The 69,892-nt window shown below is 48.0% G+C and overlaps 2 protein-coding genes and 6 non-coding genes across 10 annotated transcripts; 5 read left to right on the top strand and 3 right to left on the bottom strand.

Moving 5' to 3' along the window:
* Positions 1 to 11,145: 11,145 nt before the first annotated feature.
* Positions 11,146 to 19,511, top strand: LOC121171465 (low affinity immunoglobulin gamma Fc region receptor III-like). Its single transcript, XM_041003154.1, has 5 exons — positions 11,146 to 11,333; positions 11,757 to 11,777; positions 12,654 to 12,911; positions 16,316 to 16,570; positions 17,503 to 19,511. The coding sequence occupies exons 1-5, from the start codon at positions 11,249 to 11,251 to the stop codon at positions 17,649 to 17,651; spliced, it is 768 nt and encodes a 255-aa protein (XP_040859088.1). The 5' UTR covers positions 11,146 to 11,248; the 3' UTR covers positions 17,652 to 19,511.
* TRNAD-GUC lies at positions 19,343 to 19,414 on the top strand. The gene has a single exon. It is a non-coding gene; the product is annotated as a tRNA-Asp (tRNA).
* Positions 19,512 to 19,612: 101 nt separating the features above from the next.
* TRNAG-GCC lies at positions 19,613 to 19,683 on the bottom strand. Its single transcript has one exon. It is a non-coding gene; the product is annotated as a tRNA-Gly (tRNA).
* A 5,959-nt stretch (positions 19,684 to 25,642) lies between these two features.
* On the bottom strand, positions 25,643 to 25,725 carry TRNAL-CAG. The gene has a single exon. It is a non-coding gene; the product is annotated as a tRNA-Leu (tRNA).
* Positions 25,726 to 26,265: 540 nt separating this feature from the next.
* On the top strand, positions 26,266 to 26,337 carry TRNAG-UCC. Its single transcript has one exon. It is a non-coding gene; the product is annotated as a tRNA-Gly (tRNA).
* Positions 26,338 to 27,431: 1,094 nt separating this feature from the next.
* TRNAD-GUC lies at positions 27,432 to 27,503 on the top strand. Its single transcript has one exon. It is a non-coding gene; the product is annotated as a tRNA-Asp (tRNA).
* A 3,132-nt stretch (positions 27,504 to 30,635) lies between these two features.
* On the top strand, positions 30,636 to 30,709 carry TRNAN-GUU. The gene has a single exon. It is a non-coding gene; the product is annotated as a tRNA-Asn (tRNA).
* A 993-nt stretch (positions 30,710 to 31,702) lies between these two features.
* LOC121171517 (low affinity immunoglobulin gamma Fc region receptor III-B-like) lies at positions 31,703 to 37,219 on the bottom strand. Of its 3 annotated transcripts, none has more exons than XM_041003253.1 (5): positions 37,139 to 37,219; positions 36,414 to 36,434; positions 35,810 to 36,100; positions 33,712 to 33,969; positions 31,703 to 33,038 (listed from the first exon to the last, which is right to left on the bottom strand). In XM_041003253.1, the coding sequence occupies exons 1-5, from the start codon at positions 37,176 to 37,178 to the stop codon at positions 32,851 to 32,853; spliced, it is 798 nt and encodes a 265-aa protein (XP_040859187.1). In that variant the 5' UTR covers positions 37,179 to 37,219; the 3' UTR covers positions 31,703 to 32,850. The 3 variants fall into 3 exon arrangements, with proteins under 3 accessions (XP_040859187.1, XP_040859189.1, XP_040859188.1); XM_041003255.1 differs by having other exon boundaries at positions 32,447 to 33,032; XM_041003254.1 differs by having other exon boundaries at positions 32,447 to 33,038; positions 35,810 to 36,097; positions 37,139 to 37,212.
* Between the last annotated feature and the right edge of the window lie 32,673 nt (positions 37,220 to 69,892).

Genomic DNA, 69,892 nt, shown 5'->3' with positions numbered 1-69,892 from the left:
ACAACAGAGGATGGAAGGTAGAACAAACTGAACAACTCACCCAGCCAAGCTTTAACAGCAAATATCTGGGTGAATGGAGACTCTAAGAGGACTGTGTCAACTAATGGACTTTGGAAGGATTTCTGCATCCTTGGAGCAATGAAGTCAACAGCATTTCATAACTATTAAATCCCTCAGAGTATGTGCCACACTGGGGACCCTGAGATGATATTGGGTGGCCATCCTCCATCTCTGGATACTGGCGGTTGGGTTGTTGAGTGTGGCTTCTCCTCTCTCCACTTCCCCTAGATATAGGAAGAAGAAAATGAAATTGGAAACAGTGATCTCATCCACTTTCCCCTATTTCTCAGCCTTTTTCACTCTGATTGGTGGTCTATATAGGCATGCACCCTTAACATTTAAAAAATAAAATTTTATTTTTGATAATTTTATATAGTTGATTAGGGTGCAAAGGGTCAAGGGCAGAAAGGAAGTAGGTGAGATCATTATTTCCACTTCTCCTTTTTCCTTCCTGTATCTGGGGGAAGGAATGAGATAAAGGGAGAAGCCACACCCAGCCTGCCAACCATCCCAGGGTCACCAATGTGAGGCATGCTCCGAGGGTCCTACTCAAGAGGTTTTGCTAGTCCAATAGTTCTGAACTGCTGTAGATCTCGCCACACCAATCATGATAAAATCTCTCCAGAATCCACCTTAGAGTCAGTTTGCCCAAGTATTCACTGTCAACTCTTTGCTGGGGTAGTTGATCAATTTGTTCTGTCCTCCATCCTCTGCTATGGTACCAGGTGTTCTCTGCAGACTCCAATGTACCACCATACCCTCCATGTCCCTCTGGATGTATTGTTCACTGCTCCATCTAAGCCACTGAGGAGGCCAGCTCTGATGTATGCACTCCACAGTCAGACCATGGAACCTGCAATTCTCTCCATGGTTGGAGTTCTGAGTCCAGTGGTTCAGTTGATCCCTAAAGAAATCCCCCCAAAAACCTAGTCTGAGATGATCCCAGATCTGATTCTTGCCTGTGCTTAGCAGTACAGGGTCTGGCACAGTCTATCACCCAAATCAACCTACACACACACTGGTAGTTGCAATTGCTGGGTCAGTTCTGGCTCCAGCCTTGTACTCTATGCAAACCAATGGGTGTTGTAGCCCAGCCCAATCCTGCCTACCACACACTCAGCCTTCATGCAAACCAGCAGGAACTGCAGCCTAGTTGGAGTGACCCGCAATAACCCCCACCAGGCCTGCCCCCTACCCTGGTTCCCATACATTTTTGTAAAAATTTTAAAAACAACCAAAAGATAAATGACAATCAGTTTATCAGAAAACTTCAGTCCCATCAAGCGCATAAAACAGGTCTGTCCAGTATAAATGTCATTTAAATTACACATATAATTAAAACTTTTCTACAGCCACATTAATCAAATTAAAAGAACTAAAAGGGATTGATTTTATAATATATTCTTCTTGGTTGTTAAGGATTTATTTATTTGATAGGCAGGGTGACTTAAAAGAGAGAGAGAGGAGAGGGAGAGAACCACCCACTGGTTCCCTCTCCAAATGACCACAACAGCTATAACTGGCCCAGGCCAAAGGCAGGAGTCTGCCTCACTAACAAATCCCTGTAATGTGTCTGTCTCCCGCCTGGACTGGATTCAATCCTTCCTTTCTTCCCTTTTTTTTTTTTTAGATTTATTTATTTGTTTGAAAATCAGAGCAAGATGGAGAGAGAGTGAGAAGAGAGATCTTTCCTCTGCTGGCTCACTCCCCATATCACCCTCATCAATCTGAATCTTGATTGCTCTACTTCTGATCCAGCTTGGTGCCAATATGGGATACCAGTGTCACTGGCAGTGGCCCTACCTGGTATGCCACAATGCCAGTCCCCCTCCCCCCCACAACCTACTCTTTGACACCAAAAATGATCACCTACTGAGTATAAGGTCACCGTTGTCCTCCCAGAGATATATGTGGAAGAGCAGTATAAAGGCAGTCATTGAACTGGAAACAGTAATGCTACATAATATTTTGTTAGAAACTATTAAAAGCAGCATATGCATATCCATTTACATGCTATTATTTCATTTTTGAAAGAATTCTGAAAAGTAATTTCTATCAGCATCAATTTTTTTTTCAAAGATTTATTTTTATTATTTTTTCATTGGAAAGACGGATATACAGAGAGGAGAGACAGAGAGGAAGATCTTCCGTCCGATGATTCACTCCCCAAGTGAGCGCAACAGGCCGATACTATGCCGATCCGAAGCCAGGAGCCTCTTCCGGGTCTCCCACGCGGGTGCAGGGTCCCAAAGCTTTGGGCCGTCCTCTGCTGCTTTCCCAGGCCACAGGCAGGGAGCTGGAAGGGAAGCGGGACTGCTGGGATTAGAACCGGAGCCCATATGGGATCCGGGCGTGCAAGGCGAGGACCTTTAACCACTTGCGCCACCGTGCCGGGCCCCAGCATCAATTTTATATATGAGAAAATGGAGGTTTTGAGAGAACAAATAAAAGAGCTAGGGTGTAAACATCACAATATTTTATGAAGAATTACATATAATAATTACAACATCTAAAAACAAACATCTGTGCCAGTACATACAGAGGACCAGTGAGCCAGTTGCTCACTATGGGATGATGTGAACATTTTTACTAGCACTTTTGAGATAATAGTTGCAACCACTGGTTTGAACCATGGGAATTTGTGTCCATAAGAAAGTGTGTGGCTGATGAACAAATTAAAAGGTGATTCACAAAGGTTCTCTGTTTGCTGTCCAGCAGCAAGGGACTTGGTGCATAGAAAAGATATTCATGTACATGAACTACTGATTGATGGTCAATAGCCAAAATGTATTAACAGCAAAAGACTTAAAGACTGAGGGTCATGTATACATAAGAGGAAGCAGGTTTGAAACAGGATGTGGCTTACGTGCTAGCATGCAAGGGGGTCAATCAGTAGACAACGTGTTCTCCTAGGAGGCTACTAATGAGTTGTTAAATAGCATACATGAGAAGAAGCACGTCTCTTTGACCTGTTATCAAAGCTTGAAGATCAGGAAGTTCCTGCGCCCATGCTTTTCTATTCCAACTTCCCCAGGACCTTTGCCCTGAGTTCTAGGAACTTCCTCACAGGTTTATGGCTGGTTATAGTTTCACAATGACAAGGTTTCCCCTTGTCTTCTAATCAATCGCCCTCCTACAGGGGAGTTCCTACCCCCACGTTCCAACAGTTTCAGGGCCTTTGTCCTGAATTCTCCATTTTCACACAGATTACAGTTGGTTATGGCTTTACATTGGTGAGATTTTCTGTGCAGAATTTTGTTATCCTACAATTTTCATTGAAGAAAGTGTGCAGACATAAATTCCTACAGAAGTTCTCAGTACAGGAATGAGAGTGTGATCTGTGTTCAGATTATGGTTTTCATGGAAACGAGTATAGAACCCCCACTTCTTTTCCCCTCCTTCCTCTTCTTTGTGTATCAAACTCTCACCTGGAGGAGTGAGCTTTTAAAGCCTCTGAAATGAGTTCTTGCCAGACACTGTTGTGAATTGACCAAGACTCCTAGAAGCTCAGGAGTCTTTCTTTTTTTTTTTTTTAAGATTTATTTATTTTTATTGGAACGTCAGATCTACAGAGAGGAAGAGAAACAGAGAGGAAGATCTTCTGTCCCATGATTCACTTCCCAAGTGACCGTAGTGGCCTGAGCTGAGCTTGGAGCTGAGCCAGTCCGAAGCTAGGAAACTGGAGCCTCTTCCCCAAGCAAGGAGCTGGATGGGAAAAAGGCTGCCAGGATTAGAACTGGTGTCCACATGGGATACCGGAGTGTGCAAGACAAGGACTTTAGCCACTAGGCTGCCACAGCAGGCCCAGGAGTCATTATTTACCAGTGCCACACATGGAAGAGGGCAGCGTCCCCAGTCAACTATGTTCAGGCATTCTTAAGCAATGACCGTTCACATGATGTGAATCATTTAATCAACCAAGCTTACATCAGTGCACAATACAAATGACCCAATCAACTGTAGTGGTGTGGAGCAGGTAAGCATCACGCACTTTAAACTATCTAATCCTAAGAGTCACATCCCACCTAGTAGTGAACAATACAACCAGGCAAACAGGACTTCCAAATCTGTTTACAGAAAACAGTTTGCTGTGATCAGCGCACTGCCTGAACTGTAAAAGTAAGCTCTCCTCCTGGAATGAAATGAGCACTCTCACTTCTCTTTTGGGACTTTCCAAGAACCCAAGGTTATGGCAAAAGTCAGGTTATGGACATGTCCCAGAAGTTTTCAGAAGACCTAGCCAAACTGTTGCCACTTTCTGTTCTCTGGGATGTCACAACTCAGGATTTTTTTTTTCCAGACTGCGTGGTTTTTAGGTGGACTAAAGCCTACTCTGTCAGCAGCTGCTCCTGGACTTACACAAAGCTGCCTTTGCAAGCACGGCCACTGGTAGCCCAGGCTCCGACTCTATTCTCTCCACACCCCTCCCTCCCCAGGCCCTAACTGTGTGAACGTACTGCTGTAAACCTGTCCTTCCACATTCCTGGCTCTGACCCGGCAGTTCCTTCACTATGTTTTTTTCAAGGCTGATTTCCTACTTGTCCTTGAGTATCTCAGACCTTGACTGTCCTTCAAGAAGTGGTTACAGTAAAGTTAAATGAGGTCCTTGGACTGCCATCTCTATAAAAAAGTAGGACACAGATATGCACAGGGGGAATTCTACTTTCACACTACTTTCAGCCCTTCCCTGGTTCTTCAACCCACTGGCTCACCCCGCTGATTTTGAAGAGTTATTTATTTACTTATTTGAAAGGCAGATTTACACGACAGGGGCAGATACCTTCCATTTTGCTGGTTTACTCTCTGGCCACAGCAGCAAGTGTTGGTTTCCATGTGGGTGCCAGGGCTTTCCCAGGCACATCTGGGGAGCTGGGGGAAGTAGAGTGGCTGGGGTTTGAACCAGGGCTCCAATATGGGGTATTGGGTCCTCCCCTGTAGATTTTGAACTGACTACCACAGTTACATTGGCACCAGATTCCAGAAATCTCCACTTGCTTTTCTCAGAAAAGCCATGAATATTTCTTCCCTTTATTAGAATGTACTTCCTGTTTTAAAAAAAAATCACCCATGTACACATAATTCAGAAATGAGACCTCTCCTTCCCCTGTAACTCCCACTCCGTCTGTGCAGTGCCTGTTTTTGCTTCCTCAATGGAACACTTGCCACTCCTGGATTCTTTCTTGAAGCAAAGTCAAGGACCTGGGTGCCTGGCAGGCTTCTGGAATCTAGCTACTGCTCCTTATGGCTTGATGTTTCTCGATGTGGTGGCTGGTAGGTGTGTCATCAGGCCTGGGAGTATGACACGACCAGTGCAGAAAGAGTTGCAGGTCAGTCTAGTTTAGCCTTGGCTTCCTGTGCAGATATGAGCCTGGTCCAGGCAGGGGATCTGCTTATCCTCAGAGGAAGAGTAGTCGAACCCACATCCTGTAGATGCTGAGTTAGTGGGAATCCTTTACTCCAGGCAGCTCACTGTTTCCTTTGCTCCTCCTCATCTCAGCATGAGCCAATTCCTTACATTGGTTCTCTCGCCTCACCTCTCTCTCCTGCATTTTACTATTTCAGAACTTCCTTATCTCTTCCGTTTTCATATGTCCTATTGGTTTGTCTTTCTGGAGTGCGGTAATACACTACTCCCACTTTCCTTTTGTCTTTTTATATGCCCTCCCTCCCTGTTCCTTGAGAAAACCACTTTTCTTCCTGTGAGCTGAGACCAAACCCCCTACATTGTAAAACAAGACTCTGCCTCCTGTCTTCCTTAGCTCAAGATGTCTTTGTCTGTCCTTGATCAAAAGGAATTTACCAGAGGGGAGTGATATAGCTGGTCCAACGAGGTTCCAATCACTGGACTCAAGATTTCATTTGCTGCTTCAGTTGGTAAAATTCTGTTGTCCAGAGGAGTTTGTTTAGGACAGTTCCAGATCCAGAGAGAGAAATTCCAGGTCTGGGGCAGACATGTCATTTACATGTAACTTTTGCACCAACTGAAACGGACCTGATCATCATGCATTCCCTAAAGGGCATGGCATCACTGATCAAAGGAAGGCCTGGCACTCCACTGAGCAACCAGGAACTTGGGCAAAGCAGGTCACATGCCTCTCCTTATCCCAATTCCAGTCTGTAAGAACCTCACCCCTAATTCCTGGAGAAGCCTGGGAACTAAACAATGGCTATCTGGCTCCTTGCTCTGCTCTTGGCAATAAATACTTTCTTCCACTATCTTGATGGGCAAGGAGAGAGGCAGCATTGTGCCCTAACAGGCTAAACTACCAGCTACTATGGCATCCCATAGGGGTGCCTGTTCAAGTCAGGCTGTTCTACTTCAGGTGCAGCAGGGACCTGCAATCACATGGGACACCCAGATGAGGCTCTTAGTTCTTGGTTTGTCCCTGGACAAGCCCCAGCCACAGTGACCATTTAGGGAGTGAATTACAGGATGGAAGATCTCTCTCTAGCTCTTCCTCCTTCTCTCTCTAATGCTTTAGTAACAACTCGAATTGTCTTCTCTTTTTTTCCCTCTTACAATAAATATCTTTACTGATACTGTTTTGCTTTTTAAATTTTTTTGTAAAGATTTATTTGTTTTTATTGGAAAGTCACATGCGCAGAGAAGAAGATCTTTTGTCCATAGATTTACTCCCCAAGTAGCTGATCTGAAGCCAGGAGCTTCTTCCTGGTCTCCCATGCAGGTGCAGGGTCCCAGGGCTTTAGGCTGCCCTCAACTGCTTTCCCAGGCCGCAAGCAGGGAGCTGGACGGGAAATGAGGCTACCAGGACACAAACCGACCCCATATGGGATCCCAATGCGTGCAAGGCAAGGACTTCACCCATGTGGGTGCTGGTTCGGGTCCCAGCTCCCCTTCTTATCCAGCTTCCTGCCTGTGGCCTGGGAAAGTAGTTGAGAATGGCCCAGAGCCTTGGGACACTGTACCCTCATGGGAGACTGGGAAGAGGCTCCTGGCTTCGGATCAGCTCAGCTCCAGCTGTTGTGGCTGCTTGGGGAGTGCATCATTGGAGGAAAGATCTTCCTGTCTGTCTCTACTCTCTGTATATCTGCCTTTCCAATAAAATTAAAATAAATCTTAAAAAAAAGGCAAGTTTTACAGAAAGACAGACAGAAAGATCTTCCATCTGCTAGGCCACTCTCCAAATGGCTGCAACAGCCAAAGTTGAGCTGATAGGAAGGCAAGAGCCAGGAGCTTCTTCCTGGTCTTCCACATGGGTGCGGGGCCCCAAGACTTTGGGGGCATCTTCTGCTGCTTTCCCAGGCCATAACAGGGAGCTGGATCAGAAGTGGAGCAGCTGGGATATGAACTGATGCCCATATGGGATGCTGGCACTTGAGGGTAAAGGGTTAGCCAGTTGAGCCACTGTGCCACCCCTGTTGTTTTATTCTTAAGTGTTCTTCAAACAAATCTCTTATTAGGTGATAAGGAGTACAAATTTTGAAAAATAGTACCAAAATATTCTCAATGTTTAATCCATACTTTGTGTGTCACTTTAAAAATTTTTTTTTGTTTTAATATTGTTTATATAGTTTACAGAATACATGTTCTTGTGGGCCTCTAGTTAGGGTTGGAAAGTCAGGTATGGAGGAAGGCGGGTGGGTCAGGCGCTTCTGTCAGTCTTTTTTTTTTTTTTTTTTTTTGCTACTTGTGTTCACAGGGGAAGAGAGGGGTTACTCCTCACTGTCAAACCACATCAGTACCCAGGGCTGAGAGATGGTCCTATGATAATGCTTAGAGGTCCCGATGTGGGGAAGAGTGTTCTGGAGGTGTTACCTGAGTGGTTTCAATAGCCCTGAGATGTTGCTGGTTTCATTGTTCTGGGGTTGAGAAAGTCTTTGCCAGGTCTACTCGTTGACAAAGGCCACCTTAGTGCATCCACAGACCTAGTAACATGTGGCAAAGTTTGGTCAGGGGAATTGTCAGTCTTTCTATGACATGGCAGTTAATGTCCCCCGCTAGCTTAGATGAGCTGGCCACCATGTTCTCCGTGTGCAATTGGACATACTGTCCACTGCACGTACATTCCACTTTTGAAATACATCAGTATGTACAGAAATCAAACTGCTCAGCATGGGTAGTCTTTGACAATTGGAGTGGGGGAACCTTTTACAATTCCATTGGGAAAAATATAATGTAAAACAAAGCAGTCCTCTCCTTTGTGTTTCTGACCTTAGGGTGCCAACCACACCCAAGCACCACCATCCTCCCTGGCTCTGACCCTCTCCTTCCCAGGGCTACAGCATTGCTGCTTGCTGGTGGAGCCTTTCTCTTACGCTGCTGCCGAGATCAAACCACTGCAATGACTACTATTCAGGTTTTGACCAAGACTTATCATAAAGAATCAACTCTTCCAGAAAGAATTCAAAGGTTAAAAATGGTTGGTAATGGACCCAGAGTGATAACCTAGTGGCTAAAGCTTTCACCTTGAATGTGCCAGGATCCCCATATGGGCGCTGGTTTGTGTCCTGGTGGCCCCACTTCCCATCCAGGTCCCTGCTTGTGGCCTGGGAAAGCAGTCGAGGATGGCAAAAAACCTTGGGCCTCTGCACCTGCATGGGAGACCCAGAAGAAGCTCCTGGCTCCTGGCTTCGGATTGGCTCATCTCTGGCCATTTTACTTGGGGAGTAAATCAGCAGATAGAAGATCTTCTCTGTCTCTCCTCTTCTCTGTATATTTGACTTTCCATATAAATAAATAAATCTTTACAAAAAAAAAAAAAACAGTCGGTAACACAAAAATAAAAGCCACTTTTTACTGATACCTTGAGGAAGTATGTACCATTTTAAAATCACATAGGTTTTCCCTTACAATCTTTGCAAAATTGTAAAAAAAATTGCAAAGGATATAATTTCTCATCTCAATTGTTTTTCAGTGTACAGTTCAGTCACACTAACTATTTGGACATTGTTATGCAACAAATATCTAGACTTTCCTCATTTTCACAGGTGGGATTTTGTTAACCACTTCACAACCTGCCCATTTACCCCATCCATCCTTCTCCTGACGGCCACTATTTTAGTTTCTAAGAGTTGACTTTTTATTGGATGCCTCTTATAAGTAGAATCATGCCATATACGTCTTTCTGTGACAAGCCTTTTTCACCTAGCATGTTGTTGCCGAGGATCATCTGTGCTGTAGATGTGGCAGCATTTTCTTCTTTTTAAGTGTATTTATTTGAGACACAGAGGGAGATAGGCAGAGGCCTCCCATCTACTTTTTTTTTTTCACTCTCAAATTGGCTGCAATGGTCCCCAGCTTAGGCTGAAACCAGGAGCCAGGAAGCCAATCTAGGTCTGTCACACAGGTGGCACAAACCCAATCATTTGCGTCAACACTGTTGCTTCCCAGGTCTGTAGAGCAGCCAGCTGGAGGCAGGAATCATGCCTGGTATTGAACTTAGGCAGTCTAACATGGGCTGCAGGTGTCTTAACTGTGAGGCCAAATGCCTGCTCTCCTTATTGAAGGCTGGTAATACTCCATTATGTGACTACGCCACATTTTCCTTAGCCATTTACTTGTTGATGAACATGTGGGTTTACTCTGCCTCATGGCTACTGTAAATAGTAGGGCCCAGGCCTGCTTCTTATCCTTCTGTTTATGGTATTCAGACAGAGGGATCTTTTGTTCTAATAACAAAAGACAGCTTTTTGGACAGCTTCAGAATAGGGGCTGGTTGCCAGGAAAACTAGCCATAATGAGAGGTTTGGAGCTTTTAGCCCCATCTCCTTAATAACTTAATAACTGATCACATACATGTTAAAGACTCCATCAAAAAATCCCTAGAAGACAGGTTCTAGAGAGCTTCCAGCTGATGGATATGCCTACATGGCTCATGACTGGCATACCCCAAATCCAGAGGGACAGAAGCTCCCCGCACTTGGAATCCTTCTAGAACTCATCGTCTTGTGTCCTTTATCATCTAATACATAGGTAAGTCTAAGCTGTTCCCTCCTGAGTTCTGTGAGCCATTCCAGCAAATTACCAAGCCTGAAGAGAGGTTATGGGAACCCTGAATTTATGGCTATCAGTCAGAAGCAGAGGAGGTCCAGTCTTGTAATCCAAAGGGAGGACCGCCCTGTGGGAATGTGTCTTTAATCTGCTGGATCTGATGTTATCCTCCAAGTAGATGTATTAGAGTTGAATTGAATGTGGGACAGCCGGCTGGTGTCAGAGCAGTGTTCAGAATGGAAAAACCCTCACATGAGGAAATAAGCAGCCAATGGGGGAAGGAAAGTTTTCCTTCTTTTAATCATGTTTGACTTTGCTCTGCGTGTGTGTTTTAAGATTTATTTATTTTTATTGGAAAGGCTGATTTACAGAGAAGGAGAGGTAGAGAGAAAGATCTTCCATGCACTGATTCACTCCCCAGGTGGCTCCTTGGCCAGAGCTGAGCCCATCTGAAGCCAGGAGCTTCTTTTGGGTCTCCCACACAGGTGCAGGGTCCCAGGGCTTTGAGCAATCCTGGTTTCCCAGGCCACAAGCAGGGAGCTGGATGGGAAGTGAAGCAGTGGGGACATGAACCAGAGCCCATATGGGATCCTGGCGTCTGCGAAGCAAGGATTTAGTCACTGAGCCATCACACAGGGCCCTTTGTGGTTTTCTTGACAAGGCTATATCTTGAACTTGAAAAGTTTCATCTGCAGAGGGCAGTGAGTGAAGTAGAAGGGGTAGGGGGAATAGTTTTGCCTGTTGTATATTTACTCTGAGAATCTCTTGGATGGAGTGTTCCTGCAGATAGCGATCCTGCTTTGTTGTTTAGTGTCAGTGCTTATTGGTCGCAGACTTTGGGTTTGTGTGTCTTGTCTGAGTTGAAACTCAATTGGAACTTTCTGTGTATGGCTGACAACACCGCGTAACACTGCACTGCTATGAGAATGGCATTGGCCTGATGACCCAGGACGCCATTCTGTTTATTCCTAAGCTCCGCATCCTTGTGTTCCCCCAGTGGTTTCTTCACTGCCACACTAATGACCTCTCCCCCCCAGGGCTTTCACGGGGCACACAGGATACACGATAAAGAGATTTACCTGGAAATAAGACTCCACTTCTGTGATGCATTAGTCATTAGGTTAGCAGAAACAGAGTCTGCTGACTAACAGTGACTGCACAAGAAGATGAAATAGTTTCCTTCCTCTTTTCTAAATTTCCCTCCTGAGCCCCACTGGAGGCTGTTTCAGTTCTGGGATGACTTTGAAGAGCCATATGTTTCAGCATGTTGCTCCCAGAAGCCTGTGGCTACTTCAACTCCAGATGATTTTGCTGCTGTTAGGTGAGTGCAGAGCATGCTGGGAAAGGGCAATTTAGGCCTCCTCTGACTGTCTGGATACCAGGACCCAGAAGGATAAGGGGCAGGTCTGGGCCCTGGAAGCTGGGAGCTGGAAGCTTACAGGGTTGGAGAGACAGGGAACACTGGGTTTTGTTTCAGGGTTGTTAAGGTCAGAATTCAGGAGTGCTTTCACAATTCTTGGAAAATATTTTCTGTTCCATGCATTCATGTTTACTTAATGCCTCGCCAAGGGATGTGATAAGGAGGACCCAAGAAGTGAATTTGCTTTTAAGAGATCAACTGGAAACAGGTTGTGAGATGCACCCAGGGACAGAGCGTAAGATGTTACCTGTCATGCCCCTTGCCATTTATGCACAACTAAATGTGTTCTGCTCTGCTCTTTGATCCACTCTTCTTCTTTTACAGCTCCTGTGGACAAGGCAGCTGGTGAGTTGGCAACTGGCTTTCCTGTGTTGACAGTGCTGGTACAGAAATGACACAAAGGACAAAGACCACCTTGGTGCTTGTCTTGCACGGAGCGCAAATTTCCGTGCGGACAACACAGTGGGCAAAGCAAGATTCATTAAAGCCAGGAAGCTTCTACTGCAACCATCAGGAGGGGGGTGCCGTCCAAAGGAGCAGCCTGGGAGAATCTGGTCCAAGTGGAATCTTTAGGCATATTGGTGTGTGTGTGTGTGTGTGTTTTGCTGGGGAGGATGGAGGGCAGTGATAGAACAACAGCTAACAATCAATGAGGGGGTGAGATAGAATTCATCAAAAGGCCACAATCCTAATCTTGTCTAGCCTGCTCAAAACAAAAAGCCCTCAAAGACTGTGATTTGTGATTATCATAAGCTGAAACCTTAGGAAGGTGAGATTGCTACTTTTCATGGTAAAACTTGTCACCCAGAGGAATGGGCATCTTTGGGTGAGAAACAAGCATTTTGTACTCTCTTAAATAAAGTTCACTCCTTCCTTGCTATTCTTTTGTTAAAACTGGAAACTTTCAGGGCAGATGCAAGCATCTTGTACACCTTTAAAAGGGTTCCCCGTTTGTTCATCCCATCAGGGACCTGGCCTCATCTGCCTGGTTGTCTAACGTCTCTCCCACCAAGAATCAGGTTTGGGTTCAGAACGGGCCTGGGCTTTGCTTCTTGGTGAGATTCCCAGAGGGGTCACCAAAGACCCAGGGGAGTGAGCCGGAAGCAGACAGGCAGACTTTTGAAAGAGTCTGCACTGGGACTCTGGGTGCCTGCCTTTCTCTGAAGTCTACATCCCTCCACGGTTATTTGCTCACCTCTGTTCCGGCTTTCTGCCCCTCAGCCTATCTCCCGAAGGCCGTGGTGGAAATCCAGCCCCCGTGGATTCAGGTCCTCCGGGAGGACATAGTGACTCTGACCTGCCAGGGGGCCCACAGCCCTGGAAACCTGTCCACTCAGTGGCTCCACAATGGCAGGCCCATCCCCACGCAGGTCCAGCCCAGCTACACGTTTAAGGCCGAGAGCAACGACAGTGGAGAGTACAGGTGCCGCATGGACCGCACCAGTTTCAGCAACCCCTTGCGTCTGGACGTGGTTCCTGGTCAGTGCTGGGAGGCCTGGGAGGGCCTTGGGGGATGACACCTGCTTCCAGGGCAGCGGGGCAGGGTGGGAGAGGGGATTCGCTGGGAGTTGCTTCAAGTAGCTTTAGCTGCTCGTTGCCCTCTCCAGCCAGCTCTGCTTAGCATGTATGTGGAGGTTGGAAACTACCAAACTCATCAGCATTTATTAGCTTGGTTGTTGTTGTTGTTGATTTTTTATTTTGGAATGATTGAGCAAGAAGATTCTAAGGCTACAGGCAGCAGCTGGGTATAAGAGAAGCAGAAGGAAACCCTGACTCCACAAAACTCCCCTGCTTGGCTGGCGGTGCAGTTGAGCAAGACAGTTAGAGGCTAACAGACCTGCGAAGGTCTCAAGGCAGGACCCTCCCTGCAAACGCCAGGAGGCCCTCATTGTGCCGGAGCATGGGAAGCAAGGTAGGGGAGAGTGGAAGGTGAGGTGAAGGTGAGCAGGAAGGGACAGGGGGAGCTCTGGAAGAGTAGCCTGTGGGTCATGGCCACGGCTTTGGCTTTCATTTCTGCATGAGAAAAGAATTTATGAGAGGGTGTGGTGGCAGTAAAACCACCAAAGACTCAATAGCCACTTGTGGGTAAGGAAGTAACCTTCAGTAACTTCAGGGGGAGTCTGCCAAAATCTCTCTTCAATGGCTAAGCCTCGAATTTCTCTCTTCATCATCTTTTTCTTTTTAAAATTTATTTAATTTTTATTGGAAAGTCATATATACAGAGAGGAAAAGAGACAGGGAGGAAGATCTCCCATCTGCTAGTTCACTCCCCAAGTGGCTGCAATGGCCAGAGCGGAGCTGATCCAGGAGCCTGGAGCTTCTTCTGGGTCTCTCATGCTGGTGCAGGATCGCAAGGCTTTGGGCAGTCCACGACTTCTTTCCCAGGCCTCTAGCAGGGAGCTGGATGGGAAATAGAGACGTCCATATGGGATCCTGGCATGTTCAAGGCAAGGATTTTAGCCATTAGGCTACCGCGTCAGGCCCTTTCGTAATCTTTTCTGGAGTTAAGGCACAGGTGTCTGTGGTGGAGAGGGGATAAGCAAGCAGGGAGATACAGAAGCAAACAGCCTGTTTTCAGGCAGGCCTTCATGCAAGCCTGCTTTTCCCCTTCAGTCTGCTTTGGGTCTAAGCAACTGACTAAGAGTATTCAGCTTAGTCGATTTTGAAGAGAAACTGTCCTTACACATTATATTCACCTCCCTGCCGAATGGATAGAAGAAACCTAAGCACCTTTATATTGCAGTGTGCTTCGGTTGCGCCACGACCCCTGCGGAGGGTTGCATGTAAGCATCCGGTGTTTCTGAGTTTCCTGTTTGACATCAGGAGTCTCGTCTTCCAGCCACCTGCTAAGGTCACTCTGCTGCAGAGAGCCTGGCGGTGGATGGTGTCGCCATCGTGGGTGGTGCTCTGCTGAGCTGGGATGAATATTGAATCAGTCACAAAGACCTGTCCTGCAGTGACTTCACAGCTACTGTTTGCTCTCTCCTTCTCCAGAAGGAGCAGGTGGCACCTCTGACATTTCCCCCGAAAATCTAAAACCATAGATCACAAAACCTTCGCGTGAAGGATGGGCAACCATCAAGTCTCACCAATGAAGGGGGTGAAACCCAAGAACTCAGGGCTCAATCCTGGAGCCACACTCAGAATCCTGACTTTGGCTTTCTGTTCCCTGCTGTCTTCAGATCAGTTTCTTGCTTTTTTTCCTGTACAGAATATTGCCTTTCGTGAATGTTCAACGCCATACATGATAGTATTAATTTCGGTAACAGAGCAGTTTAATTTCCTTCTAGAGCGAGTTTCCTGAAATGTTACATTTCTCCTTAGACTTGTTCTCTGTGATGGCTGAATCTTGGAAACGGAGTATGGCCGTCAGGGACGGGAACATCTGGGAGTGGGTGTGTTTGTAGTTTAGGTTTACAAGCTTTCTTAAATGCCTCCTTTGTTCAGAGTTACAGTGGAATACTGAAGTCCAACTGTCATGCATTTCATTTCTCACATAGATGAAAAAGAATCCACTGAAGGCATGCTGTGAGTTGAATGGTTATGTCCTCCCAATTTTCTTAATGTTGAAATCCTAACCCCCAAGGTGACAGTGTTAGGAGGTGGGCCTTCGGGGGAAGCGTTTGTGTCATAAGGGCAGAATCCTCACAGATGGCATGGACTTCTTTGTAAGAGAGGCCAAGAGTGGGCCAGTGTTGTGGCATAATGGGTAAAGCCACCATCGTACGGATACGTGTTTGTATCTCAGCTGCTCTACTTATGATCCAGCTCCTTTTGCTAATGGCCTGAGAAAGGTGGTGAAGTTGAACAGGGAAGTTAGAGGTAAACAGACATGCCAAGGGCCTGAGGCAGGAACCTATTTAGGCAAATATGAGAAAGTCCTCCTGCTTGAAGCACAGGAAGACAGGAGAAAGTCAGAGTGGAAGGTGAGGTTCAGAGGTGAACAGCAAGAAATAGGGTAGCTCTGGTAGAGGCCTGTGGGCCATGGCCTTGGCTTTGACTTTCATCTGTGCATGAGAAGAGAATCTGTGAGAGGGTCCGAGGGTTTCATTCCCCTACCATCCGTGTGGGAGACCCGATGATGCTCCTGGCTCCAGCCTGGCCCAGTGCTGGCCATTGCAGCCAACTGAGGAGTGAAGCAGTGTATGGAAGATCTCTCTGTCTCTCCCTTTTTATCTCTGTAACTGGTTTCAAAATAAACAAATCTTAGAGTGACACAGAGAGAGAGAGAGAGAAAGCCTGGCTCAGGGTAGTTTCCTGACCTCTTCCACCGCGTGAGGACACGAGACCCAGTCTGTGGGCCCTGTTCAGCAGAGGACCTGGAAGTGGCAGGTACCTCGGTCCCAGATGTCACAGTTCAGAACTACGGGAAGGACATTTCTGTGTTGATATTTTATGATACTTTGTTACAGCAACCCAAAAGGATAGAGTAGCTGGCATTATTTAGGTTCTACTTCATTGCTAATGTACTTACTGGCAACCCACCCTGGCTTTCCAAAACTTGTTTCTGAGTTATCATACTAATAATGCCCAAGCTACAAACACAGTGTCCACAACAGACAGAAGGTTGCAGGTCCCGCTCCCTAATGTCAGTCACTAAAGTGCACTCATTTTCTTAAGTAATTACAGTGCTTTAAACTTAAAATGGTTACTATTTGCTCTTCCTTTTTTGGAGCTTCTGGAACCTTCTATCCTTCAGGGGTCCCATAGACAAAATGCCACCACATTTTACCTGTGGGAGAATCATTACTTCTGCCGTGATGCATCTTCCTCCTGCCCAACATCCTTGCTAACTCTGTGACTAATGCAGCCCTGGGCATGAGATTGCAAAGGTGGTGGTGTCCCAGCCCAGCTTTTTTTCCTTCCATATGTGTGTCTTTCAGAATGGCTGCTGTTACAGACTCCACGGCTGGTGTTCCAGGAGGGGGAATCCATTGTGCTGAGGTGCCACAGCTGGAGGAACATTCCTATGAATAAGGTCGCCTTCTACCAGAATGGAATAGCCAAGAAGTTTTCTCATTACAATACCACTTTCTCCATCGCAGAGGCCAACAGCAACCACAGTGGTGATTACCACTGCACGGGAAGAATAGGGCAGACATTCTACTCCTCCAAGTCCGTGACCATCACTGTCCAGGGTGAGAATCAAGGCTGTTGGAGGAGCTTCCGGCCTGGCAAAGCTCGGTGGGAGGGGCTTAGTCTCTGTGTCCTGCGGAGTTCTTAGCATACCTGATTGCTGTGACTTTAGGATTTAGGAAGTGAGTGTCCTGTACTCTCGAGAGACAGAGACCTCAAACCTATCGCAGGCATTGATCATTACCTTCCTACTTCCTGCCACTGTCTCTTGGGAGTTTTGAGGCTGCTGCCTTCCCTCCTGGTCCTCTCAATCTCGCCTGAAGGTGGTCACATCAGCTGGGGAATCCATCCGTTTCTGCCTACAAGGCCCCTGTGTTCCTGAGGAAAGTTGCTGTGCTGTTGAGTTTTCCCTGGGTCTTACTGGAAGGCATCACTGGGTACCTTGGGTAGAGCTGTGAACATAACCCTGGCCAGGGCTCAGAGGAGCTGCAGATGTGTTGCTGGCATCTGTGGATTCCCTAGTTCAAGGTTGCCTGAAGGTTGTTCCCAGGGAGGAGATTCCTTGAGGGACTTCACAACGGAGTACTCCGATCCAGCAAACAGGGAGCAAGGTGTGGACTCGGCTTCTCTGCTTTGACATTCCTCTGGCAGGGTTCAGGCTTCTCCCAGGCGTTGTTGGCAAGAAAACCTCTCTGCTCTGCCTTATATGGCATTTGTTAGACCTAAATGACCACAAAAACATTCCCCTCTGTAACTTCTGCCCAGAGGAGCCCAAGGTCATCCTTCAGGAAATACTTAATCTCCATAGAGATGGACCCGCCTGGCTTAGCCTGGCTTTGGAGGCTGTCTAGAGTAACTTTACAGAGCCTCCTCACGGGATAGGGGTACAGGGAGGTGTGGGGAGTGGGGCGGGGAGGGTGGGTCCTCACGGTTTAGTCCAACTTTCTGCTTTACTAACCGCTGTTTCTTCCAATCCCTCTGCCTCTCTCACCAGATTGGGTGGTTCCACCCATCTCCAGCTCTCCACCTTGGTACCAGATCATTTTCTGCATGGTGATAGTGCTCCTGTTTGCGGTCGACACGGGGCTGTATGTCTCTGTCTGGAGAAACCTCAAAGTTCTGAAGGAAAATCCGAGGGCTTGAAGGAATCACCAGGCCACATGGAGACAGGGCCTGTGGGACAAAGGACTCATTCCCGTGGCCGTGCCTCTTCAGGCCACACCTTCCCCCTTCCCGTAGTCCCTCCTTGAAAGCCACTTGCTTCTCCTCTTCAGAATCCACTCAGCAAGCTGACTGCTTCTCCATGTTCTATCTCGCTGGGCCAACGCACCCCTTCTCTTTCACCCAGATGACCACAGCAGCTTCTGGTCTGGGGACTGCCCGTTGCCATTGGACAGTCTCTTCTCACCACAGCAGCCATCACGATCTTTGAAAAAATTGTGTGTTGCTTGAATCAGCGGGCTCAAAACCAGAGTAAAAGCTGGGACCCCCGCAGTGTTCTACGGGACATCTTGCAGTCCGCTTCTCACTGGCTCTAGGACCTCATGCCCTAACGCTCCGCCGAGGTTAGCCTTGTTTGCTTGGGCTTGTCTTTGAATGTGCCAGTGACAGTCCTGCCTTCAGCCTATGTTCCTTCCTGTGTCTGGATACTTCTTTTCTTGTGGATACCCCTATCCATGCTTTATCATGTCTGTGGTGGTTTGAATGTGGTTTGCTGCCGTCAAAGCAAAGTTCTTGACGCAGCAATGTAGGATGGCGTTGGCTCCTGGGGTGGAGCCCTCGTGAAGGGGCCAGTGGGCATGGGTTGGTTACTGCATGAACACGGCTTGCTTCTGTCCTACTCTTCTGTCATGCTTGGAGCAGCACGAGGCTCTCACAAGAAGCTGAGCAAGTGCACCTGCCCATTCCTGGACTTCCAGCCCCAGAACCACGAGCTAAACAAAGCGCTTTTCATCATAAACTTCCCAGGCTTAGCTGCTCCATTGTGACAGCAGACAGTGGACTAAGATAAAGCTCTTTCGGTCTTCACTTAAATGTCATGTTACTGGAAAGGCCTTTTGATTATTCAACCCAATCTCTCTTCTATCATATTTCTTTTCAAAAAAAAAAAACAAAAACATGAATGTCATTGGAAGTACGCCTGTAATGGTGACTTTCATATATACAACCTTGTTTTGGGTTTTGCCTGCAAGTCTTGGGAGTAGATTTTTGAAGCTGTTAGGGGGTGGAGGAGAAGGTTGGAGGAACACAGGGCTTCAAGGCTGGCCCATCATTTCCCTGGTGAAGATTCTTCTCCTCCGGGTCCCTGGCTAAAACACTTGGACTCTGCCAGCCACCTGTAGTGGCCAGGACTGTGAGAATGATGAACCGAAAACGCACAACTTCTCTCCCTTCTGCCAGTTAGACACGGTTCTCAGGGACGGTCTGGTTTTTCACTGTGGAAGTAACTCATTACCACTTGTTCAAACATTTCGCCTTTGCCTGGACTTTGGAAGCAACAAAGTGCCAGCTCTTTCTCCCCGGTGCACTGGGAAAGGATGGAACAAGAAATCCAGCTGAGGAATCGACTGGCTTTTTGCATTCCCGGTTCCCTCTTCCCTCCTTCAAGGGGGCCCACAGGTAGCTCAGTGAGTACTAACCCATCCGGGAGAAAACCCCCAGGTACCAAGTGGAGGTTTTGGCTTTTTTTTCTTTTTTTAAACAATTTGACATTTCTTTTGAGTTAATAACCATATGTTTAATAAGGGTAACTTTGAAATGTTCCAATATGCTAGTGAAACATTAACCTCAGAATACTTCACATGCCTTTTGTCTGAGAGAAGATGCAACCGCCGTCCTCGTTAGTATAGTGGTGAGTATCCCCGCCTGTCACGCGGGAGACCGGGGTTCGATTCCCCGACGGGGAGGCTGGATATAACTTTTGTGTCATTAGAATATTGTACACTCAAGACTGTGAAATGTGTTTTGGCTTTTAATAAAAGTTTGAACACCCTAGAAATTCAAGTAAAATGTTCTGGAATGAAGTTTCTTAAATTTAAAGACCTTGGTTTTCTTCGATTGTAAATAGCAACTAAAAATTAAAAGGAAGAAAAGTAGCTTCAGCGTGCATTGGCCGGGAATCGAACCCGGGCCTCCCGCGTGGCAGGCGAGAATTCTACCACTGAACCACCAATGCCCCTGCTATACTCCATTTCGTAACAACCCTCCTTAACTTAATCGATGATTGGCTCCATTCCACACAACTCGGTTTTGAAAATTTTACTTTCCAATCTAAAGTTGAAATATTTGTAAGATTTCAACAACGATCCAAACTCCCGCCTGTGGAGCCGCGTCGCCATTTGCAGTGCTTCCCTGAGCCGCAGGCGGGGTCCGGCCTGCACGCACACCGTGGGCCGGCGTGTTCGGGAATTCACCCCTGACTGACTGTCCTCGGAGCCAGCCGGGAGCAGCTCGAAGCCTTCTCGGCACATTTCTCGGCCGCAGCTCCGAGACCCAGGAGGCGGCGAGGTCCGCCCTGCCGCTTGGCGCTTCGCCTTGCTGGGCCGCGTCGGTCCGCGAGTTCCCGGCGTCTGCGTCGGCCTGGCCCGCGGGCTCCCGGCGGCCCCGAGAAGGCCCGGGAGACGGCGGGGGCAAGCAAGGGCCCGCGGGCTCACAGGGACACAGCGCAGTGCAGCCGACGCCCCCAGGAACCCGGGAGGCCACAGCTGGGTCCGCCCGCGGGGCGTGTCGGTGAGCTGCGCCCTTGCACCGGGCAGCGGTGCGTGCACGTTCCAGCGGGGTCGCAGGGAGGTCCTCGCCCACGACCAGGACACCCGCACCGTGTCCAGCTATCGGGTCTTCTCCCACACCTCGTGGCTGCTGGGTGATGCCCCCCAGGGCCCGATGGCCCTAAACCCGCACGAAGCGGGTGAATGGCTGCTGCAGCGTCACCGATATGACCTTTCAGGTGGTGAGCGCAGGCGGCCAGCCCCGGGTGCATGTGTGCAGCGCTGGAAGGACGAGACCTTCTTCCACCCAGCAGATCCCCTGCCCGGTGCTCAGCGAGGTGGAGGCGGCCGGCGGGAGGACAAGGGGGTCACATGCAGCACCCCCAGCTGCTGGATGTAGCCTGGAGACAGCAATGGGCGGATAAAGACACTAATCCGGAGGAATGCCTGCACCTCGGCCTAGCACACCCAGACCGTCAGCATCTACTTTGACATCAGGGCCATGACCAAGGGCAGCAACCTGCTAGGGGTGCAATGAGCTCGGGGGATCTCTCCGGCACCCCGCCCCTTGGTGATCTTTGATGACACCAGCGGCATGCTGAGTGTCATGGCCGCTGACAGGAGCACAGACGTGTCGAACCAAATTACCATGTACAGCTTCTCCTGTGCTGTGGCCATCGGCTTTCTAGATTGCTTTCTGCTCTCTGTAACTTTGGGAGTTGGGGGAGTCTTCCCCCTAAATTTGGAAGCCTTTATTTCCGTGTGTTTTATAACTGAAGACTTTTTTCCCCTTTCTCTTTTCCCACTTGGTATCCTCATCAAGTAGACCCGTTAACTAATTATCACTTTTTTATGTTTTTTTTTTTTTTTTTTTGGTGGCACTGAAAACCCTGGGGGTTAGTTGGGTCAACTGGCCAACACTCCACCTCCATATATGGGATGCCGGTTGGTGTCGCAGCTACTCTACTTCCCATCTGGCTCCCTGCTTGTAGACCGGAAAAGCCACGGAGGATGGCCCCAAACCTTGGGGACCCTGCATCCACGTGGAAGACCCACACAGTAGCAGCTCCTGGCTTCGGATTAACTCAGCCCTGGCTCTTGGGATCATTTGGGGGAGTGAACCAGCGGATAGAAGATATTTTGTCCTTCTCTCTGTAAATATACTTTTCCAATACAAATAAATAAAATTTTAAAAAAGAATAAGGAGGAAAAAACTCTCCTGGTTTTCAGTCCAGCTGATTAAGTTGCTGAGGAGGACTCAGCTTTCAGAAGAAGAAAAGGCTGAATGAGCAAGAGGAGAGTGGGGGAAATTTGCAAGGCTGTGTGCCTGATTTCTACAGCTGGAAACAGGGGGAGGGGCAGGTGGAGGCAGGCATGGTGAGGGCACAGGGAAGGGTGGAGGCTGATGGAGAGGGAGGTGAGCTGGAGAAGAGATGAATGGGGAGAAACTCAAGGTGTGGCCCGGAGATAACAGTTCTGCCTGGGCAGCCTCCTTATCTGTCAGCCTGCTTGCCCCACGGCAGGCTCATTGCTGACCAAACCCCCGTCCTGGGCTGTGGGGCCCGGTCTAGGTTAGAGATGGCAAAGATAGTGGTTACCCACTCAAATTATCCCTTATCAGTGGACAGCATGGCTCTGTCTGCATTCTGCTGACCGGCTGGAGGATGAAACAGCGACAGTGTAACATAATGACAACATTGGAACCAGGCTGCACAGCTATGTAACTGTCCCGCCACGCTGTATGCTGTGCACAATAAACTCTCTGAACTTCCGTTTCTCCTTCTGTTCATTGTGGATGTTGCTAATAACAGTATCCATCTAAGGATGCTACATCTAAGGATGGTGAAGGCTTGATTGATTTGATATTAGAGGCAATGAAGCATATAGGTGGAATAACATACATATTAACTATGACTCATTATTGTGGTTAAGTCCAGCTAAGTATCAGGTATTTAGTACACACGATCTAGTGTAATGTAGCAGCATTTTAAGAATGACGATGCGTAACAGAATACCATGGAAACGCCCTGAGCCCTCCTCTGCCTGGATGACTCCCTGCATTCTAGAACAGCAAGCCCGGCCAGTCCTGCCAGCCTTCCAGACCTCACGCTCCAGCCGCATTGCGCACGCGCCCTGCTGAGTCTTCCGGATAAGGTGAGGAAAAACAGCGAATGACTGAGGGGGCTAACTCCCCACGCCCATGTGAAGACGTTGCTGGGAAACCAGATCTTACTCCAGCTGCCTCCTGAATTTGTAAAACTTCTAAAATCAGATCCTGTCTGCTGTCCTTGCTGCAGCTTGTGACCAGATGGCTCAGTCTGGGATCCCGTGGCCAAGTTTCCCGGACACTCTTGTATCCTCCCACGGAACTTCGGTGTTCCTTCCCTGATAGGGTTAATTGTCAAGGTACCTGTACTCCTGGGAGTCTGGGATCTCCAAAGAGGTGTCTGCATCCTGTTACGGGAAAAAGCTCCTGCTTCCTGAAACAGCAGGAGGCAGGCAGGAGACAGGGAGAATCTTGGGAGTTTTGACATTTACCTTCGAGGCGTGCTGTTTTATTACTGTCTGCATTGAAGTGATACCATCAGGCTCCCAAGCCTATGTGCCGGAGTCTAGCTCCAGCTGAGTTCGGAGCTCGAGAAGGGTGCGTGGATGAGGCGTAAGAGGAAAGTAATGGACCACTCCGATTTCATGACCGTAATGGACAATGCAGGAAAGCTGTCCCCTTTATACAGAAACAGTCAAACTCTGGCTCAGACCTTTTACATCACGGTCAAGAGGGTGTTTCTAAGGATAATTCTGCCATTTGTTTTACCTAAAAACAATAGAAGTTCCTGCTACAATTCTTATTCTGCAACTCAATCTTGTATCACAAAGAAAAGGAGAACCTAAAGATCAAGGAAAGACGGAAACCCTAAACACAGATCCCTTCATTAGCATAAGGTCGATGGGGACAGCCAAGACAGCATGAATAATAGAAGGCCCTTTGCAAGATGTTATTATTGACATTAACCTCCAAGCCAACTCCACAGCAGCAAACAACGTCTGAATGGATTAGAATTCTTCTGCAGGGTGGTCCAGTGTCCATGCGAAGGGAGGTGGAGCTGCATTCAGGTGGTTGTAGAGACATCCATTGGGCCCTGCCATACAGTGGGAAATTCCTTGCAACCCTGCTTGCAGTGGAACAATATTCTTTACACCTTTGTGTCCTCCACATCCACTGCACGGACCCCGGCACTGTTGGCCAATTCTCGCAAATGAAGGCAATTAAGACTTGCACAAATGAGATTGGCTGTGAAGTTCAACACAGATACAGCAGGAAGCTACTGTATGCCTTTTAAGCAGCTTCCCGGAACACTAACAATTATACATAACCGCTCTTCTTAAGTTCTAAGAAATCAGCAAGGTACAAAACTATTAGCTATGGATTTTAATCAAATTTTATTTCCTTCCACTAATGTCCTCCTTTTTCTTTTTTTGTTCAAATGTTAATGCAGATACCATGTTGCGTTTTGTCATTTTATCTCCTCAGTTCTCTGTTACTGATGACCGCTCTTCTCAGGGCCTTGACACTGTCAAAGAGCACATCAGGTGTTTCACTGTTGCTAGTTAGTTTAGGTTTGTCTGATCATGCTGAGACAGAGGTTATGGGGCAGAATATGATGAAGGTCAGTGCACATTTGCTGAGTTCCAGCGGGTGGTACATAGTATGGAAGTGATGAGTCACTGGTAGCGCTGACCTGGGCTTAGGTTCAGCTCTGTTTAAAAACAAATTTATTTGTTGTTATTATTAATAGTCTTTTTTTAAAAAAAAAGATTTATTTATTTATTGGAAAGTCAGATATACACAGAGAGGAGGAGAGACAGAGAGGAAGAGCTTCCATCCGATGATTCACTCCCCAAGTGAGCGCGAAGGCCGATGCTATGCCTATCTGAAGCCAGGAACCTCTTCCGGGTCTCCCACGCAGGTGCAGGGTCCCAAAGCTTTGGGCCGTCCTTGACTGCTTTCCCAGGCCACAAGCAGGGAGCTGGATGGGAAGTGGAGCTGCCGGGATTAGAACCGGTGGCCCGCTATGCCACGCTGCCCAGCCCTATTACTATTATTCTTAAATATTTATTTTATGTATTTAAAAGGTAGAGGAGAGAGAGAGAGAGAGAGAGAGAGAGAGAGAGAGAGAGAGAGAGAACAGTTTCAACCGGTGGTTCACTTCCCAAATGGCCACATACTGGGACTTGACGTCTCCTTTGTGAGTTCAGGGGCCACATAGGACCTGGGCCATCTTCCACTGCTTTCTGAGACCGTTCGCAAGGGACTTGAACTCTAACCAGAATCGGCATCCATATGGAGTCCATATGGCCAGCTCCACAGAGAGAGACTTAAGCTATTACACCCTAACTCCTGCTCCTAAAAAGCGTTACATGTCTGTCTTATCAATGCCTTACTGTCCTCTCTCATTTAGACACAGTTTTAACTTTGTAAGCTCTTTCCTAAGCACGGTGTGGTAACATGCTGTAAGACCCTATGTGACACTGAGTAAAAGACGGTGAAACGAGTTGGGAAAGGGTGTTTTACAAGGTTGTTTTGGGACAGGGCACTTAGACTAGACAGATTACCATCTCTCAAGCTGTAATGGATGTGTGGAGGTCCTGAAAGGCGGGGAATGGCGTGGGGTCTGAAACGCACATTTCTAATAAGCTCCTAGGGTAGCTCAGTCCACTCCACCTGCGTTTCCAGAGCGAGGCTCCGGACGACCAAACGCATTTCCAAAGGTCCCAGTCAATGACAGAATACCATTGTGGTTGGCAAACGGTCCCTAATCAGCTTAAAGGTGTTTTCTTACTGAAAATCCCCCCATCCAACTTCTCTACAGCTCTTGCCGCTTCCCAATGGGGCAATCTTCTCCTTTTTCATATCCGCCTTCTCCCAAATCAGAAATTGGCTGGTATCGGTTTCTAAATCCGCAGCTTTTGGAAACAGCCAGCTCCAAGGGTTGATCACTTCTTACAATCTTCCTCTGGCCCTTAGGAATTTCTCTACTGAATTCCTTTCCGGGTTTCTCCGAGTTAGAACTGGGTCTGGCATGTATTGGGCAAGGTTGCAGACGGAGACTTTGACATCTGTCTGTCTTAGAATATTTGGGACATAGAAAGGACCCTTGTGCTGTATTGTCAAATATAGAAGTGGCTAAACAGGCTGGAGTTGATGGTAAACATTTTTTTCGTAGTTCGGAATATATGCTAGGCTTAAATTACAGCCCAATTTCAATCATAAATTTCTTGTCTATAAAACATGAGAAGCTGGGTTTAGCTAGTTCACAATGCAGTACCAATAATTTTTGAATAGATACATACTCATAATTTATAAGAGTGGTGTCCGTAGACAATTATTTTTAGTTCTAGAAAACTTGAAAGAAAAACTGAAGTGCTTGTCAGAAGTGGGATTCGAACCCACGCCTCCAGAGGAGACTGCGACCTGAACGCAGCGCCTTAGACCGCTCGGCCATCCTGACAACTGCGAACCTTCTTCGTTACTTGACTATACGTTTTGAAGCAAGGCAAAAAGTTACAGTATATTATTTATGTAAAAATCGGACTCTTGGATGATTTCGAAAAGCAAGGAAAATAAAAATGGCAGTTTTCTTTATTTCCTACTTTCTATCTCCTTAAATCGTAAGGCTTTGTTCCTCCTGGTGCCGCTTCAAGTGTCGCTCTTCGGAGAGGTGGACTCTGCTGCAAATGCGTCGGATCCGGAGCGGGGCGGCGCGGGGTCCGGCGGGGCCGGGAGCTGGGAGTGCGGGGCAGGCGAGGGACTCAGCGACGACGCCTTTCCCTCCCGGCTGCGCACGGAACCCACCTTCCGCCTGCAGGCGCCATCGGCCCCCGCAGACCGCAGCCTTCTGCCGGCGGGCTGTCTAGAGGACAGGTCCGCACTGGGTGACGCCTCCGCGGCCTCGTCTCGGGGTCTTCAACACAGGATGCCTTAAAGGATGGGCCACCGTCACGGCTTAGTCCTCCCTTATATACTGAATTTTCAGAAGCTGAGACTAACGGCGTTGGTGGTATAGTGGTGAGCATAGCTGCCTTCCAAGCAGTTGACCCGGGTTCGATTCCCGGCCAACGCATTACTGCTTTTCCTGCCAAGAGTTTTGCTAATCAAGTTCAGATCACATCCTAATAGATAATACTCGAAGCCAAGTCTTTCTTGTGGACTCACAGACGCACTTCACGTTGTCTTTGCATCCCAAGTTGCTTCTGGATCTGCCCAGTCCTTTTAATGTGTTTCGGATCTGAAGACATATTTCTTCCCTCTCTTTTTAAACCGCCAGACTTGGGCTGACCTACGCTTTTCTGGCCCCTGGGCTTCGCTCCTGTAAATCTTCGTCTCGGGAAGGGGTTCCTGGTGTCTCTGTGATGTTCCCGCGGCGGCTACTAACCCAGGAGCACATGAAAGTGGAGGGTGTGTGCAAGACACTGCATTTTCAGATTTGATTTCAGTTAAAAATGTAACTGAAATAAAGACGTTAGTTCAGTAAAATTAATAAATAAGTGGGTATTTTGAAATGGAAACTCGGCTCAGCTATTGGCTAGCTATTGGAAGTACTTGAATCCACTATTTCATCAATGGAACGTTTCAATGAAAGTGTTGTGAAGTGTAAAATTCGTATCAGGTTTTGAACGCTAAGGCAAAATATATCCTGCCAATAGTATTTTATGTTAATTAATGTTGGGATATCAGCACCATTTTGATAAAGTTGCGTTATATGAGTTTATAGTTAAAATAATTATTTCTTTAAAAATTTTCACATTATTATTATCATTTTGCGATAGAGTTCCATAGGCCCGGGATTTCCCTTACCTCCTCCCCAACCCCCTTCCCCCGCACTGAGTTGCTCAATATGATTCCTATAGCATAGTTCTTCATAAACAGTCCATCATTGCAGGCATGGACTATGGCAGAGAGTCCAGCATCCTATTGTCAAGATATAATTAACAGTTTCGTTGGGGAAAAATAGTTATTTCATGTTTTCTTTTACCATCTCATGTGATTTCGAGAACATTATAAATGACAGGTGGCCTTGCTATATGTTTCTATTGTCATGTACTGATTCTGGCAGCGAAGGTACAGTTTTACCAGCAACTAGAAATTGTCCAGCAAATTGAACTGGTAATTTCGAATCTTTCCTAGGCAGAAATTTAAAACCATGACTCACAGTCATCCTCGTTAGTATAGTGGTGAGTATCCCCGCCTGTCACGCGGGAGACCGGGGTTCGATTCCCCGACGGGGAGATGCTTCCTCACATTTTTCTTAACCAACACCGGCAATGAACCGTTTTCTATTTTAACCATTGCTCCAATGCCAACAAAACCCTTTACTACTTTGTCGTGTATGTTCATCTCTTTGCCCTTTTCAAAAGTAAAGTTTGGACCACGATGTGTATGTCGTTTTTTAAAAAATGGTATTTTTGTCAGTTTTACATTCTAGCAAAACTGACAGGACTCACTCACCAAGAAATCTCCCCTCTCTCTTAACCCATCCCCACGCATGTACAGCCTTCCCCCATTTTCCTGGTCCAAAGAGCGTTATAACTGATAATCCGTCATCCCCCATCATTACCTCGCCGCCCACCGTTCGCATTTGGTTCATTCTGGGTTGAGCACAACTCTAAATAACACACTTTCTAGATGTCTTGATCAGAAATGTGAGTATTTCTACAAATGTTAACTGTTAGTCCAAAACGTTAATGATTTTATTCTGTTACATACTACATATCTGTCTCATTTAATGATTTCTTTAACAAACTTCTTGTGTCTTTTGAATATGTATGATGCTTCCAGGGTTTATTCTCTGGAAATTTCTGAACAGCCAATGTATGCACAACTTCTCTAGTCTTTAAAAAGTATTTTCTGAAGGTTTGTGTGCCTGTCATGTCTTTTACACAGGAGTCTCTGATGAGGATGAACAACATGACGAGGTTAGCTTGGATAGCCAGCAAGCAGGCTGGATGAGGCGGCAGAGTGTAACGGCCCCTTGCCCTGCACCTGGTGCTGTCCAGGCCTGCTTCCTCAACGGCAGAGCAGGCGCTCCAGACCGGCAGCATCCGCAAGGGTGTCATGTGTCTCTGGAACGAAGCCTGGCGACGGGCAGGCACTGCCATCCCTTCCTGTGACTAAGTGAATGGCAGGATGTGCGGGTTTTCAAGCAGCCTCACCTAGGAAGGAGTGGCACCCACAGGTCAGTCATCCTTGGCTCCAGCCTTGACGGGAGGGACATCGACTGGGGCTCTTCGTGTGGCCTGTCACTGCTGCCTGCCTGCCTGCTGTCCCTCCGTGTGGCCTGTCACTGCTGCCTGCCTGCCTGCTGTCCCTCCGTGTGGCCTGTCACTGCTGCCTGCCTGCTGTCCCTCCGTGTGGCCTGTCACTGCTGCCTGCCTGCCTGCCTGCTGTCCCTCCGTGTGGCCTGTCACTGCTGCCTGCCTGCCTGCCTGCTGTCCCTCCGTGTGGCCTGTCACTGCTGCCTGCCTGCTGTCCCTCCGTGTGGCCTGTCACTGCTGCCTGCCTGCAGTCCTTCCATGTGGCCTGTCACTGCTGCCTGCCTGCCGTCCCTCCGTGTGGCCTGTCACTGCTGCCTGCCTGCCGTCCCTCCGTGTGGCCTGTCACTGCTGCCTGCCTGCAGTCCTTCCATGTGGCCTGTCACTGCTGCCTGCCTGCCGTCCCTCCGTGTGGCCTGTCACTGCTGCCTGCCTGCCGTCCCTCCGTGTGACCTGTCACTGCTGCCTGCCTGCTGTCCCTCCTGGCCCCGGTCTTCAGCTGTAAGTCCCGCAGGACTGCAGTTTCCGTGTAGCGGACCACAAATAAGGGTGACTGCAGGATAGAACTAGCAGGCCCTACGGTCTCTACCTCACCGCGTGCTTGCTTTTGGCCTTAACTTTCTTTTATCTCTACTAAATGCCGTTTCATTTCTCTTTTTCCTGCTTTCAGGCACACATTAGGTGAAGCATAGGAAATGGTTGATCTTTACGATAAAGCACTAAGTAATTACGTTTTATTTTCTGCTGTCTAATCCAACCAAGAGCTAAAGCTCAAGCAGTATTCTTCAACTTGGACTTCACACACGGGCACACTCCTACCGCACTGGTTACCAATGTAGGTTTCTCAACTTCGTGTTCTAAAGAATTAATAAAACAGCAACCATGCATCCATCCTAATTGTAGCATTATAAGAGAAAAGTTTTTTTTTTTTTTTTTGAACAGAAATTTTAGGTGTAGAAAACCTTATTTCAGTTTAAAGGTCATTTGGCCAGTTATATACCAGTGTTTCAAAACGTTCACAATTCCCATTATCCTTTAATTCCATGTTTCCAGAAATTTTTTTTTTCTCTATTTTTGACAATCTTTGCGTAGTTGGTTAGGGCACAAAGTGCCAAGGGCTAAAGGAAAGTGGGTAAAACTATTGTTTCCACATTATTGCTCTTTTTTCCCCCCTATATCTGGGGTAAAGAGGAAGATAAAGGGAGAAGCTCCTCCGAGCCTCCCACCCATCCCAGGTCCCTGACGTGGGGCATGCTCCGAGGGTCTTGCAGGAACTTAGGTCCCTCTAGCGTGGATGTACACACATGTGTGGAAGCAGTGTGATGGCCGCCCATGCGTGCATGTTCGCCTGTGTTCTCATTTCGCTGCTCATGGTTAAAAGCCTGGAGCGCACCTGAAGCGGTCACCCTGCTCGGCGTGGGGGCGGCAGACGGAGCAGGGCCGGGGTTCCGCGGCGGGCGCTGCGCAGGCTTTGCAGCCAAGGGCTCCTTAGGCACAGCCCCGACGGAGAGCGCTCGGTGGAGGCGGGAGGAATGAGGGCGGAATGAGGGCGTCAGGTGCCCAGGGAAGTCGTGCCTTCCGGAAGAGCGCCCGCCCGGCTCGCGGCCACTGGAGAAGGGCTGGGGGCGCCGGGCCGGACTGTGCGCAGCTCCTCCGTCGGAGACCACGCTTGACCAGACAGGTGCAGCGGCCGCCTGACGGGAGGGGACACGATCTTCTAAACCCTGCTCCGGGCGCACGTGAGTGCTCGTGGACGCACGCACACGAGGATGTCCAGATCGGCCGAAAGGCTTCTGGACATGAACCGTCCCAGCCGAACTGCTGGAGCCAGACGCCGAGCATTGTGGATTCCCGAGGTTCCTCGGTGCGTTCGCTGTCTTCTGCCTCCTTCAACCAACACCACCTCTCTGTGTCTCAGCTTTCCGGGGCAGAATCGGGTTCCGGGTGCAGATCTAAGCCGACGCTGGCTGGGACGGACCGCCTGCGCCTCTCGGGATGCGGCGAGCTGCGGGCTTCCCACGCGGACCCGCAGCCCGGAATTTGGCAAACGGGAACAGCACCGTGACTCTGCTGCAGTGAACTAGCGTGGCGGGGACCAGTCCTCCCGCCTGTCTCTGTGGCGCAATCGGTTAGCGCGTTCGGCTGTTAACCGAAAGGTTGGTGGTTCGAGCCCACCCAGGGACGGGATCCTAATGTTTTGTCAACATGGTTATGCAGCGCGGCTTCGGTACCCTTCCAGCTCTCTTCTCAGTACCAACCACAGCTTAGAACTTTTCCACTGAAGCGATTGTTCCTTCAGCTAACGTTTTCAGTCTCGTAATCGCTGTTTCAAGCACGTTTTTGTGTATTGTTTTTAAGTGGAATGTACCGGTAAAGGAAAATAGGACAGAGAAAGTAATGGAAAGTTACGGAAAGTTATATTTCGTGCAGTGTCTAGCTTTGCCTTGGCAGCTGGGAGGTAAGCACGGCGCCCCGCAGCCGGCTCCTCAGAGCCCTGCGCCCCGTGGGCTGCACGTCCCGGCCTCGGCCCCGGGATCGGCTCCCTGCGCTCCCGGCTGCTGCTCCCGGATCCCGCGCCACCTGTCACCGGACAGCTCTCCTCCCCGCCCACCCGCGGCCAACACGGACCTCCTCTCCTCGGGCTCCCGCCCTGGCGCGGCTTCCCGCCCCTGTCTCAGCCGGCCGCCCTGGGTCCCTGGGCGCCACACAACCGACGGTTCTCTTGACCCACTGCACCGACCCTCGACATTTTCCCTCTGCCTGACCATCGTGGCCTCCTCTCTCTTGCACTTAGCGGTGTAACTCGCTGGAAAGCAGAGTCCCCATGGTGTTCACTCAGATCCCAGCCCGGCGCTCGGTGTGAACCAGGAAAGATAAATAGACGGCCAAGGGGTCGCTGTCTGATATCAGCACGTGGCTGCTGGCCGTGGCCCTGGCTTGCTGCTGAGCCTTCCCCCTGCTGTCCCCATGCCATGTAGGCACTTCCACCTCCCCACAGCACAGCACGAGCAGCAAGGTCTTGGCCCAGCTGCCTGGGCAGCGTTTGGGCAGGAACTGGGGTGACTAAGGGAAGAGGGGCTTCCCATCTACATTCACCAATCTCTGATGGGATTGTGGACCAAACAATGAGAGGGTAAAGCTGATTGTTCTTGCTGTATCATCACGACTTATTCGATCTTTGTGTGAAATAGCATGCAAGAACTTGCAAAGTTTTATTGGAATCAAGAAATGCTCTGACAACTTGAAAAACAATGAAGGCGAGCTGAAGCTTCCTGCCAAGAGCAACCACTGCCTTCTCCTTCCCACCACTCTGGAGCTGGCATGCTCAGGGTTTGGATTTCAACACCTGTCTCGGGGGAGCACGGCATCTTTGCTGTTGGTTGTCTGATTTTATTCCCTCAATGACATGAACAAAGCTACCCCTGCACCAGACACAGGAACAGGAAGCTGGCTTCATCATCGCCTCCCATCCTCTCTAATTCTTACTGTCTCCTGCCCCAAAAACCAACAAAAGCATCTTCAGCCCCTGCCTCTCCCTGGCCTGGCACTCCTGGGGGCCCTCCCTGCTGTGCTTTCTTGGTTCAAGGTCCACTAGGCTCACAGCCACCCAGGAGCTGCACATTGTTTTCTGGATCCCCAGGGCCCTGTCTCCAACCCAGGCCCATCTTCGACTCACAGGGTGGAGATGCTGATTCCTGGCTATGTCCTCCCAGCCCATCTCCCAACAGAGGAGACAGAGACTCCCCTGGCCACCTCAGCCCTGGGTTCCCTGCCTGGGTCATCTGCTCCCCCACCAGACCATGAGCTAGGTGCATGCGCAAGCTCTCCCCGTTCTGCCCGGAACATGCCTGCTCCTCCTCAGCCTCCCCTTCTCATGGAGCCTCCGAGGTCCTTGGCTGCTCCCGTGCTCTGTCTGCCAGGAGACTGGGGTCTCTGGGAGCAGCCTGCCCCACAGCAGCAGCAGCTGTTGCAGCCAGCTGGGTTGTGGGCTTGGCCTCCCCCATTCCTCCCTCCTCTACTGCCCCGTGTGTTCGAGAACAATGTATGTGTATGCAAGAGTTGCCAGTGGGCCTGTGTTGGCTCTGCTGCAAGGGCATGGCAGGACTGCCCAAGGGGCTGTTCTCTCGAAGATTCGGATCCCCCCAGGCGTCTCTGGCATCCTTCCCTTCTACTAGAAATGACGAGGGACCAGGGAGTGGGGAGGACCCTGCATGTAGGTTCTGGTTGCTGGCGGGGATGCCCCTTGGGGATGAGGATGTTGCAGATTCACGGGGAAATTTGGAGATCTGCTGCCACTGTCCTTGTAGTTCCCCCGCACCAAGATGTCATTTGTCCAGAATGTCCTTGCTCCACCCGAATGTGTAGTCCTTCCGGGTGTTGAGGGAGCTTCGAAGGTCTCTCTTCACAGAGAAGTACAATGCTGTGTCCACGGCCAGCAGGAGCCCCATCACCAGGCCGAAGGCGATCAGGTGCCAGGACAGAACGGAGGGCGAGATGCTTGCATTGGCTGCACCAGCAGGAAAAGGGAGAGATGAGAATAATGACAGGCATTTGGCAGACAACTGGAATGATTAGCAAGGTCACCAGGCAACAGTTGTCCTACACCTGCCAACACATGGGCCCTAGGGAGGAACCTGTACTTCCTCCCACTGACACCTGCTCTAGGTGCTCCCTGGTGAGCGCAGCCCTCATGCTCCAGGCAGCGGCTCTGTGTATCAGGTGGCAAGGTGACAGGAAGTGGGCAGCAGGTCGGGCTGTAGCTGGGTTTCAGGTGACAACTGTGAAGTTACCAAATAACTGCGCCGTGTATAAATTGGCACACGTGTGTGTCCTAGTTTTTAGGGATTTGTTTTCTTTAATTGAAAGGTTGAGTGACAGAGAGAGAGGCTGAGTGAGAGATTCTCCACTCAGTGGATTACTCGCAAATGGCTGTCACAGCTAGGGCTGGGCCAGGCTGAAGCCAGGAGCCAGAGGTTTCTTCCCAGTTTCCCACATGGATACAGGACCCAAGATTTGGCCATGCTCTTCTGGAGCCGTCTGATCTGTAACTGGTGCACACACAAGAGCATAGGTGGCAGCTTAGCCATCTAAAACATAATAATGGTTTCTAAACTCTGTCTGCCTTCCGATGGGAGCGCAGGCCACACGTGGCGGTCCTGAGCTCTCAGGCTGTCAGCCATGCTCACCTTGAACAGTGATGATCACGGTCTCTGAAGATACATTTTTCTTTCCGACAAGCCCCCTACAGAAGTAGGAGCCGCTGAATGTGTGTTTGGCTTCTGGAATGTGGAGGTCTGTATTGTTATGAAAATACTTGACACCTCTGCCATCTGCGTGTAGATAGGTGACCTTCTGCACGCACTTGTTCCTCCAGCTGTGGCACCTCAGATGAATGGGCTCCCCTTCCTGGATCACCCACCGTGCAGCCTGGAGCACCAGCCAGCCTGAAAGACACCAAGAGCCCTGCTGGCCTCAGCTCCCATGTGTATAGCACTTGGGAAAGGGACACTGCCACACAGAGCCAGGAGCCACCTCCCCAAGGCTCCCCCTGGGGCAGGACTGGCTGGACCTCAGAGCTCAAGTCATTCCAAGGCCCTTTGTCTGATGGGGAAGATGGCACACGGCCACGTGATGAAGACCTGGGGTTGGAGCAGAGTGCTCAGCCATGGCGCAGCTGAGAAGCAAGGCTGGGACAGCTGCAGGTGCTGACATACTGGAGGTGGGGTCGCTGTGGTGGGGAATGAAGAGTTCTGGCATGTTCCAGAACCAAGAGCAGGGACTGTAATTGCAGATGCTGATTTGCCCCTTAGGGACAAGGTAGGCTCTAGGAGGAAGAGGCGGTTGTAGAGATACTGAAAGACTCCTGAGCAGGCGGGGGACAAAGTAATGGGAGGCCACAGCAGGGTGTGCAGACACAGTGGAGGGGAGAGGCGGGCCTGGCGGTGCACTCGGCAATGGTGGTTTGTGAAGGGTGCTGGGCCTTTGGAGGACAACCTTCAGAAGAGGGACACTCTCAAACATGTGCAAAATCCTAATCTACTCCTTACACACCAGGACACCTGTTCCCACAAACACCCCTCCCCCATCCTACCAAGGCATTCAGCCTGAGCAAGGCAGAACCTGAAGTCATGGTCAAAATGGTGCCTGGAAAGGTGAGATGACAAGGAGCACAGCCCTACAGTGACATGAAAAAGCACTCATGACATATTGTGGAATCTGCACATGCACAGAAGGGAGGAAAGCCATGCAATTACACACAATAGGGACTATGTCTTAGGGAATGGGACAGAAGTCATTTTTAATCTTCTCTCTTTTGCTTTATATTTGTTTGAAAATTGAACACAGTGCCGTGGCATTGTAGCATAGTGGCTAAATCCTTGCCTTGCATGCGCTGGGTTCCCATATAGGCACTGGTTCTGGCCCCGGCTGCTCTACTTCCCATCCAACTTCCTGCGGGAGTGTCAGAAAGCCGGGGAAGACCAAAAGGCCTTGGGACCCTGGATCCCTGTGAGAGTCCCAGAGGAGGCTCCTGGCTGCTGGCGTCAGATCAGCTCAGCTTTGTTTGTTGCGGACACTTGGGGAGTGAACCAGAGGACAGAAGATCTTTCTCTCTGTATCACCATCTGTATATCTGCCTTTCCAATAAAAATAAATGAATCTTAAAAAATAGAAAGGAAATTGAACACAAATAACCTCTGGCAAAGGAAGCAAATGAAATTTAGTAATTTTACTGCTTGATGCTAAACCACTTGTTAGCATGTATTTTGATGAAAACTTTCTTTGCGTAACTCTGCTTTCAAATAAATAAATATTAAAAAAATAATTAACTAAAAAAGAGACTTATAGGTCATGATTAACATGTGAGCTCAAGGTGTCTTTGCCTGCACCAGGAAAGGTAAACCATGCCAGCTTTAGCACAGCGTAGCTTTGAGCCTGGTGTTATGGGGAGTGAAGAAGGAAGAGGCCACACGAGGAGAGTAGGGATGGTCTGGGAGGTGGCTCAGGGTCTGTGTGTGGGAGCCAGCCTCAGTATCGTGACCTGTGGACCTCAGAGGGAACAGGGTGCTGTGACATCTGTGTGGAAGTGACTCCTGCCATGGTGAGCGCCCCAGCCCTGATCGGGGCACCTAGAAGCTCTGACATTGTGCTGAAGGCCTGGGTGTAAACCACAAGTACAGCTCTGGCCCACAATCTTCCTCCTAGTTTTGTTCCCCAACATCACTTCCTGGCTTCTCCGAGATCTCAGGGCCCTTGGTTTGTTCCCAGTCCCGCAGGCTGACTCACCAACGCGGACTTGCAGCTGCACTGGGTCACTGAGCGAGGAGATGTTGGAGGAGATGTTGAAAGAGAGGTTTGAGATGTTGGTGCCGCACCTGTACTCTCCACTGTCTTCAGCACGGGCAGACCTGATGGTGTAGGTGGGGGTGTGGCTTGAGATGAGGCTCCCATTGTGCAGCCATTGTATGGAACTGTTCGCAGCAGGGGGGAACCCCTGGCACTTGAGAGTCACTCGGTCCTCCTGGAGCACCCTGTCCCACGGAGGGTCTAGCAGCACCACAGGTTTCAGGACTTCTGCTGAGGAGCCAAGACAATAGGGGGTGAGGATGGGGAGCTGGGCAGGCCTGGGGCTGGCTTCTCTGGGAGGCTTCCTGCCACAAGGAGCAGGTGCAGACCCACAGAAGGCAGCCAGTGACTGGGCCTTGGAGCTGTTGGCTTGGAAGTGCTCAGCTCCATTTGAGGGAAAACTGACCAGGCAAGCTCACGGGCCGGGTCTGCTTGCAGGGGAACTGTTCACGACCACCCCACAGTAGCCGTTTCCCAACATCTTGTGGCCATTGCACTCTCATGTGCCCCATATGTTCACCCCAAGACACTGAGACAAACTTACCAGCCCGGGAGGCAGCTGACACTGCAAGAGAAAAAAAAGGGCATCAGAGGCTGAGCAGTACAACATCAGGGTGAGTGGAGCACAGACTGAGTGTGACACCCTTATCCCTGCCCAGGGAACCAAGGACACCCAGAGTGTTGGTTGGGGACGTGTGCTGCTGGGTACCACCCTCCACCCACACCCTGGTCACCACCCTCCCTACTCCTTGCTCCCTCAGAGAGTATGCAATCTAAGGGTACCACTTGGAAATCCCTGGATCAAGTCCCATGCACAATGTGACCCCTAGCCACTGGAAAGGGTAGAACTGCAGCAGCCCGGAGGGGAGCCTGAGAGGTTGACCGGGCACCTGTGAGAGCAGGTTCTCAGTTGACAAGGAAGAACCTGAGGCCTAGGGAGGAATAAGGGTGCCTAGCCTGGTCCTACACCTCCTGATTATGCCCAAGGTGCAATCGGCTTCTTCCCTCTCTCTAGGTCCTGGACACAAGGCTTGTCCTGGAGCTAAGTCCAAGTGGCAGACTTGGTGCAGGTCCAACTCCCTGGTACAGGTCTGACCCCTCGTTGCAGGTCTGACCCCTCGGTGCAGGTCCAACCCTCCATGCAATTCTAACCCCCTGATACAGGTCTGACCCTTCGGTGCAGGCCCCTCCCCTGGCATGGGAAGGCATCTATACTAAACCCAGCACCTCTTAGCATTTCCTCCTGCAGCCTTGGCAGCCCCAACTTACCCAAGAGCAGTAGAGCCACTGGGGACAGCAGCTGCCCCATGCTGCAGCACTGCCGTGAGTGAGTCACACTGATCAGCAAAGGCCCTTACAGACCCTAAGAGGGGAAGGAAGCAGCCCCGCCTTCCCACCAGGCAGCCACTCAGCAGGCTCCTGCTCCCAGAAGGTCATCTGATTTATTCCCAGTCCAGATTCTGACCAGTGTTTTGCCACCATGGCAGGAATAGGAAGAAAGAGCCTGAAGGGGAAGCTGGAATGGCTGGGTCCCCTTGTTCCCGGGGGCATCCAGCTGATCATCTGGATCTCATAGCTCCTGCCAGAGTCCACTCTCAGTGCTTCAGGATGTCTGTGTGCACCTGCTGGGCTTAGGTGACCCAGTGTAAGAAGGGGGCAGCCAGAGCCTGAAGCTGATGTGCAGGACAGAGTGCTGTGGTCCTGTTGCAAAACCTCTCACTCTCCTTCCTGGCTTCCAAATAGGCAAGAACAGAAGGAAGAATTAAAATCCTCAAACCACTGGCTGTGTCTTGCCTAAATATTCTCTACTAACAGGTTCTTTTCACATGCTCCTGTCCCAGAAAATGTAATCCATGGGGGTTACCACTTTCTCAGACCCTGGAGAGAAAGAACTGGGGGTGAAGGTTAATGGTCCCTTGGTGAAAGGATCACCAACGCAATGGGGTAGGGCTGGCAAGGAAAGGGCAGTAGCTCCTCACCTGCACCCAGATACTGCCAGGGCTGTGCTGAGCCCCAGCTGCTCAGGGCAGCTCAGAGCCCTCAGAGCCCTCAGAGCCCTCAGAGGCTATGGCCCTTGGCTGGTCTGGGGGTCTGGTGGCCCAGGTGGGTCCCAGAGCTTGTAAGTAGTAGAGGTTCAGGAAGTGGTAAAGTTGTTAACCTACTCCCTCCTTCAGAACATATCCACACCCTTCCCCCTTCTCCTCTCCTTCCCTTCCCCCTCCATCCCCTCCACTACCCTCGCCAGTCAGGAGCCATACACAAAATACAGACCCTCTGCTTGATGGAGCTACTCCCTCGGGAAATCCTGACGGTTGTGCAGGTGTTACTGTCTTGGGGAAGTCCAGGGGGTGAGAAGCAGACAGGTGAGTGACATGATGCTTGGCTGGATGGAGAGGGGGCAGGGCCTGGCACAGGTGCAGGGACCAGTGTGAGACCATTTCCTGCTAATGTCCTTCCCACTCTGGGATCATGTAAGTGTTGATCTCAGGGTTGGCTGGGTTTGTTTTGTGTGCTCTCTCTCATCGCCATCCATGTACCAGGCACATTCTTCTTGCCAAGATCCTTTCTCCACATGCCCTTGGACATTGGAAATAAAGCTCTGACCACTCTTGTGTACTTTTTCTCAATTGTTCCTTCACATCTTGCAAAATCCAGACTGGGATCAGCATATCGAAATCTTAAAAATCATAAAACTAACAAGACAAAACAAAAACCAGGGTGTGGGAAGTTTTATTTTTAAGAGCCATGCACAGTGTACTTTCCATGAGCATTCAGGTGGGTTTCTCAGGGTGAGAGAGGCAGTGACCACAATAGCCAGTGTAAGCACTGCAATGCACCAAATCCCAGGGGTTGCCACTAGCGCGGTGGACACCTGCGGGGCCACGTGGCACGGTCCCTGTTTCAGACTCCTAGGGTGATGGATAGCAAGGGTGTCCAGGCTCATTTGCCTCCTGGGACCATGTTCAGTGTCACTGTGAGTCCCTACATGTGATTTCCTCTTTTTGTAACATTCTGGAGCCTGGAGTTGGTCAATGCCAGTGACCGTTTTGTGGCCACCATCTTCCAGCCTTATATCCTAGCTGGCCCCCAACTACGAGTGACAGCAAAATGAGTAAGAACAAGCAGGACCAGGCCAAAAATGGAAACTGGGTATTCCTTGCTCAGGCTCTTCTGCTGCTCACCTGGGCCGCCTGGGCAAGGAAAGGCACTCACAGGCTGTGGATGTCCATGCGGGCAGAGGTGCCTTTGCTTCAGCTCCCCGGTCACTTCTCAGTTCTCCAAGTGGTTTCCCCTTGTGCCTGGGGGTAAGGCAGTCCCTCCTCTGACTTCATTTTCCTGTCTGTGGCCCTCAGTGAGGGAGCAATCACAGGGTGCAGGCTGATGAGTCAGATAGAAAGGGCAGGAGATTGGGCAGGACAGGAGAGGAATAGCAGCTGTCACCGACACACCCTTCCATCCACAGGAGCACGCCTGGGGAGGCGATAGTGACCTTGGCCTTTGATGTTACTGAATTCTGCGTGGGAGTGGAGGTCTCAGGTGAAGGTGTCAAGTAGGCATTGAGACATGTGGTCCTGGAACTCAGAAGACAAGTGGGGACTAAAAACACAGCATAAGATATCCCAACATGGCCAATGTTCTAAACTTATAGAGTGGTTTGCCACTGGTGAAGCGCCCACTTGCCGCACTGGCATCGTGTATCAGAATGCAGTTTTGAGTCAGGGTTGCCCCCCTTCTGAGCTGGCTTTCCTGCAAATGAGTCTACGAAGGCAGTTACAGATGTTCCATTTGGGTCCATGCCACCCATGTGGGAGACCTAGATGGAACTTCAGGTTGCTGACTTTGGTCTGTTCCAGGCTTCACTCTTTTTTAAAAGATTTACTTATTTTTATTACAAAGTCAGATATACAGAGAGGAGGAAAGACAGAGAGGAAGATCTTCCGTCCAATGATTCACTTCCCAAGTGACCACAACAGCCGGTGCTGCACCAATCTGAAGTCAGGATCCAGGAGTTTCTTCTGGGTCTCTCACACGGGTGCAGGGTCCCAAGGCTTTGGGCCGTCCTCAATTGCTTTCCCAGGCTACAAGCAGAGAGCTGGATGGGAAGGGGAACTGCCGGGATTAGAAGCAGCGACCATATGGGATCCCAGCATGTGCAAGGGGAGGACTTTAGCTGCTAGGTTACTGTGCCGGGCCCAAATAAATATATATATTTTTGATAATGTGCTGTGAGCTTTAGTTTGCTTTGAATGAAAGTTGCAAATATACCCAGTGGGAGCCCTCTCACTGAGAAAGTTTTGTGTGAACTTACCCAGAGATCCTCGGTTGAGGCACAGGGTGGATGAGGTCACTCCCATGAACAGAATTATTGAGCAAGAGCCATAGGAAGGCTTAAGAGGAAGAGGAGAAAAGAGTCAAAAACAGATTCAGAGCATGCAAAGAACGATTGGCCAAGGGCTGTGGACTGGAGGGGCAAAGAGGGACGTGGACAGCTCAGGGAGGTCACAGGAGGGCTTCAGCAGCAGTGTTAAAGGGCTCAAGAAAGTTCCCTCAATGTGGCAGCTAGGAACTACTTTCCTGAGCTGCCTCCAACTTACATTCACCACAGGGTTTGGGTGACAGAAACTACGAAAAAAAGAAAAGAAAGAAAAAAATTTCCTGTGACTCTCTCCATTATGAGGGAAGAGGGGACATTCCTGCTGACCATCCAGGAGCCACCCCATACCCTTTCCCATTGTCATCACATTCTCCCTTAGGGAAGAGTAGCCAGGAAGTAGCCTGGAGAGGAAGTGTGGATTGCCACCTACTGCAGAAGCCACAGGGACCAGATGCTCCTTTCAATACCTTGGGGCAGTGTCCTGGGCTAAGTGTGTGTCTTTTCCAAGTTCAGGAAGTGTTGAAGGTCCTATATTGAACTCTCCCTTTTTCAGCATGTGACTGTATGTAGAGCTAGGGCCTTTGTAGAGGTAACTAAGTTAAACAAAGTAATTAAGAAGAAACCTAACCTCTTTTTTTTTTTTAAAGATTTATTTATTTTTATTTGAAAGGTGGATATACAGAGAGGGGAGACAGACAGGAAGGTCTTCTGTCCGATGGTTCACTCCCCAAGCGACTGCAACAGCTGAAGCTGAGCCAATCTGAAACCAGGAGCCAGGAGCCTCTTCCAGGTCTCCCATGTGGGTGCAGAGTCCCAAGGCTTTGGGCTGTCCTCAACTGCTTTCCCAGACCACGGGCAAGGAGCTGGATGGGAGGCGGGGCCACCGGGATTAGAACCAATGCCCATATGGGATCCCAGCATGATCAAGGCGAGGATCTTAACCACTACACTATCATGCTGGGCCCGAACCCTAACCTTACATGCTCTGTGTCCCTATGAGAAGAGGCTCTTCAGATACAGATACATATACAAGGGAGAGGAAACATCTATAGGCCAAGGAGAAAGGCCTTGGGGAACCCAGTCCTGCCACCTCCTTGGTTTCAGATTTGGGCTTCCAGAAGTGTGAGAAAAGATGACGCATGCTGTGGCTGCCAGCCAATCTGTGTTATCGAGGCAGCCCCGGCCCACTGGCAGGTAGTCGGAAGGCAGGTCTGTGACCCTGGATGGCCCTACTGGATTCTCTTCTGTGGGGCTGAATCCTGAAGTGACACTTGCTGACTGTTAAGAGATTCACGTGTAAGGCTGGGAGGTGATTGGGTCCCCAAGTCATCACTGCAGTTGGAGGGGCTGACTTGCTGCCACTTCCCATGTAGTAAATTCTCTTGCTTGATCCATCTGGATGATGTGATACAGTTATTTATAACTGAGACTCCCATGTCATGGAATAAGAATAAAGAAGCAGAGGACGGTCACTAAAAGTTACCAAGGAAATAAGTTATCCTTGATGTAAGTGAAAGATTTGAATGCATTTTTATGTGTCTGGGAAGGAAGTAGGAAGGGAGAATCTCTTGACAGATCACAACTCAGAGCAATGGTGAGATGAGGAAACAAGATCTTTTGACTTTTGAGTTCAGAGTAATTTCAGTGTTTCTCAATAGACTGGTTATGAAACAACACCAATATCCATTTCTGTTCCTTTTTCCCAGTGCACCTGAGGTTTTGTTCAGGATTCTATTTCATTTCCACCCACAGAGGTGAATCCTGACAGAGCTAAGCCACCTGGGGAGGATGCTGCCCTAAACAGGTCTGACCAGGAAGTAGGGTGTTGGTGTGGGAGACCCAGCCCTCCTCACTGAGTGGGAACTAAGACTCATTTTGCGGGTCATCCTGGGGCCAAAGCTGAAACACCCACGAGGACGGGAGAGACAGCACCAGCACCTGGGGCTTGGCCGCAGCTCCCAACTCTGTGAGCACAGAAGCAGCTGCGGCTGAAGCTGCTGCTTGGTGCGCTGGCTGTGGCCCCAGAGCCCACTGACAGGTGCTATAGGGCAGGCCTGGAAAATGGGCTTGGCCCGTCAGCATCTCCACCTGGTGCCCAGATCCTGAGAAAGTGCCACCTGCTCACTGCCAAGGGAGATCCAAGTGGTGTCAATACCACTCCAAGTTGAAGTGCATTTCCTTATTGTTTCATTTGCCCAGTCCTCCAGCAGCGTGGTGTGATAGCTTGGGGCCCTACCTGTGTGCCCAGGGACCACACACACTCACAGACTCTGTCTTCAGTTGTTTCAGCCAGTTTCAGTTGCGGTTTGTGAACCTCAGCCATGGGCATCCCACTGAACACTACTCTACTAGGTATTTCCCTAGTAGCTGCCAGACAGATCTGAAACTGTTTTGGGAAGGAGCTACTGATTAAAAGTGGAGAAAACTTGATGATTACTGAAGGAGAGGGGCTGGAAGCCCCGCTGTCTGACCTGGGGTGAGTGATGTAATTTCACTGGATCTCAGCCTCCACATCTGTACACTGAGAAAGCAGATAGCCTTAGCTATAGGCAACTGCCTAGGCTGCATTATACCTAGGCAAGTGCTATACTTCTGGGAGAAAAGCCGGTAATAACTGGCAGGCATCAAGGACCTGGTTAATGCCAAATTTGTGTTAACTATACCAGTGTGTCAGTATGTTTTTTTTTTTTTTAAGATATGTGTGGGGCAGACACTGGCACACCAGAAGACAGAGTCTGTGAGTGTGTGTGGACCCTGGGCACACAGGTAGGGCCCCAAGCTATCACACCACGCTGCTGGAGGACTGGGCTTGGGCATCTGTATACTCACTGGAATGGGGCGCTGTGGATTGCTCAGGGAAGTGGGTCTGGAGATGTGTGGGAGGGAGGACTGCTGAGGGAGAATGTGACAGGTGAGCAGTGACTTCTGGGGGACTTTCACCAACTAGGTTAATGGACTTGCAGGTAAACGAAGGGGCTGAGACTGAGTGATTTAGAGGAGGGAAACTGGAGGACCTTTTGGGGCCAAACCAATACACTCACCCATGTGGGAGACCTGAGCTGGGATTATTGGAATCAACCATCATGTGCCAGTACACAGGAAGGCCATGAATGAGGGGTCTGCCTGGTAGGGCTTGACCACAGTATCCACCAGTGGGCCACATTAGGCTGGGCCATGGCATTAACCAGCACATGAGCAGATTCTGTGGGGGATCACTGGCTCACCCCTGTGGGACTACCATGCAAACTGATTTGTTCAAGGGCTGGGGGTGGCAACAAGCTGAGCTAGGCATGGCCATGGAACTCACTAAGACTCAGGGTACTGGAGATGGGAACAGGGTGGACTGGTTTAGGCTGTAACCTGCAGGCGCATCCAAGAACTGGATATAGGGTGGGCTGGGTTGCAATATCTGCAAGCACACAAAGGCTGACACAGTAGGGTAGACTATGTCGGATAAGGACCTAACACTTGCTGACATGCATGAAATCTGGGTCTGGGAGTGACCCTGGTAGGGAATCTTGGGGAATTCCCCTAGTGGGTTGTTGTTCCTGCTGGTGAGCACGTGAGTCAGAGCTGTGTGTTGGTCAGGCTGAACAGGGTTGCTCCACTTGTCAGCAGGTGTGTGCGTTGGCTCTTGGGGGTGCAGACCTGGCAGAGCCATGCCAAGCCATAGTACACTAGCATGTGAAGGAGACAAAATCGGGTGCCAGCCATGCTTGGCTAGGCTAGGCTATCACACCTACTGGTTTGCATGAAAGGGATGCAGGGCTAGGTTGCAGCTCACACAGTGAGAGTTGCAAAGGGGGTCAGGCCAGGGCAGACCAGGCTACAGCATCCAATGGCAAAGGCCAAGCTGGGTGATGGGCTATGCCAGGCTAGGTTGGAAAAACCACCAGCACAGGCAAGATTTGTGAATGGGAACAGTCCTGGTTGGGGAGCTAAGGGGACACCCCTACTAGGCCATGGTTTCCATTGGAGAATGCAAGAGCTAGAATGGGGGTGGCAAACAGGACTGGATATGGCTGTGGTATCTGCAGCATAGGTGTGGACTGGGTGTGGGGTGTGCCAAATTGGACTAGGCTCCAGCACCCACTGGTGCTTGCAAGAGCCAGAATAGGTATAGCATAGACAGGGCTAGGTCTCAGCATCTGCTGAACCATGTGAAAGTTGGGTCTGGGGGAGGATTAGGCAGGGCTGGGCTGTAGCACCCGACAATAAGAGCTGGAATGGGTGTGGGCCAGTCAGGCAAGGTGCTGTGCCTGCTGACACTGGAGGTGAACCTGGTCAGGCTGGGCCAAAACCTGACTGGTGTATGTGAGATCTGCCACTGGGAGGCAACCTGAAAGAGGAACTTGGGGAATTCTGTCAGGATGCAATCCCTGCAGGTGAGCACAAGAACCAAAGCTGGGAGCAGTCCAGACAAGGCCAGGTTATAGTACACACTGGCGTATGTGTGGGTCAGGTCTGGGGATAGGCTAGTCCATAGCACCCACTGGTAGATTTGAAAACCAGTACAAGGTACAGGATCCAGCTAGTTAAGCCGTGGAACCAGCCAATTCATATTAGGGCTGGGACCAGAAACTGGCTGGGTTGGGTTAGGCTGTAGCACCCACCAACATGAGCTGGAACTGGAGGCAGAGCAGGTTGAATCAGGCTGTAACACCTGCTGGTGGATACTGAGGTAAGGCAGGCCATGCCTGTCTGGCTTCAGTATCTACCAACACATGTAAGTCCTGGGATTGGGGATGAGTCCAGTAGGGGAGCTGCATGGACTCCACTGTTGGGCCACTGTTCCTGCTAGTGAGTGTGATAGCTGGGACTAGGGACAGATCAGGCTGGGAAGGGCTATAAAACCCATTGACCTGCAATTGAGCTGGGTTAGGGCGAGTGCCAGGTTGGGCTAAGTGACCATATCCACTGGTATATACATGAGCCAGAGAAAGTGTGAGCTGGTTTGGCTTTGCCACAGCATCAGCTGGCAAGTATTGGGCCTGAGGAAAAGTCCTGTCAGGATGGACCTAGAACCACTTGGAAAATGCAAGATCTGGGGCTGGGAGTGGGCCTGATTGGGATATATGGGCACCCTTCAGCTCCCACTGGCAAGCATGAAAAGCAGGGCTGGGGGCAGGCCTGTTTGCACATGTGGTGGCACCTGTCAGAGTGAGTATGGACTGGATAGTAGGTTGGACTGAGCTAGGTTCCAACACCTGTTGATGTATACAAGAGCTGCATGAAATGTGGAACAGACCAGAACCATCTGCTACACACGTCATTATGCACAGGAACCAGGGCTAGGGGCAGGCCTGGTGAAGGTTATTGGGAATTGCTCTGACTAGGCTGTAGTTCCTGCTGGTGTGTGTGAGGGCTGAGTGTGTGATGGGCAGTGCTGGGCTGGGCTGCAGCATCCATTGGCTGGTGTATGAGAATGGGATGGAGACAAAACTGACCACTGCAACCGCCAGTGAGGGTGTAGGCTGATATGAGTGATGGACTGAGCTAGACTCCTACTGCCTGGTACACACAGGAATCAGGTCCCGGGGTCACCTCTGGCAAGGTTTCTTTGGAGATCTCTCCCAAATAGATTTCTGGACTTAGAAATTCAACCATGGTGAAAATCACAGGATCTGTTTTCTGACCATGGCGTGTGTGTGTCAGAACTGGGCATCCTAAGTTGCTAAAGATGGTGCATTGAACATCATGCCCAGGTGCTCATGGGGGACATGACAACCAGGTCATTGAGGCCTGTAGAGGATGTCTAACACCATGGAGGGCAGAACAAATTGGACAGCTTTCCCAGTCAAGCTTTGACATTAACCATCCTGGTGAGTGTAGACTCTAAGGTGGACTATGTCAGCCAATGGACCTTGGAAGGATTTTCTCAATCTTGGAGCAATAAAATCCACACAATCTTAGAACTATCAAAACTGCTTACGTAGTATCCTTGGAATGGCCCTCTTCTTTTCTCCCTCTATTTTCCCCGATACCAAAGAAAAAGGAGATTGGAGGCAGTTGTCTCATCCACTTTCCCCATTCCTCAACCCTTCCCATGCTAATCTGTGGTCCACATGGGCATGCATTCCCTCCTGCTATGTAAATATCATCAAATATAAAATTAAAAAAAGAAAGAGAGAGAAAGCAGATAAGATGTTTGCCCCAACCTCCTGTGGCTACCCAGCTTCTGTCTTAATGTGTGTCTGGTAAAGTGAGGCAAAGGACATTAAACTCTCTTTTATGGAATATTCTGCTTGCCTGTTTTCTAATAATAAGAAAATATAGTGGGCTTTAAACTATAAATACTGTAGGTAGCAAACCACCTCCTGCAAACAAGTCACTGTTATATGTCTGATAATGTGAGGAGAAACAGGGAAAGGAAAGGAAATTGGTTAGACCAGAGAAAATGGGGGAGAAAGGGTGAGAAGAGAGAGCGTAGGGCTAGCACAATAACTAAATTGGCTAATCCTCCATATGCAAGTGCCAGCTTCCCATATTGGCAGTTAGTGTCCTGGCTGTTCCCCATTTCTATCCCAGCTCCTTGCTTGTGGCTCAGGAAAGCAGTGGACAATGGCCTGAACCTTGAGACCCTGTACTTGTGTGAGAGACTTGGACAAGAAACCTCTGGTTTCTGGCTTTAGGCCATGTGGGGAGCGAATCAGCAGATGGAAGATTTTTTTTTTTAGATACATTTATTTCATTGGAAAGGCAGATTTACAGGAAGGGTACCAAGGCTTTGGGCCATCTTTTACTTCTCTCCCAGGCCACAAGCAGGCATTGGTTAGGAAGTGGATCAGCTGAAACGCAAACAGCCCACATGGGATCCTGGTGCTTGCTACACTTGATCTTATTGATCAAGCGATCGATCCTGGTGCTTCCAAGGCATGAATTTAGCCACTGAGCCATCATGCTGGACCAAAACAAGTAGATTTTAAAAGAGAGAGCGAGAAGGTGGGTGGATAGAGAGAGAGACTTGAGACTTGACCTAGGGTGGAAGATGGAGCATTGGGGAGGGGACTTACTAAGGAAAAACTTAGGTTTGCAAACCCCTAGCCACAGTAGCAGATGGAGGATGCCCCGGTATATGCTCCCAGAGGGGTCTGGAAACAGACACCTGGCAGTGCAGACCAAGGCAGCCCTAGCTGGAATACAGAACATTCCCAAATGTAGTCAGAAACAGACTCAGGAGAGCAGGGGAGCAGGGACTCCCCCATGCTTATGTGGCTAAGAGCCACAGCATGTTTGTGTTGCCATTGGTTACTGAAATAACATACACAATTGACACAAAAAAGTTTCCAGAAATTTGATGTTCTGGCTCAGAGTAACTTATAAGAGTCTCGGTTCACACTACCTCCCATCAGAACAGACTGTCCCCAAACCACAACATTTTAGTTTCAACAGAAGAGTGTTGGTGGCATGTTGCAGAAAGGATATTGGCTGAGGAGGAAGGAAACCCAGGTTTTGGTTTCTGTCTGACGGGGCTGAGTTCTCAAGGCACTTCTCTAAAGCCACTTTTTCTCTGCAAAAATAGGTGACTCAGCTTGTTTATATCTGGCTGCGTTATATATATATATATATATTCTACAACCCTGACAGCTGACTTCCATTGTGAGCTGGACAATGCATAATGTAGCAGCCATGTCTTCTAAACATCCTCATGAAAGCCACTAGGCTACTTTTGGGAGTCAAAGAGATTTTCTAACAGCTAGCAAATTATTTATTTAAGCTTTTAGTGTTGCTTATAAACATGGAACAATGCTTTTATTAACAAAATATTCAGAATCCATAAGAAAAATGATAACACTGAAAGTAATCTTTTGGTGCTGGTGCAATGGCTCAATTGACTAATCCTTTGCTTGCAAGGGCCGGCATCCTATATGTGAACAGATTCATCTCCTGGCTGCTCCACTTCCCATCCAGCTCCTTGCTTATGGCCTAGGAAAGCAGCAGAAGATGGTCATTTGGGACTCTGCACAAATGTGGAGGACTTGGAGGAGGCTCCTTGGCTGCTTACTTTGGATCGGCTCATCTCCAGCCGTTGTGGCCATTTGAGGAGTAAACCAGAGGATGGAAGATCTTTCTATCTCTCCTTTTTACTGAAACAAAATTTTTTAAAATTTAATTTAATTATACATTTAACTGGTATATTCTCCATATACATGGGATACCATGAATTGTTTGGATATATGTTACATCAGATAATGTCCAAATCAGGGTAGATATACTTGGTTCTTTAGATGCTTATCAATTCTTTTTTTTTAAGATTTATTTATTTTTATACAAAGTCAGGTATACAGAGAGGAGAGATAGAGAGGAAGATCTGTCCGATTATTCACTCCCCAAGTGACCGCAACTGCCGATGCTGTGCCGATCTGAAGCCAGGAGCCAGGAACTCCCTTCAGGTCTCCCACATGGGTGCAGGATCCCAAGGCTTTGGGCTTTCCTCGACTGCTTTCCCAGGCCACAAACAGGGAGCTAGAAGTGGAGTTGCCGGGATTAGAACCAGCGCCCATATGGGATCCTGGGCGTGTTCAAGGCAAGGACCTTAGCCGCTAGGTCACGCTGCTGGGCCCTGCTTTTCAATTCTTTACAGTGAAAACATGTTAAATCCTTCCTCGTGACTGGTCATTTTTTTTGAAGAATATACTTTCAGTAACATATTATTATCCATAGTCACTAGTTATACAAAGAACAGCCTCACTTAAAAAAGTATAGTTGAAGACTGGCACCGGGGCCACCTGCAGTACCAGTATCTCATATGGGCACCAGATTTGGAATCCTGGCTGCTCCATTTCTGATCCTGCTAAAATGCTTGGGAAAGCAAAAGTGCATGGCCCAAGTCATTAGGCCCCTGCCATCCAAATGAGGGACCTGGAAGAAGCTCCTGGCATCTGCTTGGTTCAGTTCCAGCTGTTGAGGGCATTGGAAAGTGAACCTGTGGATAGAATCTCTCTCTCTCCCACCCTCCCTCTCTCCTTCTCTATGTAACTCTGCCTTTCAAAAAGCTAAAAATTCAAAAATTAAAAATTCCTTCTTAAAAAGGAAAATAATAGGCTATGTATAGTGGGCTATAAACCAAAACTTTTCAAATATCATCACATAGTGAAGTGAACCACATATTGAAGTGCTCGTTCAAGTTCTGATTGTTGTGATCCAGCTTCCTGCTAATGATGCTCCTAGAAAGGCAACAGAAAATGACCCAAGGATTGGTGAGATCGACAGCATTTCAGAACTATCAAAACCACTTGGGGAGAACCCTTGGAGCACATACCACATCAGGGATCCTGGGTTGATATTGGATAGCCATTTCCTATCCCCAGGTACTGGGGTGTTTGGGAAGCTGGGTATGGTATTTCCCCTTATCTCCTCCTTTCCCCCAGATACAAGAAGAAGAAATGCAAAATTTGCAAACAGTGATCACACCTACTTTTCCCTAACCCTCAGTCCTTCCCACCCTGATCAACTATGTCATCATCATCATGATAAAAAAATATGTGGCAATGTTATGTATGCATGTGAATCTGATTATTTAGGGAACATTCTGGAAGGATAAATAGCAAACCCATTTATTATCTTATAAAAAGTGTATGCTGGCAGGTACTGTAACCTGGCCTGGCCTGGACAGCTTCTTGCTTTGGTTCTTGTGCTCACTGGCAGGGACTGCATCCTGACAGAGGAGTTCCCCGTGCTCTTCTATCAGGTCACCTCCCAGTGGCAGATCTCATGTGAACCAGTGGGTCCTTGTCCCATGTTGACTTAGTCCACTTCTTGTCCTGGCAGGAACAGTGTTCTTGCCCAACTGGCCCACACCCATTCTGCTTCTTACTGTTGGGTGTTACAGCTCAACCACACTGATCCACGCCCAGTCACAGCTCTCACACGGTTTAGAAGCTGAGACCTAGCCCAGCCCATTCACACCCACTCTAATCCCACGAGTACCAAGTGGATGTTGGAGTCTAGCCCAGTCTGGTGCTCCCCCAGACCCAGTCCACACCCATGCCGAGGGAGACTGCAGCCATGTTCAGCCCAGACCACTGCAACCATTCTGGCTCTCATGCTAACCAGCGGGAACTCTAACCCAGCCAGTGTCACTCCTTAGCTACCCAACCAGGCCTGTTTCCCACCATGGGTTTTGCACTTGCCAGCAGAGATTGCAGTACCACAGGGGTGCACCCATTAACACCCATACCCTCCCTCAATTCTGTCCCCAGATCTGTTCTCTCATGTGCTCGTTATTGTCATGGCCCAGCCTGAGATTACCTGCCCCTTTTTCCAACTTTCACTGGTTGATACTGTGATCTAGCTCTGCCAGGTAGGCCCTAGCCCTAGGTTTAGAATGCTAGTGAGTGGTATTTGGTGGTGGTTGATGCTAACTAGCCCAGCTCAAGTCTTGCATGTGAGATGGTGCTTTGGTCTGACCCTTAAGGGTCTTCCATTCCTCCCTCGAAACTGCTTGGTCTCAGCCCCCTCGCTTACCTGCAAGTACAGCGGCCTTGTCCATAGAAGTCCCCAGTAGTCATTCCTCACCTGGTCTCATGAGCCCTCAGGTCCCCAATCACCTCTACCTGTGTCATCTCTCAGACACCCCCATTTAAGCCCACACTCTCAAGTCCCCAGAGTGTGTCCCTGACCCAGGGCCCTCCCACCTCATGCCTTGTGGGTAGGTTGAGAGTGTCCGAGTCCAGCTCCAGCCGAGTTCGGAACTTTGGAAGGGTGCGTGGAGTAGGCGTAAAAAGAAAAGAAATGGACCACTACAATTTCATGATCATAACGGACCATGCAAGAAAGCGGTCCCCTTTATTTATACAGAAGCAGTCATAAGCTCTGTCATGGACTTTTTACATCATGGTCAAATAGGTGTTTCCAAGGATAATTATGCTGTTTGCTTCACCTTAACGCTCTCAATAGAAGTTCTCAATAGATGGTGCATATGAATTAGTAACACATTCCTACTACAATCTTCATTCTACGATTTAATCTTCAATCAGTTAAGTGAAGAAATGCACCACAAAAACCGGGGAACCTAAAGATCAAGGAAAAAATGAAAGAAACCCTAAACATAGATCCCTTAACTGTTGCATAAGGTGAACGGTGACAGCCGAGACAGCACGAATAATAAAAAGCCCTTTTGCAAGATGTTATTAGCAACATCAACCTCCAAGCTCACATTGACAGTAAAAAACCAACTCCTCAACAGCAAACAATGCCTGAAGAGATTACAGAATTCTCAACGGGGTGGTCCGGTGTCCGTGCAAAGGGAGGTGGAACTGCCTTCAGGTGGTTGCAGAGAAATTCTGCAACCTGCCTGCAATGGAACAGTTCTCTTCACACCTTCGTGTCCTCCACATACACTGCACAGACCCCAGCATGAGAGACCCAGGCTTGGCCTGACCCAGGGCCTGCCTGCCACATTGGTACATATTTATATTTTGTTCACCTGTGTTGCTGTTGCTTGCACATTACATGATACATACTATTCTGGAATTTATTTGCTTAAATAACAGTTCCACATACACATGCACAAATGTATAATCCACTCAGCATTTTATTCACATTTTTGAAGAGGATTTATTTATTTTTATTATAAAGTCAGAGATATACAAAGAGGAGGAGAGACAGAGAGGAAGAACTTCTGTCCGATGATTTACTCCCCAAGTGGCAGAAATGGCTGGTGCTGTGCCAATCTGAAGCCGGGGAGCAGGAACCTCTTCCAGGTTTCCCATGCGGGTACAGGGTCCCAAGGCTTTGGGCCTGCTTTTCCAGGCCACAGGTAGGGAGCTGGATGGGAAGTGAGGCAGCTGCCGGGATTAGAATCGGCGCCCATATGGGATCCTGGCGTGGTCAAGGTGAGGATTTTAGCTGCTAAGCCATGTTGCCAGGCCCCTATTCACATTTTTAAATGGGAGAAAACTGCAAAAGTAATGTTTTGAGGATGTGTGAATAGGAAGGAAAATATTACTTCCTCGACTTTCACTTATTGAAAGAGGCAGGTTATTCAGCACTAGCAAAGAATGGATCCTGTTCAGAGGTTGCCTACAGAATGTGACTTTGTTCAAATACACGGTGGCCATGAGCAATAGCACAGGGTGGACCTTCTCTGGCCCCTAAGCTGTGCTTTCAACATGTCCAAGCCAGTGTACTCAAATGTGGGCCTTGTCAGGGCCATTGGGAAGACTAGACCAAAGGCTTATGGGAAATATGGGTTAGGTATGTTACCAGAAATGCCTGGTGGGTTCTTAGCTTGGTATAGAAATAAAAAGCCAGGAATCTGTTGCAGACAGAAAAGTTTATTTGTGAAGGGACTAGGTGAGCAGGGAAGGGAGATGGAAAGGAAAAGCACTTCTGGAGAGAAAGCCAGGGGATGGGGTGCCTCTCAAAAGAGGAGGGAGAGAGAGACACCAAAGGTTTGAGGAAGGGTCTTGGGATTTTAAGCATTCCCTGACCCCTCCTTGTTGGGCAGGGAACCTACATTTAAAATGTTCCCCATTGGTGGTCTCTTAATTAATTAGGAAATGGGTGGGCAATGCTAGTGCCGCCCCCCTGAAGGTGTGGCCAAGACCCCAGCAGGCTTGGATGGTCACAAGGTATCCACTATGGTATTTTTGTAATCTGACCAGTTAATAAACAATGACTTCTCCCAAATGGAAAAGAAAGAAGTATAGGTTGGAGCTTGTTAGTTCAGTAGGGCTAAAGAATTTGCATGTCTAGTTAGTTTTCAGCTAATGCTGAAGTTGTCAGTCCAAAGTGTTCCCCATATGGCTTGCATTGTTAGGGTTACGGATTACAGTTCATTTTCTCTGAAGGGAAATAGCCACCTATTCCTTCTGTCTATCTGTCTGTCTTCATGCTCCCCGGGGCAGCTGCTACCTGAAGGGCCTTTGGAGTCACCATGCTGTTTAGCTTCTTCCAAAAACTTGTCCAAACCAAAAGAATCTTTCCCAGACTGAACTGGTCCCTGTTGGCCTCTCTGCTTGTGGTCCAACACAGAAAACTCCTTGTTGGAAACGAATCTGTTGGCCTTTATTCTGACTTCTAGGTTATCACTACGCATGTCCTTATTCAGAATTTTTACTGGACCTGTAAATACTCTGGACCATATTTTTATCACCTCTCTGGGCTTGATTATAAACATTGTCAATTTCATCTTTTCTACCTGCAAATCCGCTGTCTATACCCTTGGGCTGGTTGAAGAGTCTTTGGTCATACTGAAGCCCGTTGGATGTCTCTGTACTGGGCACACCAAAAGTTCACTGATCTTTCTACTTTCATTTTTCTGTGCTTTTGATCTCTCATTGGGGGCTGCCCTGAAAGATTTGGTCTTGTTTCCTCTTTTTGTAGAATTGAAAACAAAACGGAGTAAACATGGCTCATTGCTACGGCCTGTGTGACCTTTAGCACCGATGGGCCCCAATTCTCATGAATTAATGCCCAAGTCTGGTTATCTATCTCACAGGTGGCTCCAAGAAATTAAGTGGGTGGTTACCTTAATTACTGGACCAGAGAGGAGCCAGGCATGGGCTGTCCAGCCGAGACAGGTAGGGAATTTGTGGTATTTCCCCTCTCACCTTGCAGGCTATTGTGAATTGTGCCTTTTCAAGCCATTGTAGACTGCCCCTATAAAAATCCTATGAATGTGCTGAACAGGATCACCACTCTGGGAAGGCTGTGTGGTCAGCTGGTCAGCCTATCAGTCGGTTGCCTTGCCTCTCATTTATAATAAAACTTGCTGTGACTGCCACTGGTGAAATGCAGCCCTAGTTTCAAAAGCAAGATTTATTTGAAGAGGGAAGTGACTCTGGTTCTAAAGACGGGAGTGGGGAGGGGGCTCCAAGGGAGGAAACACCTGTGTGCAGGGAGTACTTGTATCTTTTAAAACTTCATTCCAAAGGAGCTCCTCCTAAAACAAAGGACAAATTCTGGTTTCCATAGTGCCTGGCTCTGAAACAAAACCCTCAGCAAGGCGTTATTGGTTAATTTCCTCAGTCCCTTTCTAATAGTAAACTGATGATCATTTAGACACCACCTCCTAGACAATGGCCTGGAGATGGAATTAGGCTGTTTGCTTTAGGTGGTGAGTTGATATGTTAATATTGTCCCTGTCTCAGATAAAATTAAGACAGTGGAGTAGAAATACAATTTTTATATGTTAGAAAAATAACTCAGGGACCAGGAAAATCTTAGCTGCCTAACTATCCAGTTTGACTCTTCACACACCAGCATGTTTATCTTACTAGCTGCTTATTGTAAATATATATATATATATACACACACATATATATATATATTTAAGTAATCTTACTTAGTTGCTTAGGGTACAAGGGGTTAAAGGCTACAGGAAAGTGGGTAATACCATTATTTCTACACCAATATCATCATTTTCCCCCTGTATCTGGGGTCAGGGGAGAAACAAAGGGAAAAGCCCCACCCAGCTTCCCACCCATCCCAGGTCCCCAATATGAGGCACGCTCCGAGGGTCCTGCTCAAGCAGTTTTGATAGTTCAACAGGCCTGAGTTGCTGCCAATTTCACCAATCCAATCATGATGAAACCTATTCAGAATCCACTGGCTGACACAGTCTCTTCATGGTTGGGGTTCTGAGATCAGCAGTTCAGTTGGAGGAATCTCCAAAGAAACTTCATCTGAGATGATCCCAGACCTGATTCTTGTGTGTGTGCTTGCCAGTACAGCGTCCAGCACTGTTCATCACCCCAATCAGCTTATGCACATGCTGGTTATTGCAATTGCTGGGTCAGTTCTGTTTCCAGCCCTGTCTTCCACCTGAACCTGTTGCAGTCCAGCCTGATCCTGTCCACTTCATACTTGGCACTCACGCAAACCAGTGGGAGCTGCAGCCTAGTTGGGGAGACTCCCCATAACCCTTACCAGGCCTGTCCCCTACCCTGGTTTCCATGTTTGCCAGTATGTACCGCAGACTTGTTCAATCTGTCCCACATCCCATTTAGCTCTTGTACATGTCAAATGGCATTGAAGCCTAGTTCAATCCAACCAACCTAGTATCCAGTCCACACACATACTGGCAGGTGCCTTTCTGTCTAGCCACCTGAGCCCCTGCTCTGATTTTTGTGCTCTCCAGTGGGAGTAGTAACCCATTAGGGAGGTGCCCGCTATCTCCCTACTAGTCCACCCCAACTTCCACACTAGTATCATCAGAGGGTTGTGCATTCTCCAGGTGGTTCTGCAGTTTAACTTGACAGATTAAGCTCCCAGTGCCAATCTCTGCCAGCTGATGCTGTGGCAAAGCCCAACCAACCCTCACCCACTCTGATTTATGTTTGCACCGGTCGGAACAGTCAGCCCAACCTGGCCCTTCCCTGATCTAGCTCACATGAGGCCCACAGGTGTTGTAGCCCTTCCTGGTCTAGTCTGCCTCTAACCCAGCTCAAGCTTTCCAGTGGGAGTGGTTGTCTAGCAGGGGAACCCACATACCCCTTGGCAGTTCTGCCCCTCCCCCCAGTTTCTCATGTGTGCTGTTCGGGCGCTGCAACCATGTCTGGTACGGTTCACCCCACATTCCGTAATGTGCACTGATTTGTGTCGTGACCAAACCTGGCCTGACCCACACTTTATTCTGGTGCTTGGATTCATCAGAGGGTGATGTGAATGGGTTCAGCCTGGTCTGCCCCCTACCTATGCCAAATGTATGCTGGTTTGTATCTTCCTCTGGCCTGGTCTGGGTTGCTCCCTATGGTGGTTTTTGTGCTCACCTATAGAGACTGTGTCCTGACAGAGGAGTTTCAAAAGCTCCTCCATCAGAACCTCTCCCTGTGCCAGTTCTTAAGCATACTGGTGGTTTCATGGCTCAGCCCTCATTGCTGGCCATCAATCCATTCCAGTTCTTGGTGTTGGATGTTTCAGCCAGCCAAGGCTTAACCACACCCAGACACTGCTCACACATGGCTCAGTAGGGGCAGAGACCCAGCCTAGTCTGTCCTACATCTATCCAGGTTCTCCAGAGCACCAGATGCTGCTGGCATTTAGCCTGGCTCGGTGCGCCCAGCCCCAGTCCACACTTGTGCCAAGGGAGACTGCAGCCATTTCCAGACCAGAACTCAGCCCCATCAGCCCCTGCACTCTGCCGTGGAAACTTCAACCCAGCAAGGGTGTACTCTCACAGCTCTCCAACCGAGTCTATTCCCAGCCCTAGATTTTGCATGTGCCAGTGGTTACTCTGACCCAACTGGCTAAGATCCCCACCTGTTTCAACCTTTGCCTTTGAGGCTGTGGCATAGTATCCCTGACTCATGCAGACCAGTTGGTGTAAGAGCCTAGTTCGACATGACCTGTGCTTCATCCTGATTTCTATTCTTTCTTGTGAGTTGAGGTTTGCTTGGCCCTATCTGGTCCACCCCCTTCCAGTTGCAGCCTGGCCCACCCCACATCTTATTTTAGGATGCAGCTTCGGGTGCTGCTTCCTTGACCTGGCCAGATTGCTATCAGTTGCTTTACCTGTACGTGATGGCAGGTTTCATGGTCACACCTAGCTCAGCCCACCATCACTCCAGCTCACGAACTAACTTGCAAGACTTGTATTTCCACAGGGTTGGGCCCACACTTTCCCCAGAGTCTACCCCTGGACCGAGTTCTCTCACGTGCTGGTTAGTGTCTTGACCTGCCAAGTGTGACCAGTCCACTATTCCATATGGTGGAGTAATATTTTATAAATATTCCCTTTTCCCATTTGCAGTTGGTTTTGTATTTTAGGTTGGTGTTTCTTTTGTATCATTCGGTTTACAGGTTTTAAGAAGACCTCCCTTTGCATGGTGTTCCATGTTTTCCAAAACTGAGAACTCTCTTCCTTCAGAGAGTCTGTTGTGGGGTGTGAGCGAGATCACACCAGACATGTCCAAGGTTTCTTAAGGAATCTTTATTAACCAAACCTGGTGATAACAAAGCCCGCTAGAAATAGCAAATCACAAGTCCATATGGCAATCCAAAAAATTATAACCCCAGGAGGAACAAATGGTCATTACCGTCAAGAACATTCATTAAGGTAAAGACCTATGTCCCAGCTTCCCCAACAATATAGGTCATCCTAAGAGACATGTAACAAATAACCTGGACACACTTACAAAGCAGCAGATATTCACCTTTGCCTGCCTTCTCTGCCCCATTCCACTACTGCTAGGCCTCACCTCTCCTGGAACTCCCAATAGTACACAAATTAGAAATACAAAGCATCTTAGCATTGCTGTCTTCACTGTCGCACCCAAGCAGTAATCAGAGTGAGGAATACGGACACACAGGGGCCATGCTCAGGGGATACCTGTCCTCAGAGGCACTGGGGAGGCCAAGAGTTGGAGTGCTAGAGCAAAGGAAGTAGAGGACCAAAAGAGTGAGTCCCCCCAAATCATGAGCCTTTATAGGGGCTTGTGATGGGAGTGGTTACACAACAATACAATACTGCCCCCTCTCAGGTGATAGGTGAGAATCACAGGTGGGCAGAAGGGAACACCTAGGTGGTGGAGTGACTTCCAAGCTCATGACCCTGAACTAGCTGCCTACTCACCACACTGATTGGCATCTGTTTTATTATCTTCTGAGTTTTCAGCTTCTTGAGCTTCATTCTGTGATTTTTCTGAAATGAATCTGCTTGTGTTCTGGGGAGTTGTCTGCCTGACTCCTGCCTTTCTGAAGCCTCCAAATCCCTGTACTTAGCTTGGTATGTGCCGACTTTCCCCAGAACCCAACACAAAGAAATTTAACAGAGATGAGATAGAAATGTGAAGTGTTACCTTGTTTTCTTCCTCTTATTCACTTGTCCTCTCCCCCACCTGTTAAATCAGTACTTATACTTGACGATATTTGAGGCAGAACTAGTTAGAAATGATTAAACCTGGGTTGGATGCTTGACATAGCAGTTACAATGTTGCTTGGGACACCTGCCACCCTTATCAGAATGCCTGGGGTTGAGGACATCTCTGGTTCCCATTTCCAGTATCTTGTTAATGCTGAACCTCAGAGGCAGTGGCAATGTCTTTGGATTTGGATTCCTGTCTCCCATGGGGGTGGGAGTTTGTGTTCCTGGCTCATGCCTTTGGTCCCTAGCCATTGTGGGTGTCTGTGGAATTAACCAATAGATGGAAGCTCTGACTATATGTGTGTGACAGATGGAAAGAAATTTAGCTGGGGAAGTGTGGATATGTTGAGTCGCCTGGGGGACCTGATGGTGCCAGGTTCAGGAGAACATCTGGAAGGAGAGGCTTCAGGCTACAACTAAACACAGATTGGAGGTGAATCACGCTTTTAGGAAATTAGATGGCAACCAGGGAGTTGATTCCTCCGTTTGTTCATGGCTTGAAATAAGTCAGCTTCCTGTGGCAAGCAGGCAGTTTTGCATTAATTAGAACCTCATTTATGGTTCCTCAAATGTTCTTGTTAAATATTTGCTTTTACTGAGCAGGGCAGCCTGGGTTTTCCCCAGATGGTTTCCAGTTCCCTGCCACGTGTTTGGCTCAGGATAGTTCCTACCTACTTGAAGTTTTCTGTTTGCTGGAGATAAGCACATATCTGACAGGTAAGTGATAAAGCTGATCTGATGGATGCAGGGCCGTCCTAAGCTACTTGGGTTGCAGATGGAATCTAACCTGTGATTTTTTTTTTCTGCACAGTCGTGTTCCACCTTTCCACAGGGACCCCAAACCAGCATGCAGATAGAAGAGGAAGTGTGTTATGGAATACCTCTGGCTGAGTCACTCAGAGGAGCAGAATCAGTGGATAAATCAAGGCATCCTCGAGCTCACCTCTCCTGCTGATTCTCCCTCCCCTAGACCATTAGCTGCTGCTCCTCATGTCTAAGCCCTTTCTACAATTTTCTTGAAAACAGGGCTCCTTTGTCACACAGCGGAGATTCACAGTGCTGCCCTCTTTGCTTCAGTAGAGGGCAGTAGAAAACAGCAAACAGTCACACCAGCGTGAAACCAGTCCATGCCAACACTACTATTAGAATATTATTAGAATATGGCACATCCTACTTCACATGTTTGCAGACGAGAGAGATTTTTGTGGAGACAGAGAATCAGGAACTCAGACTGTCCTTTCACAGACCCCAGGCAAGGAAGGCTTTATGGGGAAGGAATTGGATCCTAAAGGTGAGTGTGAGTTTGCAAGGCCACTTTGTTCACAGAAAACTGCATGGGTAAGCATGGTAAGTCTGGGGATCAGTAAAAAGCTTCTTAGAGTCAGAGTTAGGGGCTGCAGTGATGCAAACACTCCTGAAGGCTCAAGCCCACTCAAACCCTTTTGGAGTGTTTGGAAGGTAACTTGAAGACTGATCACCATCCAAAAGGCAGTGGGAAGTTAGTGAAGAATTCTGAGCAGGACAGCGATCTGTTTGGTAATTTCAATTTTGTTTTTAATGGAGAAATATGTTATTATTGTTAGTTTTTTAAACTAGTGCCAATCAGATGAGTATGTACATTTTTAGAGGGTTTATTTGTTTATTTGAAAATTGGAGTTGAGAGACAGAGAAAGAGAGAGAGAGAGAGAGAGAGAGATAGAGAGAGAGAGAGAGAGAGAAAGAGAGAGAGAGAGAGAGGGCTTCCATCCACTGGTTCACTCTCTAGATGGCTGCAATGGCCAAGGCTGGGTCAGGCCAGGCACTTCTTCAGATTTTCACATATTGGTAGCAGGAGCCCAGGCACCTGGGCCATCTTCTGCTGTTTTCCCAGGCCATTAGAAAGGAGATGGGTTAGAAGTGGAGCAGCCGAGGCATGAAATAGTGCCCTTCTTGGGATATTGCTGTTGTGGGTAGTTGCTTTCCTCACTAGCACTGGCCCCAGTATTTAGAGCTTTAATAAATAGTTCTCTGTAAGACATGAGTTGCTGAGTCTCTTCCTAGATGCTTGTTTGACCCTTTGATATTCTTTTTTGTGAAGTAACTGTAAAATCTTTCTCCAATTTTTAAATCCTAGTCATCGGTTTTTGAGGACTCACTATGTACTCTAGTTATGAGTTCTTTGTGCAATATGCCTATTACAAATTTCTTCTATTAGTCTCTATAGGGGATGGATTAGAACAGAGCGAGGCTGAGGAGGGAAGGCTAGTTAGGAGTTTGTTACGTTCCTTCTGCCCTGTGAGGACACATGGAGGGCATTACCTAAGAGAGAAAGCCCTTAGCAGACCCTGAATCTGCCAGTGCTTGATCTTGGACATTGTAGCTTCTAGAATCTAAGAAATAGATGTTTTTTGGTAAGGGGTGGGGAAGAGAGAGGGAGAGAGAGAGAGAAGAGAAAAGAATGCATGAGTGTGTTTGAGAATTTATTCCAATGCTTAAACATTATTTTGATGTTTAGTTAAACATGAAATAATGACATGAAATAATGATATAGCAACGCTTACTTAGCACCTAGTACCACAGATACTATTCTAAACCCTTTAATTTATTTAATGTTTTTCTATATTATTTATTTTTATTGGAAAGGCAGATATACAGATAGGAGGAGAGAGAGAGAGCAGAAGATCTTCCATATGATGATCCACTCCCCAAGTGAGTGCAATGGCTGGAGCTGCGCTGATCCGAAGCCAGGAGCCAGGAACTTCCTCCAGGTCTCCCATGCAGATGCAGGGTCCCAGGGCTTTGGGCTGACCTTGACTGCTTCCCCAGGCCACAATCAGGGAGTTGGATGGGAAGTGGGGCAGCTGGGACATGAACCGGTGCTGATATGGGATCCCAGCAAGTTCAAGGTGAGGACTTTAGCCTCTAGGTTACCACACTGGGCCCTAATTTAATCTTTATATCAAATGAAAAGTAATTGTGTTATGGCTAAGTATCTAGTATTACAGATGAGAAAATCAAGGCATAGTCATGTTTAGTGACTTGGTCAAGGTTTTATACCAATATTAGCCAGCAGGAGGAAGAGTAACTGGAGATAACTTGTTGACTCAATAGGAATGAAAAGGCAATCTACAGAAGATGCAGTTTTTTTTTTTTTTTAACTCTGTTATTTATAAAGAAAGAAGTACAAGTTTGGTTTGAAGCAGTGAATTTTAGTTCAGACAATTTTTAAAAATAGAAATGATTACTAGGTAGTTAAATATACTTTCATAGGGTGCAATAGGAAAGTGTTGGCTATGGATAAAGCTTTAGGAGTCATCTCACAGGGAGCAGAGCTGGATAGCTCATCTTCAGCTCTGGGTGAGCTAAGTCTCTGGGATTTGACTGTTCTGTCTTTCAGAGAACGCCAAGTAGTAATCTTGGCCTCCACTCTGAGATGCCCAAAGCATCTCTCTCCAAATGTGAAAGCCCGAGATGCCTGCCGACATGGGCTGACACCCCCTGGGAGCAGAGTCCTCAACAGCTGAGAGGCTCTCCTGGAGAAGCCATGGGTGTTCGTAAGTCATTTAGAAGCCGTGAGAAAAGTACAGAATTGTTTCTCAACTCCTCAGTGTCATAACTCTTTTAAATACAGTTTTCATCTCCCGTTGATTTTTAACTTCAATTGCACAAGTAGTTTGTCATGTGCAAGTATAAAATTGTATTATAGGGACAGGTGTTTGGTGTAGTGTAGTGTTTAGGAGGTCATTTGGATTCTTGCATCAGGGTCTGGGTTCAGTTCCAGATCGCTCCCATTTCCGGCTTCCTGATAATGGGGACCCCCTAGAAAGCAGCTGGTGATGGCTGATATGGCTGGGTTCCTGCTACCTGTGTGAGCAACATGAATTATATTCTGGGTTCTTGGCTTTCATTGATTCTCCTCTGACTGATTCAGGTATTTGAAGAGTGAACCAGAGAATGAGAGATTTCTCTGCTCTTTCTCTGCCTTTCAAATAAGTAAAGATAATTTTTTTTGTAATTAAAATAATGTATTATTGGGCTTAACAACCTTTCAAGCTACAGCTTTATATCTCTTTACTCTCCAAGCCTCCCAATTTAGTGCATCACTGATAGAAGCGCACTGGGAACAGAAAGTGGAACAAACACCAACATGGGAACAGGTGGCTGAAGACCAAGGTGCGCTGAGAGAAGAGTCATCAGAGTGGCAGTAGCAAGGGCATCTGCTGAGTAATATAGGAACATTTGGTAGGTAATACCAGAGTGTTTCTCCATGCAAAGAGCAAGGACACATCCGAGATTATCCTTACCACTGCTGGGCATGGAGGGTGACAAAACTCTGTTCTGTCCTTTGGAGGGCACCGAGTAACATCTGGGAAAGCTCTGAGGAGGAACCTGTGAGATCCAGAATGAAAAGTGACTTACCCTTTCCAGGAGGAGTTAATCAGGGCTGCAGGTAAGAGGGGACCTGAAATTTCCATTTAGAAAGGAAGACAAGAAAGAATACGAGATCTGGGTTTCCAGATATTTCGCGAGTAGAGCACTGTCAGGTGGTTTGCTTGAGAAACTGGGTTCAGGTGTTCTTCCTCTGCTCATCTCCACTACCCAGAAAAGTTTATTCCGAAATTTCCCAGCCAACTGAGATGGACAAGAGGAAAATTTAGATATTTTGCTATCTCTGCTGACTCTATCTCTAGCTATGACTTTGGTGGCTGATTAGAATGATAACAATTACATTCCAGTTCTCTTAGACATATTTTTAAAGGTTTATTTATTTGAAAGCCAGTACAGAGAAAGGGGGTGGGAGAGAGAGAGAGAGAGAGAATTCCTTTGGCTAGTTCACTCCTGAAATGATCGCAATAGTCAGGGCTGGCCCAGTCCAAAGCCGGGACCAAGAGCTTTATCATGGTCTCCTAAATGAATGCAGGGACCCAAGGACCTGGGCTATTCCCCACTGCCTTTCCCAGGCACATTAATTAACAGGGAGCTGTACTAAAAGCGGAGCAGCCGCATGAGAGCCATGCTAGGGGAGGGATTGACCAGGCAGCTGGACCCACTGGTACATGTGTTGGCTGGTGCACCAGATGATGCGCACAAGAGCAAGGTCTGAGGACCTCCCAGGGGAGGTTTCTTGGTGTTTCACAGCCAGACTACTGTGCTCAGTCCCCAGTCTCAGGGAAAATCACATGCACATGTGGTCGGATCTCAGAGCACATTTCAGGACTGGGTCACCTCAGCTACTGACTCCTGTGTTAGAATGGAGAGCATACTCAGAAAGATCAAGACAGCCAGCTCATCTTAAGCCAGCAGTGGACTACTAGTACTGCATCAAAAGACGGAAAGTAGGACAGGTTGAACAACCCTAGAGGCCAGGCTCTACAACAAGCACATAGGTCTGTGGGCAACTGAGGTGGACAGGGAAAACCAACAGGCCTTAGAGTAGCTCACCTCGGGTGTAATGAAACTGGTAATATCTCAGAACCTTCAAGACTACTTAAAGTAACATTTCTCCTCACACTGGGGTCTCCAAGGTGACATCAAAAGTTCATCCCTGTCTCTGGGCAATGATCAAGTCTGACAGCAAGGAGAGATATACTGTGTTACTCCTACCTGAAACATTTATTTTACCAGCATCCACCCTGCACCCTGATCCTCTCTACCCTAGTAGGAGGCCTGCATGAATCTGTAATCCCTTCATCTTTGTAATCAATAATTGCTTCCTGTAGCATTCACATTTTCCCTTAATTATTAATTCTAGTCACAAAAACAAGGCTCCTTTCTATTTTTCAAATATTTGTTTATTTTTATTAGAAAGGCAGATTTACAGAGAGAAGGAAAGACAGAGAAAGATCTTCCATCCACTGCTTCACTTTCCAAGTAGCTGCAACAGCCGGAGCTGAACTGATCCGACGCCAGGAGCTTCTGCCGTGTCTCTCACATGCATGCAGGGTCCCAAGGCTTTGGGACATCCTCTGTTGCTTTCCCAAGCCACAAGGAGGGAGTTGGATGGGAAAGTGGAGCACCCTGGACACAAACTGGTGCCCATACACGATCTTAGCATGTGCAAGGCAATGGATTTAGCCACTGTGCCATTGCACCAGGCCACCCCTCTTTTTTTTTTTTTTTGAAGATTTATTTATTTTTATTAGAAAGGCAGACACAGAGAGGAGATACAGAAAGATCTTCCATTCACTGGTTCACTTCCCAAGTAGCTGCAATCAGGCCTCTCTCTTCTTCTTCTTCTTCTTCTTCTTTTTTTTTTGTTGTTAATAACATTGTATTATGTGAAACAGTTTTATAGGCACTGTGATTCCCCCCAGACCCCTCTCTTCTAACAGACACAAAGCACTGGGTGTTTGTGTTATTTTTATATTTGTCTCCTGCATGTGTCTCCTTTGCTTTACCCTGGCTGTTCCCCACCCCTCCTGGTTTTACTAGCATAGACTCAACATGTGGTCAGAGATGTGGGTGAAGATTAGGTAACTCAGTTACTAGTTGACTCCTACGACTTTTTTTTCCATTGCTTGGATTTTGATGCTGTTGCCAGCCTCAGTTTCATTTCCCTGAAATCAAATAGAAGAATCAGTGATTTTTAGCTTCACTTCTGCATTTCCGTTGGGTCTCAAGGTCACTCCAGCCCTTCCCTCCTGACTCTACCATCGCATGGCTGTCTCTGCTGACACTGGTGGCCACAGGAAAAATCAGATATTAGCAGGGACCCCCACCATCCTCTTGTACACAGTAACTTTCCTCACTGCTTGGGGACATTTACACAAGACTACTCAACCAGCAACAGCACCACTTTCGTATTTGTGTTGAGTGACTCACACTCAGAAACTTAGAAGAGCAGAGCTTTCTCTGTGGCATGAGGGGAATCAGGAATGCACAGATGCTGAATCGATGCTCCAAAGAAACTCAGATGGCCCTTGTCTTTCAAAGGGATGGGGAGGCTGCGGACAAAGGAAATCCCCAAGTCCCGTGGAAAGGAGGGGACCACAATGCCGAGAAGAGCCTAGGCTTCTACTGTGCATCACCAGGCTACATGTGATAGACCCGCAGTGGGTGTGAAGCTCCTTGGTTATTTCTGACACTTGCTCAGCTGCAACACCCAATAAACACATTAATGGCTTTGCAGGCTTTGCCTCTCCACAGATAAGCATTCTGGTTTCCTTCTCCCTGATGTTCAGTGCAAGAGTGCACTTTCTCAGTCTGCCACTTAACCCACGCACAGACTTTGGTCCCCTAAAGGTCTCCCAATTCCACTTGGAAATGTGATTTCAAAGCTGCTTCTTATTATAGTCTTCTTCTGCACATTAATTTGAGCATGATTGAGATACAGCAATGATCATTCTTTGGATTTTGTCTCAGTTTCATGTCGCTGGGAAGGCCCATTCCCTGGATGTCATGTCCCATAGAGGAGATGCAGACGACGTAGAAGACTACAGATAATGGTTTTACACTATGTTTGAGTGACAAGCAGGGCAGAGAGGGAGTGGGGCTTAGGCAATAACTAGATATTTTTCATTGCAAGTTGCCCAGGAAAGATGACTGATTTCCTCTAGTTGTCATATATTTCTTACTTTAGCAGAAGTAGCAGAACAGTAAGCCACACAGTTGCATTAGGACCTGACAGAAAACAGAAACGAAAAGAAGAGAAAGTAATAATAATAGTGTCATTAGCCAAGAGTTTTAACTAGCTGAGGCCTGAGCCAAATCAAATCTTTATGAAGTCTCTTAAACTAAGTGAAGGTTCATTTAAGACATTACCTTGTCTTTTCATAAGATTGGCAATAGGAGTGATATTTGACAAGTCATCAGGTATACAGGTACAATGTTGTGTTCAAATAAAAAGCACAGATTCCCCCTTGGGAGATAGTGATGATATCAAGTGCCTTGTGGTTTGTAAGATCACTTTTCTTACCAATCATATTACCAATGCTGTAGTGCTTGCTGGTTGTTGTTTAAGAGTTGTTTAGTAAATCCAGGTAATAGATCACATCTTCAGGCCATAAAGGATGGATGAACACAGAAATAATCATGCCAATGGAACAACACTTGAACCATCTGTCCTTTAAAAGTGGAAAATTACAGGGAGGGCATTTGGCTTAACTGTCTATATCCCACATTGAAGGATTTGGGGTTGGGTCCAGGACCCTGCTCCTGATTCCAACTTTCTGCTAAGGTGCACAAAAGGCAGCAGGAAATGGCTCAGGTGTTTGGATTCCTGCCGCACAGGTACAAGACCCAAGAGATGGAGCTCTTGATTCCATTCCATGCTGGGCCACCCCAGCCATTACAGGCATTTTGGGAGTGAACCAGTAAGTGGGAGTTTCTCTCTCTTACTCTAGGCATCTACCTTTCAGTGTATGTGTAAGTGTGTCTGTCTCTTTACCTGTCAAAGAATTAAAAAGAAAAAAAGAAAAGAAAATCTGAAGAGTAGCAGGGGCCATATCAGATGGGCTCGATAGGCTCTATGTCCAAGGAAAACCCAAGTGCAAGAGGAAGGTTGATCCTACAAGGTGTCACCTGGTAAATGCTGAGCCTTTATTCTCATTCAAAGCTGAAGCCATTGGAGGGGTTTCAGTTATTACAGTGATATGGTATTCAGATCAGCACCTGTGAATGTTATTTGGTTGATTCATTTTAATATGATTACATTGTTCCTAACAGAAAGGCTTCCTGTTCTATTAGAAACCGAAGTGCCCATAACCAGGTAAGAACCAATACAAATCTGTCCTATAAGGCAGCCAAAGGCCCAGTATGTATGATGATTCAATGGCTAAATCCTTGCCTTGCATGTGCTGGGATCCTATGAGGGTGCAGATTCGTGTCCTGGATGCTCCACTTCCTGTGAAGCTCCCTGCTTGTGGGCTGGGAAAGCAGTAGAGGATGGTGCAAAGCCTTGGGACCTTGCACCTGCTCAGGAGTCCCAGAAGAGTCTCCTGGCTTCAGATTGGCTCAGCTCTAGCCATTGCAGCCACTTGGGGAGTGAATCAGTGGATGGAAGATCTTCCTATCTGTCTCTCTTTCTCTCTGTGTATCTGACTTTCCAATAAAAAATTTAAAAATCTTTTAAAAATAATTTTTTTAAAAACCTAAAAAAAGAGGCAGTCATAATTATCTTCAGACTTTTATTCTACCTTTTTTTTAAAAAATAAATGATGACTTTATAGCAGTTGGTATGAGGTGAGTACACACATCAATGGGCCTGAGATCAGAGTTCCTGAGGCCACCGAAGCTAGGTTGTCAGCTGTCAAAGCCCATTAGTGAGTTCAAGAGCAAATCTAATGAAGGCAGTGTTCCTGGAAGGCTCAGGTAACTGGCTTCTGGGATTTGGAGGGGACACAGGCAACAGTACCCCTGGATTAACCCTGCCAGTGTGTAAGGTCCAAGTATATAGTCCCCAGGTGCTCCCAGCCATGCTGGCCCTGCCTATGTCCAGGCCACCCCCAACCCTCTCCCAGGAAAAAGAAAGGAGGAAATTTTAATTTGAGTTCTTTGGTATCGTTAGTAGATTGGGTAGCCTTTTTGAAATGAGAGACATAAATCCATGAGTCAATGCCTTTTGGTTTAGCAGCACAGGGGTTAGTAATAAAACCTACTGTGGTCCTTTCCAATGAGATCGGAAAGGACTTTTATGAATGTGGCATTTCCAATATACCGTCACCAGGTTATAGATTGTGGATTGATATTTCTTTATCTCCTTGCAGTGGGCTGTGGAAATATTATTCTATAAGTTGTAAATTAGCTTGAGGGAGTTTGGTGAGTCTCTTATAGTAAGTGAGAAGGTCTCCTTTAATCACAGCAAATTCATAGTCTATCTAGTCTCATAGTTCTACTATTAATTATTTTAAAAGATGACAGCTTGTTATTACCTGAAGAAGTGGATTTTAGGTTAAGTAAGATCAAGGATAGGGCTTGAGACAGGGACAAATGGGAGGTTTTCATTAATTTGGCCATCTTAATTTTTATGTTTCCATTAGTGCATTCCACGAATCCTGAAGACTAAAGATAGCATGCCCCATGGAAATGTGGGCATGAGGACCAAATATTGCAAATAGATTGAATTACTTGCCTAGTACAAGGAGATGCTCTGTTGCTATGTAGTTCAGAGTTCTCTCCAAGCAGGAATAAACTTTTCTAATAATATCCTACTGACTGCCATGTTGTGATTTTGCGACACGAGGCATCTTCTATTTAATGAAAAGACAAAATATCATTGCTAACTAGCATTTGTACCTTTGTGAAGGTGGCAGCTGGATACAATTCATCTGCCATATTTTTAAATTGTTTTATGATATAGTCCCATAAGCTCTTGGCTTTCCTGTCCCCCTCCTAAGTTCTGTCCCCCCTCCCCCTCCCATTGATTTCCCCTCTAGTATTACAATGGATAGTCATAAATCCATCAGGCTGTTACTGAGGTGTTTCCCAACATTGTGGGCATGGACAATATCTAAGCATCTGCATCCGGCATCTTATTGCTAGGATATTTTCAACTGTTTCACTGGGAGTTTATCTTTGGTCTGTATGCATAGAGATACACTGTACATACTGCACTTTGTCTCCACATCTGAACATATCAGTCTCTGCTACACTTCTATTTTATACCCCCTTAAATGCAGAGCCGGTGAATACAGTCCACAACAGGGAGAAAAAGAGTAAGTTTTCATCAATATGAAGTTAACAAACATGCTACATCTGTCATATTCCAAAAAGCCCAGATGGTAAAGGAAAATGCCTTTTCAGGGTCGTGTTTTGGGTAGTTCTGACAGTTCAGATATGCGTGCTAGGCTACTTTTAGAGATGATTCACTCTTACATCTCAAATACACCTGTTATGAGTTGAATCATTTCCCCTTCAAACTTCATATGCTATAGTTCTAACTGCTGGTGCCTTAGAGTGTGATCTTATTTTTATGAGGACTTTGTAAAAGTAACCAGGTCAGGATGTCATCGTGGTGGATCTTAATCCAATATGATGATATCCTTCAAAAATGGTTAAACACGTATGGAGTAGAACTCCAGGTAACACATCATATTCAAGCCAGGTACAAGTCAGGTGCAAGCCTGGGACAGAGACTTTCCTCACAGTCCTCATAAGGGACCAAGCTTGTCAATATTTTGTTTTTTAGATGTTCAACATCAAGAATTTCATAACAATAAATGTCTGCTACATAGACATTATTATTTTTTTATTTCATCTTGCAGAAAAATCATGTGTTACTCCAAAGGCATATCTACTTCCAGTATAGACATTTGTGGTTTTATTTCTGGCCAGTTAGTGTGCTTGAGCTAAGGTAAAAAGGCCAGCCTGTGGGCTGAAGAGGCTTCAGGGACAGGCTTAGCTTTCGTAGGCTCAGTCTGTAAACACGACAGCACATGCAGCTGTAAAATGTCCATTTTCATTTCCTTTTAAAATTATTTAAATTAACAGATTAAATTTTATTTATTAGAAATTTAGATAGAGAAATTTTCTATGTACTGATTCACTCTGCCAATGTCTACAACAGTGAGGCCCGGACCAGGCTAAAGCCAGCCCTGGGAACTCAAGTTGGATCTCCCATGTTTGGTGGCAAGGATCCAACTCCTTAAACCAGTACCTGCTGCCTCCCAAGATATACTTTAGCAGGAAACTGGAGCGGGAAGCAGAGCTAGGACTCCAATCCAGGTTCTTCAACATGGGGTGTATGGAACTTTGGCTTTCTCATTTTTATTTCCTAGCTAAAATTAATCAGTGAGCCAGATGACTTTCATGCTCTCTGAAGTGTTTGCTGTAGGTCTAAACAAGAAGTGGAAAGACTGTCTAGTAGAGTCAAACAGTTAGGAGGGATTCTGTCAGGCAGGAGGGGAAGGAGAGCAGCCGAGAT

This window comes from Ochotona curzoniae, unplaced genomic scaffold, assembly GCF_017591425.1.
Source record: "Ochotona curzoniae isolate NIBS_2020 unplaced genomic scaffold, NIBS_Ocur_1.0 scaffold_2683, whole genome shotgun sequence".
NCBI classification, from domain to species: domain Eukaryota; kingdom Metazoa; phylum Chordata; class Mammalia; order Lagomorpha; family Ochotonidae; genus Ochotona; species Ochotona curzoniae.
Note: the sequence above shows the minus strand (reverse complement) of the source record. Positions and strands in the feature narration are given on the sequence as shown.

Bases quoted from the DNA above. Each gene is read 5' to 3' on its own strand.
- LOC121171465 (XM_041003154.1), top strand. From the start codon at position 11,249: ATGACTTTGAAGAGCCATATGTTTCAGCATGTTGCTCCCAGAAGCCTG. The intron at 11,778-12,653 runs GTGAGTTGGCAA...TCTGCCCCTCAG, and splicing joins TCCTGTGGACAAGGCAGCTG to CCTATCTCCCGAAGGCCGTG. The intron at 12,912-16,315 runs GTCAGTGCTGGG...TGTGTCTTTCAG, and splicing joins GCGTCTGGACGTGGTTCCTG to AATGGCTGCTGTTACAGACT.
- LOC121171517 (XM_041003253.1), bottom strand. From the start codon at position 37,178: ATGGGGCAGCTGCTGTCCCCAGTGGCTCTACTGCTCTTGG. The intron at 36,101-36,413 runs GTAAGTTTGTCT...TTGGCTCCTCAG, and splicing joins GTCAGCTGCCTCCCGGGCTG to CAGAAGTCCTGAAACCTGTG. The intron at 33,970-35,809 runs GTGAGTCAGCCT...GGTGTCTTTCAG, and splicing joins GCAGCTGCAAGTCCGCGTTG to GCTGGCTGGTGCTCCAGGCT.